Source organism: Aulonocara stuartgranti (assembly GCF_965226115.1).
Source record: "Aulonocara stuartgranti genome assembly, chromosome: 3".
NCBI classification, from domain to species: Eukaryota; Metazoa; Chordata; class Actinopteri; order Cichliformes; family Cichlidae; genus Aulonocara; species Aulonocara stuartgranti.
The window spans coordinates 13,971,338-14,035,307 of NC_138941.1; the positions used below are offsets into that span (position 1 = coordinate 13,971,338).

The following is a 63,970-nucleotide window of genomic DNA, read 5'->3' on the forward strand; positions in this document are numbered from 1 at the left end:
TATTCACATGTCAGCTCGCTGCAGTGAGTGAAGAAGCTGATAAGCATTAATGCCAAATAAGCCACTGCTGGGAGTCCAGGCTCAGGTTTGGAGCAGAGACATTTGCACACGTAAAACAAAAAGCATCCCTTTTGTTTGCTTCCATATTTAGGCTCGCTCACGTTAACCAGCACAGCAGCGCGGCTTCTTTATCTTTGCTGGTGTCTGTTTACAAACAGCCATCACCTGACAGGCTGGAACCAGCTGCTGTATTAAGCCGATTATTGGTCTGCAGTCTCCGTTGAACTCGAGGCATCGCCGACACGCACACAGCAGCTGCAGAGCCAGCGCCGCTTTCTCTGGTTTCCACTGGTCTCCAGAGCTCCCAGTTAGATCTTGGAGCAGAGCGCCCACAAATGCACACAGCTCCAGGACTGCCTCCACGCTGTCCACCTGCAGGGACAGAGAGGAGAGGCTGACATAGCTCCATCCTGCTCTCTGTGTTAGTCACTTCCTGTCAATCTGAGCGTATGCAAATAAGAGAGACACATTTAAAGGATGGTGGACTGTAACATACAGAGTGGAAACATGTCGGCCGTGTCTTTGTACAGTTACCTAACATAACTTCAGCGTGTTACCTGCATGTGTGGAACCAGCTGACAAAGACAGAGCAGCAGCCTGTCAGACACTGGGGACAGCGTTTCCTGCTCCTCGTTCTGGGGGGTGGACCTGGATCCTCCCTGAATGGGCAGCAGCACCCTAAGAAGACTCTGTCGAAGGAGCGCGTGCTCGGGTTGCCTGTGCGGTTGGCAGTATAGGTACCGAAGGAAGGGGGCCAGCATGGTGATATAAGCCTCTTTATCTCTGTAACGTACACACACACTGGAGTCAGAAGAATCTCTGAAAATATATCATCTGATAATGTCCAGTTGTCTTCAAAGACAACAACATAACAGGATACGACAGGAACCAGTAAGACTTACCTGTCAACAGCTTTCTGGATAAAGTCATCGATCTCGAACAGCAGAGCCGGCCAGCAGTCCTCTCTGTTCTCCAGGGCTGTGACGTACGGGTGAGGGCTGCTCCTGCAATGGACGGGTCAGTGTCCCAGCTCTGATTCAAGTTATGCTCCCAACAAGCCACTGAGTCAGTCTATTACAACGAAGACAAACTAAGAAGGCCTAAATCCACACAAGACCTGTCGCCTTCCTCCTCTCACCCCAACCAATCACAGCACATGGCCCCGCCCCTCCCTGAGCCTGCTGGAGGTTTCTTCCTGTTAAAAGGGAGTTTTTCCTTCCCACTGTCGCCAAAGTGCTGCTCAAAGTGGGTCATATGATTGTTGGGTTTTTCTCTGTATTATTATAGGATATACTGTACAATATAAAGCACCTTGAGGCGACTGTTGTTGTGATTTGTTGCTGTATGAATAAAACTGAATTACAAGTTCTCCAAAGAACAAACTGTTAACACTAAAAACTATTGACGGTGTTATTTTAAAGCATCCACCCTTTTTTTGGCCAAGTGCTACACATCGTCACTTTTGCAGAATGCAGTCACATAAATAGTCCTCCAACATCCGTACTGTGAGAGACTAAACGTTAGCAGTTCCACACACACTAACGCATCCACTGATACCATTATAGATCCAGCCTCCGTGTTTCCAGTCTTCACATGACGTAACCTGTTTGACCACGTGTCACCCTTCAGCACGCCATTTCCAGACCCTGAGTTTTAATACAGCGCCAACTCGTCAGCCTATCAGAGCACTCCCCACGTTTCAGCACAAAGGAAGCAAACAATCAGGAGTTTCTTCTATTTATTGTGGCTCAAAGTCTGGTGTTTCAGAACACTGGCAGGCAATTTGGACAGGGGAGATCTTTCTGTTGCACCGCTGATTTTTATACGGATGTTCACGAGTGTCTTTGCCTTTGAGGTGAAGTCTGCATTCATCCACAGGACAGATTTTATACACTAAAAAGAGGAGAGCTCACTATATTGTGACCAAACATCACTTTTAATGTTAAAACCCTGTTGGTTCTTACAGCAGCCCATCACTGCAGCCACAGCACCGTCTGTCACTCTGTCCTCACTCGTGAACAACACCCACAGATACTTAAACGCCTCCAACTTGGGCGCCAGCTCGTCCTTGACCTGGAGTGGCTGCTCCACTGTTTTCAGTTTTGAACCACAGCCTCAGACTTGGAGGTGCTGATTCTCATTCCCAATGTTTCACACGCAGCTGCAGAATTACTCAAAACAGCATCGATAACAACACCCAGCAGGAATAGATCCGACAGTGATGGCAAAACGGACCAAGCTCCAAAAGTCTTGCTCCATTGCCTCACCAAGCTCCTCGTTCAGCTGAGTTTTTGCTTCAGCTTCTGCAAGAGTTACACTCATCCTGTCGACTCATCCTGTCGATATCTGCCAGAAGATAACCAAGCCTAACAGGACGCTTCAACCTGCTGCTCCTGAACCTCCAATGTCTATCTTCTGGTTCAGGGATTGCCACCACCACATCAAAGTCCCCCAGTAGGACTATGGAGTTGCTAGATGGGGTACCCACCTCACCCAGCAACTCTAAAAAGTACTCTAAGCAACTGTTAGTCACATATGCACAAATGACTATGGGCACCTGTTCCCAACATGACGGCACAGGGAAGCAACCGTCCTGTCCACCAGAGAAAACGTCTAAATGCTGGCATCAAGTCAGGGAGATACAAACGTACCCATTCCCTGCCTGCCACCTCTCACTCTTTACATGTAGTCAGTATTTTTCAACACGCACTAGTTTGGGATGTTCATGCTCCAAGAGCCAGTTTATAGCTGCGACTGAAGCACCAGGGCCACGACTGCCACCCCACAGAGCACCGGACCCCTACAGCACTTCAAGTGGGTGATGGACCAATGCTGCCTCTTTGGACTAGCAGTAAGCTACAAGCTATATGTAGCTTGATAGATTACACAAGACAACATGTATGAACACCTCTAGATATTAGACATGAGATACTTACCTGATAGAATACGGACAGGTGAAGTGTCCATCGCTCTGGTCAGCCTGCATCTCCAACAATCGCCGAATGACTTTTATCAACCCTTGAGTGTGTCTGTTGGATATCAGAGTCAGAATAACTGAAAAAACTAACAGTCTGAGTGTTTTCAAATGTTTTCAAATAGTTACATTATGCTGCACCACGAGGTCAGCGTCCAGATTAGAGAGCATCTGTGGAACAGTGACCTTTAACATTTTCATGTTTCAAAGCTATTTTCTTTACTTCATGAGCCCTGATGGAGAGCAATGACATCGTGGATTTATCCTCAGCACAGACTAAGCTGTGACCTCCATGTGTCTAACTCGGTTTGTAGACTGTCAGTCGGGCTCCTGCACTGGAAGCATTGACTCTGTGTTACACACTGGTAGCTGGAAAAGAAGGCGACTGGACTTGATTAAGTTTTAAAGATGTTTCCTTCTTATACAAGGTGGAGAGACCCACATACTCAAACCCTACAGGGCGTTGCCCTCCTTGGAGATGGTCATCGAGCTATTTGTCATGTGCGTCGTCACATGAGTATAAACAAAAGCGTAGGTCATTGTCAACACCAAGGGTTAAGGGTTAAACCACTATGAGACCTTTCCGCGACCCATCATGTGACCTTTGAGGTCACCTGAGGCGAGGTGTGAGTGGGCCTTTAAAGGGATTTAAAGACTGAATTCGTAACAGTGGACAAACACGGCCTTCTTCATGCCTCTTCTCAGTTCCCAGTGTTAGCATTCTCATGCTAAAGAGAGCCTTCTTTGTCCTGCTGATACACGACCTCGTCCTGCTGAGGTCCGTCTTTCATGTTGTGCCTTTGTGCAGCGACTGTAACGCTGCATGGATGCAGGTTACAGAGCCTCTATCAGACTCATTGACAAACAGCTGAGCTTTCTGAGGCAGGATCGTGGCGTCCAATAACTGCGTGTTGCATACCTTGCAGAAGGCAGGAGGTTGAGGACACCACTGAGGATGTAGTCCAGGTCTGCATGGCCCTGGTCCACCAATAACACCAAGGTGTCACAGCACGCTGAACACACCACAGCACAGTCACTGCAGCACTGCTGCCACAAAGCTTCCAGTGCTGGGCCCTGAACGACAACAGTGATGCAGTCAGAGTTTCAGAAGTTTAACAAGACTATCTGTGCCGTTTCCACACATGCACTGAAGCCCTGAATGAAAACGGACAGAGACACAGGTGCAGGTCAGAATGCAATCTGTCCCACTCAGTTCAGCCACTCAGCACTGATTCAATCCCACAAGGTTTGATTCAATTTGGACTCAGACAGTCAGAAATATAACTATGCTCGTTTCTCAGTGCATATCCATATTTTATATCTGTGTATAAAAACAAAGCTGACACTGTGAGATCAGAGGTGTCAGCCTCACAGCAGATGTGTCAAAGTCACTGAGGATAAAACACAGGACCACATGAAGCAGATGTTCCTGCTCTTTTATACTTCATGTAACTAAAGAAATGATCACATGTGACTCTTACAGGAACTCACCTGAGCACAGGACCAGGTGATCTGCCCATCTGACCCTTTTTCCTTTAAGACAGCTGCAACAAGACTTCTCACCGTCTGCAACACAAGAAAATCACACTTCTGTCCCATGATTCACAATAACAAAGAGAGGAAGAGAAACCAACACTACAGAGTGAGTGAATGAATGAATGGATGGATGAATGTGCCCACAGGGACCTGAGTCTGTGTGTTCAGTAAAACCTGCCTCCCCTCTACATAAACATATTATACACACGAGTGTGAGTGACTCAGAAACCCTCGTGGTTGCCAGCAAACATACAAAGTAACTCTGTGTCTTGGATCTTGTTACACTGTAAACTCACCTCCTGTCTCTTTAAAATCCTCCAACAGCTGCACACATGTATCCGTGCACCTTACAGTCATGTTTCTCTATCAAATAGTTACGTTACTCTTTACTCTGTCTTATCAGGAGACTTTTTTATGAGTGTTGCTGAATTCCTGTTAATGGTAGAGATTTTCTGCCTGTGTGAGCTGCTAGTTTACCTCTATCAGTAACAAATCACTCGTACCTGTGGAATCTCTGCAGACAAGGGAAGGATCATTTGTATCATTCGGATGGGAGGAGTCACGGAGCAGAGTCCGCCTCTTACCTGGGCTTGTATGACGGGGCTGGGGAACTGGAGCCGCGTCTTTAAACTCTCCATCATGTCACTGGATCACACCTGTGAACATCCAGAATCTCCATTAGAACAACAGGAGGAGGTTTGAGAAAAAACACAAAAACTAAATGGGGAGTCTCGTGAATCCAAGCTGGGAGCTGGTCCACAGGAGATGGGCCACTGAGAGACAGCTGAAGGCACTGCTGAAGGCACTGCCTCCTATTCTACCTAGCAACAACAAATAAGGCTGCAGTCTGAGGAGGGAGTGCTCTATCAGTATAACTTTGTACTACAAGCTTTTTAAGAGACGACAGAGGCTGATTATTCGAGACCTCGTCTGTCAGAAGGAGGACTTTAAATCTTGGATTTAACAGGGAGTCAGTGAAGAGGAGCTAATATGTGACAGATATGCTCTCTTTCTACTTCCTGTTGGTACTCGTGCTGCAGCGTTTCAGGTTAACTGGAGGCTTTGAGGCTTTTCATGGCACTTGTCTGATAACACTGACTCACAATCGTGCAGCTAGAATCACTCTCAGCTTAGTTCACAGACCTACGTGGTTGTTTGTGCACACTGAATGATATATTCTGCTCAAAGACGGCTCCTCATAGCTTCACTGGAGGCCACGATGATGCTGTTTCTAAGAGTTTTAGGGCCGAGCACAACAGCCTGTCTGGATTTAGAAGCAGGAAATTAGAGGTCACCAGGTCTTTTAGGTCTCTGTGATCAACAAATCACAACAACAGTCACGTGAAGGCACAGACCACGAAGTACAGAGAAAATCCCACCAACCGCTCAACCCCAATGAGCAAGCCCTCGGCCACAGCAGGAAGGAAAATCTCCCTTTTAGCCGAAACAGACTGGAGGACGGGCAGACGTCTGACCGACTGGTGGAGAGGGAGGGACTCACATGGTGGATACTCACCTCTCACAGACGGTGAGAGGACAAAGACAAAAGTGTCACCTCATATCAGGCGGCACCTCCAGGGCTGAAAACTGAAACCTGTGCAGAAGTGCCAAAAACTGCAATTCCCCTAACGGCCCCTGGAGCCTGCATCCAAAAGTGAGACAACCCCAACAGCCCCCTATATGAGCACTGTCACAGTTTACAGCTGTAGCTTTTTACCAGGCCTCACCTCTGCCCATCCAAGTGACCCACCTGTGTCACACACACTGTGAAGCTGAGCAGTGTGTCACTATGAAAGCTCTGCTTCTTCCATGGTTTATATACACATGCTGTGTGGATCTGTGTCTGAAGGAGCACAATACATTGGGACGCACACTCATTGTGTCCCAAGTGTCACTTTCAAACTATAAAATACAAAAATAAAATCAGCAGCGTTGCTCTGTTGGTCTCTAAGAGGACATCAGGCTAACATCTACTGTTATTAAATTAGTGCGACACACCATGATGAGCTGCAGTCACACTGATACAGCCACATAGTACGAGACAGCTCAAATAATTAATCAGGAGTAATCCCCCAGATATATAACAACGCTCAATCTGGAAATGGCAAAGCCGACCACCCAAGACAGAGCAGCATGTTTATGAAGTGTCCCACAAGAAACTGGACACGTCAGAGAAACCAGGAGAGGAACTGTGGTGTTACATGATGAGTGGGTGAATACAGCTGTTAAGGGTCACTGAGTGAAGGATGCAACAGGAGTGAAAAGGACAGTTTATAGTTAGACCTGCTCTGGTGTCTGTTTTGGAGATGGTGACAATGACTTCAAATTAAAATCTAAAACCCAGCTGGATGTGTCGTAGTGGAAAATGTTCAGTTTGTCTTTAGAGTGACTGGAATGGACGAGGAGGGCCAGCTCAGGGTGAACCTGAGACCAGGTGACAGACCTGGATCCTCGGGACCAGGTGAGAGGAGGCAGATGAGTTGCTATGGAGACACTAAGAGGAGAAACCGGAAGAAGGAGAATGAGCTACTATCTGTGGCGTTTCCATCAGAGCCGCTGCGCAGATCGACCCTGCAGGGCTTCCGTCGTGATGTTCGTGGCAGGAACACTGCATTGTTTCTTGAAACTACACCGTTAGCTGGGTGACATTAACGGCGAGATGTGTGAAAACTGCAGTTCTCCAAGTGACAAGACTTTTATTAATGAAGTGAGTGAAAGTAAGGTTGATTTGTCAAAGCGGTTCCTGCGGTGCGCAGCTCGTCCTGGTGTTTCCTACATTTCCCACAGGCCAAAGCGCTTCACCACGAAGCTTCCGTACACACGAGGCCATCCACAGTTATCTGGTGATCGTAATACGGAGAAAACTAAACTGTAAAGTCGTCCGGACACAACTTAGCACTGAACAGGACCTGCTAATAGCAGCTTAGCATCAACACAAGCTAATGCTAACGTTATACAGCTGACGGCAGGTTCACTGTAACAGATACGCGGCTGTAACTGTAACTGCAGCAGGCTAAGAAAGACTAACGAAGCTCAGATGAAGTTATACATGCTGTTCAAAAAACTTTACCTCCTCCATCCAGCAGACCCGCGCGGAAATACGGCGAGCAGCGAGGGCCAAAAAGGACAGGAAACCGCCTGTCTCACGCGATTACGTCACAGACATGCACAACACGCGCAGGCTGACTTCATATTTTCAGCACATTTAATAGAGCACTGCAATTATTATTATTGTTGCTGTTGCTGTTTCTTGTTGTTAATATTATTTTATGACAAAATGTTGACACACTGTGTGAAATGTAAATAAAATTGAATGGTTTGTAAATCTCATGAACCCATTTTTACTCATAATGCAACATAGAAAACAAATGAGCTCATTGTGAATTTGGTGGCAGCAACATCCCAAAAAGCTTGCAGCATGGCCATGTTTCCAACATCACCTCTACTTTCAACAACCATCCATAAACACCTGGGAACTGAGGAGACCAGGTGCTGGACTTTTGGGAGAGCATTATTTTTGTCTGATATAAGGGACAGAGCTGCTCAACAGTCCTGTGGCTTTTCATCTCGTGATGTCACAAATATCATCAAATATCTGGTTCAGGACTTGCGGTCTTCCACTACAAAGCCCTGCTGTAGTGTGCAGCTTAGCAACATCCTCCATAAACATGTAAAAGACATCATCTCCATGGGAGCACATGTTGCTCTAAAACCTGTGTATATAATTCAGTCTTGGTTCCTTTCCAAATGTGCAAGGTGCCAATTCCATAGGCACTGATCTAATGCCAACCATCAGAGATGCAGCCTTTTTAAACACTGATAACAAACTTCAGCTCAGACATGCAAAGCGTCTCATTACAGACGATTTACAGCCGGCGAGCCTTCAAAGTCTTGGGTCTGAGATGAGTCCGTAAGAAACCACGTCGGCCGGTTTGGAAGCACGTCGCGAGGCTCCAAATGCTCCACCAGACCGCCGACAGGTCTCGCACACCACAGCCGCTCTATCACGTGACACATACTGCTCCTATGTGCTAAGGTCATGTGTTGGGTTACGCCAAGTTTTCTGAGGAGCTTTTGTGATATTTAGTAGATCGGATTACATCTTTTTTTATTTATTACTTATATCCGACCCAGTAATTTAGGTCAGTATCGGACTGATACCGATATGCAACATCGGCTCGGTCCATCTCTAGTTCAGATGGCTTTTAATGAGCCTTATAAAATAAACACAGTTTAAAAACATCTAGCAACTAAATCAAGGGTAGCCTGAACTTACAGTCACTGAACACAGCAAGTGTCCCTGCTCTCAGATACAAAACCTGCCTTTAAAAGTTCAGAGTAATGAAATCAGCAGCACTGATTCTATCATTTCTAGTCTCACACACCACTTGTGCATTTTTGTTGTTTTGGTTCACATCGGTTGATTTTCTGCTGTAAACAACTAATGAGAACATTTTCTAAACCTCTGAGTGTCCATCAGGATCCTGTAGAAACAGCTTCCATGTCAAACATTAATATTCTGGATTCTGTTTAGGAAGAAAAAGATTTTTAGAAAATTCTCTAAAGAATTCAACATCTGTTTTGTTTTCTACTATTTATTTATTTTTTAAAGTCACTCTAGCACAGATTTCTTTAGTCACATGTCTTTCTGTGTCTTCCATACAAACATTAAACATGCAAACACTCAACACAGCAACACTGAAACCATTTGAGTGTAACTGTCATTCAAATCAAACTTTATACACAATTACAACATGGAACAAAAGACAATCTAAACATTAAAACACTACAACCAACGAAGAAACAAATGAAACCAATCACAATCAACATCAAAATATGATCATGGAAAAATAGGAGAGACATATCATACAATTCATACACGTTCATGTGAAATCTTTGGGTTCAATAACCTTCAATCCTTCTTTTAAATTACATTTAAATTTCAGCTGGCAGCAAAGAAATTAATCAGAAATTAACCTCAATGAATCTGCAGCTTCATCAATGTGATGCTGAGTTTCTGACTGAGATTGAGTCTGAACATGTCTGACTCTGTGAAACAGTCAGAGTGTTTCTCTGACAGCAGGAGCCTCTTTACACTCAGCTTCACACAGACGAGCTGAGGAACGATCAAGCAAACTTCTTCTTCTGTCATTTTTAACAGCAGCTTGCATCCAAAGATGTTGCACTACTGCCATCTCCTGGCTTTTACTCTTACTTCTCCTCCAGATCCTCAGATCCTCTTGATGACATCAGTATTTCTCAAAAATGAAAAACCACTCCTTTCACCTCATCAGGACTTAACTGATTAACCACTTTTTCAAACGTAAGTTTCATTTCACCACCAGTTCCCACCCTCAACACTCTCCTTTGACTTCTATACTTCCTGCAACTAATAACCACATGTTCAACCGTCTCCACAGCATTACACCATCACATAACCCAGTCGGATGTTTCCCCATCATAAAAAGAGAACCATTCAGAAAGCAATGACCTGTTTGTATTCTCCTGCTGCCTATTTAACCCACTACTCCTCTTAACTTCTATTGTGTTTTGTACCCATGTCTCCCTTTTGTTCCATTATCCCATGCCATTCTCCAGAAGTTCTTACTTTGTGTCCAAACTATTCTTTTCCCTCAGATTTCAACAATGGTATCTGCACATCTATGTCTACTTTTTTAACAGCTGCTTTAGCCAATCTGCTCTTTCATTACCCACAATACCTCTGTGAGCCAGAGTCCACATTATCACTATATGTTTATTTTCTTCAGACACTCTATGATGAGCAAAAGGACGTCATACAAATTTACTTTCAATGCTGACAATGAATCACTACATATTATTACTTTTGAAATTCTGCTGTCTTCCACCCATTCTAAAGCCAACAGTGTGACATATAACTCAACTGCATATATACTCAGAAGATTTGATGTTGTTTTTGCAATCTTGAGCCTTAACTGCAGAATTACCACTGCTACACTTGTTGCTTCAGGTTTGGGATCTTTCGACCCGTCTGTATACACCTGTAAATAGTTCATTATAAAATTCTTCAATTCAATTAAATTCAATTTTATTTATACAGCACCAAATCACAACAGCAGTCGCCTCAAGGCGCTTTATATTGTACAGTAGATACATAGAAAAAAAATTACAATCATATGACCCCCTATGAGCAGCACTATGACGACAGTGGGAAGGAAAAACTCCCTTTTAACAGGAAGAAACCTCCAGCAGAACCAGGCTCAGGAAGGGGCGGGGCCATCTGCTGCGACCGGTTGGGGTGAGAGAAGGAAGACAGGATAAAGACATGCTGTGGAAGAGAGACAGAGGTTAATAACAGATATGAGTCAATGCAGAGAGGTCTATTAATACATAGTGAGTGAGAAAGCTGACTGGAAAGGAAAAACTCAATGCATCATGGGAATCCCCCAGCAGCCTACATCTATTGCAGCATAACTAAGGGAGGATTCAGGGTCACCTGGTCCAGCCCTAACTATATGCTTTAGCAAAAAGGAAAGTTTTAAGCCTAATCTTGAAAGTAGAGATAGTGTCTGTCTCCTGAATCCAAACTGGAAGCTGGTTCCACAGAAGAGGGGCCTGAAAACTGAAGGCTCTGCCTCCCATTCTACTTTTAAATACTCTAGGAACAACAAGTAGGCCTGCAGAGCGAGAGCGGAGCGCTCTAATAGGGTGATATGGTACTACAAGGTCATTAAGATAAGATGGGGCCTGATTATTTAAGACCTTGTATGTGCGGAGCAGGATTTTGAATTTAATTCTGGATTTAACAGGAAGCCAATGAAGGGAAGCCAAAACAGGAGAAATCTGCTCTCTCTTTCTAGTCCCTGTCAGGACTCTTGCTGCAGCATTTTGGATCCGCTGAAGGCTTTTCAGTGAGTTTTTTGGACATCCTGATAATAATGAATTACAGTCGTCCAGCCTGGAAGTAATAAATGCATGAACTAGTTTTTCAGCGTCACTCTGAGACAGGATATTTCTAACTTTAGAGATGTTGCACAAATGGAAGAAAGCAGTGAAGTGAGATTAGTGCTGTAAAACTTCCATAACACTGAACAGATGCCACCACAGATATGTTAAAATCTCAGTCAAAACTAGCAAAAACAAATGAAATCCATGAATCAGAAATGCTGATTGTTGAACAGATAATTCAGTCTGTACATGAGGAGGATCCACTTTAGACTAAACTACATACAGAAACACAGGAACCAGGGCACAGTGTAAATCCAGGACCTCTGTGTGCAACAGCTGACCTGTATGAACACAAAACACTGATTGAAGTCCACGTTGATGCTTTCTGTCTGTTTAACTTTTACATTTGAAGCAACACATTTTACTTCAAACACACAGATCAGGTAGAAAACTGTGGATTAGAAAACAAATTGATCAAGAAGGTCCTGAAGCAAGAAGTTCATCATTGCATAGAGAAAGAAAAAGGACATGAATCATCCCACGGGTCTGTGCAGTCGTTATATTATCATCAGCTAAATCATGTCTGCATACTGTGTGTGTGTGTGTGTGTGTGTGTGTGTGTGAGTGAGTGAGTGAGTGAGTGAGTGAGTGAGTGTGTGTGTGTGTGTGTGTGAGTGAGTGAGTGAGTGAGTGAGTGAGTGAGTGAGTGAGTGAGTGTGTGTGTGTGTGTGTGTGTGTGAGTGAGTGAGTGAGTGAGTGAGTGTGTGTGTGTGTGTGTGTGTGTGAGTGAGTGAGTGAGTGAGTGAGTGTGTGTGTGTGTGTGTGTGTGTGAGTGAGTGAGTGAGTGAGTGAGTGTGTGTGTGTGTGTGTGTGTGAGTGAGTGAGTGAGTGAGTGAGTGAGTGAGTGAGTGTGTGTGTGTGAGTGAGTGAGTGAGTGAGTGAGTGAGTGAGTGTGTGTGTGTGTGTGTGTGTGTGAGTGAGTGAGTGAGTGAGTGAGTGTGTGTGTGTGTGTGTGTGTGAGTGAGTGAGTGAGTGAGTGAGTGAGTGAGTGAGTGTGTGTGTGTGTGTGTGTGTGAGTGAGTGAGTGAGTGTGTGTGTGTGTGTGTGTGTGTGTGTGTGTGAGTGAGTGAGTGAGTGAGTGAGTGAGTGAGTGAGTGTGTGTGTGTGTGTGTGTGTGTTGCTTTTTTAAATCTTCTACTTAGAGTTCAAACTTGGATAGTGATAAAAACATTGCACTGCTTCATTTAATATTTAATTGAACACATCTGTGATTGAATTTGAATCTTAAATGTTTTGATTTCAAACAGAAAGTAAATTGTTGCCATGGATACAGTGAGACAGACGCCTCAGACCCTTATTTTTTATTTCTTTGACTTTTTATTTTATTGATTCATTTCTTTATTTTTACATTTTAAAAAGTGTATTTGTCTGAATGAACTAATCCCCATTTCCCATGCTTTGTATCACTGGTCATACTGGGAACAGCCATAGAAAATGTTTGCAAAGAAGAAATCTTAAACATGAGCAGATTCTCAGGCGATTTCTGTTTCCTAACCATTGTTTCAGTAACACGTCCCATCACTACATGTGTGTTAAAGATTTCTTTGGGATCAAAATCATCCACTGACAGTTATCAGTACAAACAGGATGCAAAAATCCAAAGTTCAGACTTCAGAGTTACTAAAACAGAGATCTGAGGAAAACTGGTTCTTCACACGACGTTTCATGTGTGAACAGTAGAGGTGGTTTCATTTTCACATGTAGGTGTTGCAGTGAGGATTGCAGGGAGACATTTGCTGAATAGCTGCAGCTCTGCTCCTGTAGACTGCCTCTGAATGTGTGTGTGGTGATAAAGTCACTTTAATTAAAGTCACCTGTCAGGGAAAACTTTGTGTTGACTGAAGAAAGTTCACTTCTCTTTCATTGCAGCTCCACTCTTATTTTTGATGCACTCATTTGTTTCATAAATGATTTCAATGATTTTGCCACAGCTCTGCATTGTCAGGTCGGAGCATGTGTGCTTTTGATGAAATGCTGATATGATGACGCTTGATTGGGGAAAGATTTCCACAGGTGGTGTTGTTGGTCTCCTTCTTCCAGTTTTCTTGTTGCTGCCTCTCTCCTCGCCTCAGTTGCTGCAGCTGTATCATGTATGTTGTTATGTTACATACAAAGAGGAATTTGTGACATTAAAGAGTAAAGATTCTTCTAATTGTTTTCCATCTCATCTCCTACTGCTTTAGTCTGCGTGGACATATATGAGTAAATCATTACCAAGCCAGATTATATTTGGAATATTTCAAACAGAGGACATTACAGTGAAATCTGCTTTCAATGTGACATTTACTTTGATCCTTTAAGACACAGTTTATACATCAGACAAGCTGTTTGCAGAGCGATTAAATGTTTGATATTGTTGTTAAAGTTGTACAGATGAGCGTTAATCACCAACAGCTTCATTCATGTGGATGAACTGGACGGTTCCAGGGAAACTATCAGGATCACACGCCTCCAGTGGTCACTGTGAGTAACTACAACTCTGCACATACAATAATTAAGATGAAGAAATGTTTTTATTGTAGAAAGATGAACCAAATGTAGTTTGACTCTCTGACAAACGACGGCAAGATAAAAGTAGTTTGTTAAAAAAGACACAAAAATGGTAACAATGCAAACAAATACAAACAACAGCATATCCTGATATGAAGCTCACAGGATCAGGATCAATACAAAACGTAGCAACCGACATTGATGTTGCCATGGTGACCGCTGCTATATATAGTGTTTCTGTTACCTCACTTGTCTTAAACATCAACGCTGGCTGTTTTTCATTTTACTAATGAGTCCACTCTCTTCCCTCACTTTCGTCTCTTCCTCGTGTTTGAGCTCCTCTCAGAGAGGATTTAAGAAAGAGCTTTGATGATGGCTGTAGCTCAGGAGACAGAGCAAGGCATCTAATGATCAGAAGGTTGGTGGTTCAATCCCTGACTGCTCCAGCTGGCACGCAAAGTGTCCTTGAGCAAGACACTAACCCTCTCCGATGCATCCATCAGAGTATGAACGTGTTAAACAAGAATCAGTCCATTCACCATGGAAACATCAAAGTAGGAAGGGATGTCAGTTATGATTGGCTGCACAGCTGGATCACATGACCAGGTGAGTGGTACAAATAACAGGAAGCTTCTCTTGTGGCTTTAATAATCATTTGAATTGATGACTTATGATTTACAGACTGTTCTTTATCTTTTCATTGTCGTCTGAAACACAGAAAAATATCAATGTTGGAAAATATGACATTTATATCTAGTTTCTACAGGATGGTTTAATTCTCCAAAGGCCACCACAGACATGACAAAGTTATTTCATCATTATAATGCACAAAAACAAAAAGCAGGATGAGCCCTGCTGCTCACCAAACTTGTGCTGAATAATAATTTGTGAATCATTTAGTTTAAAACATCAACTGACTGAATCCATGAATCTCATCATGTGTTTCTGAGTGAAAGACACAGACATGAACAGACTGAACTGTTTCTCTAACAGGTAAGACTAACTACACAGAGTCACTGACCCAGGGAAAGTCCAGGGAGCCAGTAAAATTCTTCTTAGAGACATCTGCAGATAAGTTTCTCTAAAACCATACGATGGAGCCCAGAACCCAAACCCAGGATAAAGAGTTTGAGTGAATGTGGTGTTGAAGGTGTGGAGGTGGATCAGAGTGTCAGAGGAGACTCTGTAGAAGGACAGAGTGCCAGCAGGACAGTCCACATACACTGCTGCTCTGTTAGAGACAGAGGAGGAGGAGGAGGAGGAGGAGGAGATGGATGTTAGTCTGTTATTGTGCCAGACATAACAAGGACCATTATAATCACAGCTCAGACTCCAGGACTGATCATTCCGTCCAAACACACAGTCATCACTCCTTCCTTTCCTTTTGATTCCTCTGTAACTCACTGATATCCAAGCCCTCCTCGTCCACTCGACCTCCCAGTAACAGCGACCAGTCAGACCATCTCTACACAGCAGCTGAGGATGAACATCAAATCTGTCTGGATGATCAGGATATGACTGAACCTCCCACACACGTGTCACCTTCCTGTTGTTGTCAGACAGTTGGAGCCATTTGTGCACTGTGTTTGTGTCGATTGTGAGTTGACAGGAATCTGATGGAGAGAACAAACACAATCCAGCTGCAGTTATTGATCCATCATCTGTTCATTGATTGACACTTTGATGATGACTCCTGACATGATGAAGATGGTTGAATGTGTGCTGCTTTGTTTTCATGAATCCCATTAAAAACACACTTACACTTCCTCAGACCTGGTCTCAACCACCGGACTCCAGCAGGCTCCACCCTGAAAGGAGGAGGGGGGTCAGAGCAGCACAGTCAGCATGCACACATGGACATTACATGGCTCTCACACACACACTGTTACACACTGATAAAGGAACAGTCCAACATTTTGACACATAAATGTTTAAACTTCAAAAGAGCAAAACTCATAATCACATCACATTTAATCTCCTTTATTAAGCACGATGTCCAGGGAGCATTGACATGTGCCACAGTCAAGGTCCAACACACTGTGACATTCATGCTGTCAGGGAGTGGGTGCATATTAAATGTAAAGACTGGGACTGGCCACAAAAACTGATTCAGTACAGGTAGAGGGCAGCAGCCAGTGCATCACATATTTTGAGCTAATGCAGCGGTCATCACACCACATACTGCTTTCTATGTAAAGGAGCCTTCATTCTCAGATTAGGGTGTTTGTGACCATAAAGTCTGTCTCACAAGGGCAGCCACTGGTCCAGGCGAGGATGCCTCCACAGTGGGATGTCTGAGGCTCGTCATTTTGATTTATTTATTCAGAAATGATATTAAACAACAATACAGGGAAACCTTGAATTAAATGACACAATTCTTGGTCATTGATGGTTACAGCTAACAGTGTCTCTGGGACCACTTTTGACAGCATTTGACTGAAGTGCTGGTTGGCTGCAGGGCCACCATGAAGGCTCTTTCTGGAGCTCTCCGGCTACGTCCACACTAACACGTTTTAGTTTGAAAACGCCTTGTTTTCTCTCCGTTTTGGCCTCCCGTCCACACTGAGACGGTGTTTTCCATCCATCCATCCATTTTCTTCCGCTTATCCGGGGCTGGGTCGCGGGGGCAGCAGCCCAAGCAGAGAAGCCCAGACCTCCCTCCTCTCCTCCCTCTCTCCCTCCTCCAGCTTGTCCGGGGGAACACCAAGGCGTTCCCAGGCCAGCCGAGAGATATAGTCTCTCCAGCGCGTCCTGGGTCTGCCCCGGGGCCTCCTCCCGGTGAGACATGTCTGGAAAACCTCGCTCAGGAGGCGCCCAGGAGGCATCCTTGTCAGTTGCCCGAACCACCTCAACTGGCCAAACTTCTCACCCTATCTCTAAGGGAGAGGCCAGCCACCTTCGAGAGGAAGCCCATTTCCACCACTTGTATTCATGATCTCGTTCTTTCGGTCACTACCCACAGCTCGAGGCCATAGCTGAGGGTCGGGGCGTAGGTCGACCGGTAAATTGAGAGCTTCGCTTTTACACTCAGCTCTCTCTTCACCACGACGGACCGGTGCAGCGTCCTCATCGCTGCAGCCGCTGCACCAATCCGTCTGTCGATCTCCTGCTCCCTTCTCCCATCGCTCATGAACAAGACCCCGAGATACTTGAACTCCTCCAGTTGGGGCAGGAACTCGACCCTGACCCGGAGTGGGCACTCCACCCGCAATCACGCCTCGCCACCTTAACGTCTATGCTCTCTATGCTGTTGTGTTGGTGTGTGTCGGACTTTGAGCTGCAAAGCTACAGCCGGCTGTGTGCGTACAGCAACCATGTGTGAAAAGTGGTCAATAAAGAGATGCTGAAAAGCGTGTTCATGCAAACATCGTGGGGTCTGCCGTGATATGTTTACAAAGGGACTTCTGCTCCTGAACCTCTGCACACAGTGTCTGCAGATCGGGGCTGTACGAAGTCACTTTCATCTCTACAGGACTGTAAGCTGTGAGACGTGAGGCGTGAGCGGTGCTTGTTTTAACATAGTTCATGGTGGAGAACAGCTGCTGACATAATGTGGATCCGAAGATCTATAACTGGCCTACCTGGGGCTGAAAGTCTCGATAAATGCACAGCGTTTTGGCGGGTACACCGGCTTCCACGAGTGTGACGGATATTTTGAGCGATGAAGAAATAATAGAATATAATTTTATTTTTATATTTCAATATCACAATAATCTTCCAATTTAGAACTACAAGGTAAAAAAGAACTAACATAAATAAAATACACTTCAGCTAAATACTTCTAATGTATTTTCCCGGAGCCGCACTATAAGGACTAAAGAGCCACATGCGGCTCCGGAGCCGACCCCTGACCTAAGTGAAACCACTTGGCTACGCCTAGAAATTCTGTCCATAAAAATTATAAACATAATCGGTGACAAAGGGCAGCCCTGGCGGAGCCCATCACCCACCTGGAACGAGTCCGACTTATTGCCGGCTATGCGGACCGAGCTCTTGCAACGGTCGTATAAGGACTGAATGGCCCGTAGCAATGGGCCAGACACCCCATACTCCCGGAGCACCCCTCACAGGACTCCCCAAGGGACACGGTCGAATGCTTTCTCCAAGTCCATAAAACACATGTAGACTGGTTGGGCAAACTCCCATGCACCCTCAAGTATCCATGAGAGGAGTACACACCGGCTCACTCCTTGGCGGCCGCTTGTCGGGGCCTGGGGCCTGGGGCTCGCTCGGGCCCCTTTGGAGGTGGGGTGCCCCCGGCCTCTCGGCCTAGGGCTCGGTCACTCAGGCGCAGCTGGGGGCCGGCGGAGCTCACGGGCGCGTCACTGCAACCCCCCCTGGCTTCTGCTCCGCGGCTGCTGAGTGAGCCCTCATCTGGGACTCTCCTCAGCTCTTACTGGAACAGTGGCGCGGCTGCCCCTCTGTTGGTCTTCCATGGTCTCTTGTGTTCTGGGGGCCTCTGGATGTCTGGAGTTTTGATCTCCTCCATACCCGCTTCACACCCTGGAGGATGGGGCTGTGGCCCCCCCCACACTCCCTAGCAGATCATTACATGGAGAAACCTTTGGAATGCAAGCATGCTGATCCACACAGGTATGCACACATGGGTATTCACAGACGCGGACTAAAGCTTTCTTGGCTGCTGCCTCAAAGCACACTGTGCGCTGTCTATCTTGCGTGCTGCACAATATCGTTTATTACTTAGTAAATACTGATATCTATGACTAGCTAGTTTATTGTGATGGTGCTTTGTTTTCTCTATTATTATGTTGCTCTTTGTTGTTTGCTGTCTCCTCTGTTTGTTTGTTTGTTTGTTTGTTTGTTTGTTTTTTCTCCATACAGGTGACCCAGGAGTTTTTTTTTTTTTTGTCTCTCTTCCCCCCCCTTCTCACCGTCTCTTCTCCCCTTGGGTTTTCTTTCTTTCTCTCCCCCTCTCTCTCTCATTCATTCCCCCTGTCCTATTTATTAAAAAAAAAAAAAAAAAAAAATGACAAAGGATGAACTGAAGCTCTGCCATCACGTAATGTCGCATACTGCTGTTTCTGATGTCATTTTAAAAAAAAAAAAAAAAAAAAAAAAAAAAAAAAAAGTATCCATGAGAGGATAAAGAACTGGTCCAGTGTTCCAGGACTAGGACGAAAACCGTATTGTTCCTCCTGTATCCGAGGTTCGACTAACGGTCGGACTCTCCTCTCCAGCACCCTGGCATAGACTTTCCCAGGGAGGCGTTTTCGCTCAAGGAAGACGCTGTGTTTTGAACACGCTCTCGAAAATGCATACATTTGAAAACGGTGCTTTCCCTTCGCAGTGTGGACAGCAAAAACGCAGACTTGAAAACAATGACACCTTTTTAGTCATGTGATGCAGTCATGTGACCAATTAAACAAAGATAGCGGAGGGCATTATACAACAGTTGTTTGCTCTCATTTTTGACACCCCTATTAAAGGTTAATATCAGTCTGCACATGCTCCAGATAGCTTTTCTTTAAACTCTGTAACTCTCACTCGCTTTTGCAACTTTGTACTTTTGTGTTACTCGCAGCAACAACTCCACCTCATTGTTAGTCCATTTAAAAACTCAGTGCTTTTCCTCATTTTGCGGCGACGTTTCAACGAGCCGGAAAGTGAATAGACGTCGGACAGAAATGAGGCAGGCCGGATCTTCCTGCATTTCATGCATGAGCAGGACTGCAACATAAGCGTTTTTTTCGGCCGTTTCAATGTGGACACACAACCTTGTGAAAACGACTGAAAACAATAGTGTGGACGCAGAGCATTTTCAGACGAAAACACCGTTTTCAAATCCATCTGGGCTAGTGTGGACGTGGTCTCAGTGGCACAGCACATATCCTGCAGTGCAGGCTGCAGGGTAACAGCACCAGTGGTTGTCCTTGCTAGATTGGCTTTACAGTCAAAAACACCCACTGGTCTGGGCCTAACACACAACCACCAATCCACCAGCTCCATCCCTTTGTTTCTTAATCTTTGTTTTCTGTTAGCAATGAATGACTGATTTGAATTATTGATTTATATTATATTTAGTGCCGTCAACATTAACCCGTAATTACGGCGTCAACACGGCAAATTCTCATTAACAAGTTAATGCAGATCAGCCCGATGAGGGGTTACACGGCGTTGAAGCGTTAATGTTGACAACACTAATTATATTATAATTTGACTTTGAATTTCAAGGTTAAACATGTCCTGGACATGGTCTCTGCACACAGATAAAACTTAAAATAAATAAAGAGAGTGAAAATGTCAGTTCCTTTCCAGAGATCAGTTTGAACAGGCTGCACCGTTGTTGCTGACAGAGATTTTGTCCTTTGAGACCCCATACAAACATCTACTGTTTATGTTAGACCAGAATGGAAAAATGTTCCTATATGTGTGATTGTTCAAATAACACTGGTTTCCAGCGTTAAGTAATCAGACAGAGCCAGTTTCCTTATCTATCAAACACTGTTTGTGGCTGTAACGGCCATCTACATACCTCAGAGTGTCCAGTCTTAGCTGCTCAAGCATCTTCACTCCTGCCTCTCCTGGGTTATTGTAGCTCAGGTCCAGCTCTTTCAGATGAGAAGAACTGGAGCTAAAAGCTGAGACCAGAGACTTGCAACCTTCCTCTGTGACCAGGCAGCCTGACAGCCTGCAGACATGACAAATACTCTTAGAGAAGAGAAAAATAGCTAAATGCAAACAGGAAATTGCAGCCAAAAGTGAAACAGGAGTTAAAAATAGCCATTAGTCAATCTAAACCTTAGATTGTAAACCTCTAAACCTCATCTACTGAACATTTCAAGAACGCTGACCTGAGTGTTTCCAGTTCACAATATGGACTTTTCAGTCCAGAAGACAAAACTTTCACTCCAGAGTCCTTCAGGTCATTGTTACTCAGGTCAAGCTGTCTCAAACTAGAGGGCTGGGAGCTGAGTAGTGAAGACAGAGTTTCACAGCTTCCCTCTGAGAGATTACAGACACTCAATCTGAACAGACAATAAAGAGAAAAATAATAATGTTAAACTTTGTGGTCTGAACCTTTGAAAAATACATGATCTAGATAAAATATCATCTCTATAGAGGTTAAATCATGTGGAGGGTTAATTAATCATCAATAATTAATCAATTAGTCATCATTAAATAATTAATTAAATGTCATTAATGGATTAAGTTCAAAATACTTAATAAATTAAATACATACATCATTGATTTAGTCCCAATTAAATTAATTAATTAAATTAAATTAATTTAATTAATTAATTTTACTGAAGTTTAATGTGTCAGCGGAGCACATGTGGAACTGAACCATTCGCTTGTCTTAATTATCTGCTGTTTATATGTGTTACACTTTTTTAATCTTTAATTTTAAATTGAAACTAACATTTAAAAACATTTGGTACAATGTGGAAAGAGGAAGAGTATTTCCAGCAGGAGCAGAAACGTCTGACTCAGCATGACGATGCTGTTGGTGGATACTGAAGAGCTCAGCCTGTCAAGACAGGATTAGGTTATCGTTTTCAAACATGTTTATTCAATTATATTCTGAGGCCAGTTATCTGGTATCATTTTTGGAAGTCTATTAAAATAAAAATAAAATCAGATGTGTGGACTTTTGGTTGTTTTGTTGTTCAATAAGCAGATGTTGGTGTTTCAGCAATGCAGTAACTTAAGTTTAAAAGGCTTGTTAGAAACAAGCCCCCCCCCCCCCCCCCAACAAAGATCAGATCTTAATCAGGCTTTATTTTAGAATACATTTTAATAATATTTTTTAAAGCAGTTTAATAATTTCTGGAGCAGGCTGAACAGCAGTCTCCACTATCTACAAACAGCATGAACATGCTGTGGTGAAAATGCTCTCTTTCCTCCTTAACAGTCTTTTTAATGTTAGTTTTAATTTAATGCTTGTTTCAGATGCATAGTCTTAACTCAAAGTAACCATGGTCAGACTTCATTGAAGTCATGAACCGAAAACTCACAGCTGCCAACTCTAGTTTATGGCTAGACTCAGTTTGTTGAACCTGTGCCTTGAAAAGGGTCCTGTTTGTCCCTCGTGTTTGTTTTCACATTTTAGACTTTGCTTCTATTGGACTTTTTATCAGTAACACGTGCTTACGTTTTGCTGGAACAGTTGAAACTAACATAAATAAATAACTCGAGAGGTGATAGTCAGCAGGGGTTTACAAGTTGTGTGCCGCGTTGTCGGCGGTATGCAAGCTCGACCACTTGCGTGGTCTGGCAGACATCACTGAAATCATCTGAGATGATTAGGTTCATTAAATGTGTCAGTAAAATAATTAAAATAGAAAACAAACCAATAATTGATTAAATATGTAATTAACTAATTTGAATTGCACATAAATACATAATGAAACATTTTAAATGAAATAAATGGATAATTCATTATTAATATATTTCTTTAATTATGTACTTTTTAAAAATTAATTACTGAAATAATTAATTCATTAGTGATGTATTTATTTAATACATCCATTAAAATTATTGCTATTTTACTCAAAATAAATTTAATACATAAATATTAAATAGTTAACTTATGATAATGAATACATGCAACTATAACTGATGACATAAAAATGAGGATTTCTTAAGCTGAAGCCAAAGTGCTGACTCATTTGACATGTTACTCTCTAATGTTTTCCCTAATAACAAGAACATAATTACACTTTAGCCACAAGAGGGCAGCAGCATTAATACAAGTCACATGTATATAAAGGTACAGTGATTATATTACAGACGGTGATGGCAGTGGGTTTTTCCATAACAGATCTACCAACCAATCACAAGTAATTTTTCTTGGTAGTTTTTTTCCCTGAAGTTCCTCCTTTTGAGAATTGAATAACAAACCAGATCTCTGTCAAACCCCACTGTTGCAGTTTATCTATCCTGCCCTGCGGTTATTTATCTGTTCATTTCTGACTCTTTCTCAACTTCTTGCACTCCTTTGAAAGAGATATAAAAGTAAGGATATGTCAGTATAAAAATAAATGTAGTGTTTAAGTTGCAAATTTCAAGTCAAATCACAAACAACAGTATCTGACCTGAGTGTTTCCAGTTTCCAGTTTCCAGTCTTCAGTCCAGAAAACAGTGTTGACAAACCTGAGTCCTGGAGGTTGTTGTTACTCAGATCTAGAGCTCTGAGCTCACAGTCTTCTAGTTGAAGAGAGGAGGACAGAGCTTCACATGCTCTCTCTGACAGGTTACAGCCATTCAGCCTAAAAAAAAAGATATAAATCATCATAAATAAAGTTACAATAAATTAAATAATAAAAACTTTATAACTTACAGAGCTTTTTTAGAGACTTTGACCACTGGCAGCAGCCTCAGAAGAGCCTCCTCTGAAGCAGAGTATTTCTTCAGGTCAAACACGTCCAGATCTTTTTCTGATGACAGTAAGATGAAGACCAGAGCTGACCACTGAGCAGGAGACAGTTTATCTGTGGAGAGACGTCCTGAACTCAGGGACTGTTGGATCTCCTCCAGTAGAGAACGATCATTCAGTTCATTCAGACAGTGAAACAGATTGATGCTTTTCTCTGCAGACAGATTCTCACTGAGCTTCTCTTTGATGTACTGAACTGCTTCTTGATTGGTCTTTGAGCTACTTCCTGTCTGTGTCATCAGGCCTTGCAAACGAGTTTGATTAGTCTTCAGACCCAAGAGAAAACGAAGGAACAAGTCCAGGTGTCCATTGGGGCTCTGTAAGGCCTTGTTCACAGCACACTGGTAGAAGTATTTCTCTGTCTCAGAGCTTGTTTGTTGTTTTTCCAGCTGATTGAGTCCAGAGTTGATGAAGGTCAGGTGGACATGAAGAGCAGCCAGAAACTCCTGAACACTGAGATGAACAAAGCAGAACACCTTGTCCTGGTACAGTCCTCTCTCCTCTTTAAAGATCTGTGTGAACACTCCTGAGTACACTGAGGCTGCTCTGATATCGATGCCACACTCTGTCAGGTCTGATTCATAGAAGATCAGGTTTCCTTTCTGCAGCTGATCAAAAGCCAGTTTTCCCAGAGACTCAATCATCTTCCTGCTCTCTGGACTCCAGTGTGGATCTGTCTCAGCTCCTCCATCATATTTGACCTTCTTCACTTTGGCCTGAACCACCAGGAAGTGGATGTACATCTCAGTCAGGGTCTTGGGCAGCTCTCCTCCCTCTCTGGTTTCCAGCACATCCTCCAGAACTGTAGCAGTGATCCAGCAGAAGACTGGGATGTGGCACATGATGTGGAGGCTTCGAGCTTTCTTGATGTGGGAGATGATCCTGCTGGCCTGCTCCTCATCTCTGAATCTCTTCCTGAAGTACTCCTCCTTCTGTGGGTCAGTGAACCCTCTGACCTCTGTCACCATGTCGACACACTGAGGAGGGATCTGATTGGCTGCTGCAGGTCGTGTTGTTATCCAAAGGCGAGCAGAAGGGAGCAGGTTCCCTCTGATGAGGTTTGTCAGCAGCTCATCCAATGAGGTGGACTTTCTGGTTTCAGTCAGGATTTTAGTTTTCTTGAAGTCCAAATTAAGTCGACACTCATCCAGACCATCAAGTATGAACACAACCTGGAAGTCTTCAAGCCTGCAGATTCCTGATTCGTTAGTTTGATTAAAGAAGTGATGAACAAGTTCCACCAAGCTGAACTTTTCCTCTTTCAGCACATTCAGCTCTCTGAAAGTGAATGGAAATATGAACTGGATGTCCTGGTTGGCTTTGTCTTCAGCCCAGTCCAGGCTGTATTTCTGTGTTAAGACTGTTTTCCCAATGCCAGCCACTCCCTTTGTCAGCACTGTTCTGATTGGTTCATCTCTTCCAGGTGAGGCTTTAAAGATGTCTTCTTGTCTGATGGTTGTTTCTGGTCTGTCTGGTTTCCTGGATGCTGTTTCAATCTGTCTGACCTCATGTTCCTCATTGACCTCTGCAGTCCCTCCCTCTGTGATGTAGAGCTCTGTGTAGATCTGATTCAGGAGGGTTGGGCTTCCTGCTTTAGCGATGCCCTCAAACACACACTGGAACTTCTTCTTCAGTTGGGCTTTAAGTTCTCGTTTACAGAGTGGAGCAAATATTTCTGAAAATAAGAAATTCAGAAACAAATATTATATAATACATATCACAGCCTTTCAGTACCCTGAAAGGATGAATGTCTATTGGTCCATTTCTTGAGCCATTAGGAAAGATCAATATTCAGTCTTTAGAGAAATTCTCTTACTGCTCTGCAGATGGTCAGCCATCTCATGCTGCTTAAGTCTCCTCAAGAAGTGGAGTGTGATCTTCAGAAATGCTTCTCTGCAGCTCTTTCTTTCATCTTCATCCTCTCCTTCAAACATCTCCTCATCCTCCATCTGGCTCTTTAAAGTTTCTGGGTGATCTGGACTCAGAAGCTTCTGGATCTTCTTCAGCTCGTTCTTCACAAACATGGTGATGTTGTCCTCCAGCCGCTGGAAAAGAAGACTATATGAATTACCCAGTGGTAAATGGACTGGTTCTTATATAGCTCTCTTTGATACTCTGTGCACACAAAGCATTTTATACAACATGCCTCATTCAACCAAGCACATTGTTCTATGCTTAAATACTTTCTTTCACACTCTGATGGATGCATCAGAGGGCAGCTTGGGTTTAGTACGTTACCCAGTACATTTGCCAGCCAGGGTTTGATTCACAAACCTTCTGACTAGTAGCTGACCTGCTCACCTCCTGAGCTACAGTCACCCCAATCTGACTGAAATCATGGAGCCCAAACTCTGACTTATGTTGGACACACTGACAATCCTCTGGTCCACAAAGTGCAGCATAGAGGTGACTGAAAAGAACAAATGTAAACGTAGTACTACAAACCATAACCACAGAGTCCAGGTGTGTTTGATGCTGCTGTGCAGACTGACCAGTGGAAACCTCTGCTCTCTGCTGGTCCACTCTGTGGAGGAGTAATGTATAATTAGCTCATGTTATGTCTGTCCACACACAGACACAAGCTAAAGGTCCATGAAGTGATGTTTGGATGGGTTCAGTCAATCAGATGACTGTCATGGTGGAGCTTTGCTAGTCCTGCTGATCCCACTGAGAATTAACAACTCAGTTTCCAGATGTCTGTAGTTTTCTGCTCAGTTTCTTTAGTCCCAACAGCTCTTACCATCTCCTGCATAAAGCTTTCCCTCCATGCTCAGATGCCCTGGAACAAGGTGCTCTCTTTATATCAGTGACTGGTTTAAAGGGACAACTTGCAGTGCTCGCCAAACTTTGTGTCAGCAAAAGTAGTTCTAATGTTTCTTACATTTATTATATTTTTTACATTTTTACACACACAAATCAATGAACGCAAAAACATAAACTTTCCAGATATTTTGTTTCACAATGTTACAAAACTCAGTTCACAACTACACAGTCTGATTTACAAGTGCAAAATATTTATGACCACAGTTTGAGCCGATGTATGTCCCGAGTCTGTGGACTCAGTGGTTTTGTTTTGATTGTTATTGTCTTTTGTTACAATTTCATTCTGATTAAGATTTTCTAGTTCTGAGGTTTTGGTTTCTGTGTTCCCTCTGTACTGTGTTAGTATTGTGTCTCTGTGTTCACTTCCTGTTTTATTTTGACAGTGCCATGTCCTACGTTAGTGTGTCTACTTTTGCTTCCCCTTGTCTGGTTATGTCCAATGAATCCTGCTGTGTCTCCCTTTTCTCATTCCCTGATGGCTCTTTTGTGTATATGAGCCCTTTGTTTTCTCCTGCTTGTTGCTGGTTCGTCTGTGTTGTCTCCCCGTGTCTCCGTTTAAGGTTTCAGGTTAGTTTTGTAGTTTTTTCAGTAGAGGTTATCTTAGCTTCTGCACAGGCCATCTCCACTGCACTTCACCGTTTCAATAAAGCTCACTCACTTCACAGCAGTGTCGGCATCTTGGGTCCTTTATTAAATTCAACATGGCTCGCCCCGCTAGCCGTGACATAAGATGTGAAAACAATATCCAAAAAACATGAGGGACAAACAGGGAATAGTTTTAAGGTGCAGGGCCAACAAACTGAGTCTAGCCATGAACTCAGAGTTGATTGAATTAGCATTTTGAATTGGCTGATCTGAGTTACTTCAATCAAGTCTATGTTCACTTTGAGTTAAGATTATACGTGATTAATGTAAAAGAAAAAAGCCGTCATCAGCAACTGGTTCTGATTTAGCAGGTTTTCAAATCTAAGCGGTACCCATCCCTAGCTGGCTGTAGTTAAACCTTTACTTAAAAAGCATCCCTAGACCCAGCTGTCTTAGCTAATTATAGGCCGATCTCCAACCTGACAATCCTTGAAAGAGTAGTTTGGGGGGAGACAATCAGAGGGGCAGTGTGATGATCTTAGGTTACAAACTACCGCAGTCAAGTCATTAAGGGAGACGGGATCAAACTGCTCTAAGACAGCTGAGCACACAGGAGAAAGACTCGGATCTGAGGCAGCAGTCGGCGAGACAAGAGCCCTAATAGATAGAAGCTTGATGTTAAAAATGCTAAAAAATCATCACAAATACTTGGTGAAGAAATGACTCTGACATTATCACGTGAACGAAGAAAGCGATTGAGGACATTAAAAAATACCTGAGGCCTGTGACTGTTTACTGACACTAAGTTTAAGACAAACTGTGTCTGCAGTTTTTACAGCTTCTTGGTGAGCAGAAAGACAGAAAGTCCTTAAAATCTGTAGAGGAACATACAATCTGTCCTTTTTCCATCTCCTGTCAGCGCGTCTACAGTCACGCCTAAGGGAGCGCGTATGTTCATTCAACCACAGCTCTGATAAATGCTGAGCGCGCAGAGTCCTGAACGGAGCAATAGAGTCCAAAATATCAGTGCAGGTAGAATGAAGAAAGTCCGAAAGGTCCTCAACACTTTAACAGCTGGAGTTCATTATTCCAGAGTCCATAAAGGCAGCAGAAAAAGCGGCGCTGTTAGAGCATTAAGCGCTCGCTTTTTACACGCTGAGGCTCATGGCTTATCTACCGAGCGGCGCAGCGTTACAGTGACCAACACAGGAAGATGATCGGAGATGCACAACTCAGATATTTCAGTGACGCACACATCCAGCCTGTGGGAAAGCTCCAAGTCTAGTGTGTGACCTTTTTCATGCGTGGGACCAGTAACCCACTGGGTCAAGTTAAGAGAGTCAATAATATTTAAAAAGTCCTTGACCAGAAGTTTAGAGTCACAGCAGACATGGATGTTAAAATCACCAAGGCAGCATCATCAGAAGACATAGCACACCCAGCTCTATCTGTCCATGAAGCCAGATAACACACACCAATGAGTTAAACTGCAGGAATGTCTTAAAGACATAAAGACCTGGATGGCCGCTAACTTTCTGCTTCTTAATTCAGATCAAACTGAGGTTATTGTACTCGGCCCTGAAAACCTTAGAAATATGGTCTCTAACCAGATTCTTACCCTGGATGGCATTACCTTGGCCTCCAGTTACACTGTGAGGAACCTTGGAGTCATCTTTGACCAGGACATGTCCTTCAATGCACATATTAAACAAATATGTAAGACTGCGTTCTTCCATTTGTGCAACATCTCTAAAGTTAGAAATATCCTGTCTCAGAGTGACGCTGAAAAACTAGTTCATGCATTTATTACTTCCAGGCTGGACGACTTTAATTCATTATTTTCAGGATGTCCTAAAAACTCACTGAAAAGCCTTCAGCTGATCCAAAATGCTGCAGCAAGAGTCCTGACAGGGACTAGAAAGAGAGAGCAGATTTCTCCTGTTTTGGCTTCCCTTCATTGGCTTCCTGTTAAATCCAGAATTCAAAATCCTGCTCCTCACATACAAGGTCTTAAATAATCAGGCCCCATCTTATCTTAATGACCTTATAGTACCATATCACCCTATTAGAGCACTTCGCTCTCGCTCTGCAGGCCTACTTGTTGTTCCTAGAGTATTTAAAAGTAGAATGGGAGGCAGAGCCTTCAGTTTTCAGGCCCCTCTTCTGTGGAACCAGCTTCCAGTTTGGATTCAGGAGACAGACACTATCTCTACTTTCAAGATTAGGCTTCAAACTTTCTTCTAACTTAACGATTAAGTCCCTGTATTCCACCGTTATATGGAAATCAGCCATTATAACTTGTGTCAAATCTACTTGTACCTCACAGTTTTCTAAGCACACAGAGAGCAGTAAACCTCAGAGCAGCAGCACATCAGACTGTGCAAAAAATCTAGAAGAGAAAATATTTCGACCCATTTCTAAATGATTCTTGTGACCATGCTGCACCACAACACCTGATCTCTGGTTTCCTCACCTCTTCAATCCCACTTTAATACTTGACTAAACTCATTTTCCTGTTTAGGTGTTGAGGCAAAGCCGCCCATCTACAATGCAGGCAACAGCAAACGGAGCTATTTTTTTATTCCCTTTGAGTTTTTTCTACTTTTGTGCTACAAAATGTTCAAGCTGATTAAATTCATTAGAATAAAAGTTCAGATAATTTTCTCATATTAATGTTGGAGGTAGAAATTCAGGTAACTTTGCACAAAAACTGGCAGAAATTTCCTTCAAAGATGGAGTTTTTACTTTAATACTGTGAGTACATTTCAGAGCCTGTACTCTTTTACCTTTACTTGAGTAAAGAAGCTGAATCAGTATTTCAGCTTTAAGAGGGTATTTTAACACAAACATCAGTCCTTCTACTTAAGTATGTTTGACACTTTGTTTACGCCTAAATTAACTTTACTGTTAACGAGTTTTCATGTTTCTGTAATCCACCAGTGTGCTCATGCTTTTTTAAGTGAAAACATATTTTAATGATCAAATATAATTATGTTTGTTATTTGTGGAGTTTAAATGTCCTTGACAGAGACAGATGATGATCATTATCCTGCACTGTGGTCTCAGGTTTGGTCGAGCTAGCACAAAGAATGGCTATGTTGAACTTCCTCCTGGGATCTACACTAAGAAGTGAGTCCAACATTAGCAGGGTCTCTTTCCTTTATCTGGATTCACTTTAGCATTCACAGTCACGTGAAGCTTGATATTAACTCGATAAGTCAACCCAGGGTTTCAGCTGAGCGCTCACATGAAACACATGGTGTTGGCAGCATCTGATCAATCATATTCATGGAGACGTGTATCAGCAACAGAGCAGCTGAGTTTGCAGAAGGAAGTCAAACTAAACCACAGGAACAATATGAGGAGATTACACACATAATAAAATACTAGCAGTAACACAGCTGCTGCAGACAAATCAGTCGTGTGATCGTGTGTGAGAGGAGAAGGACTGTAAAGGAGTTTGGTGTTAAAAGCTCTGTATGAATGTGGGAGACTTTGAAGGGCTTTAAAAAGGCCAATATAAAATAAAAGGCAGCAAAATTGCTGAGTGTGAAAGTCACCAGACTTATCAGACCTCTGTGATTAAGACCTGTAAGAACACCTGTTTGTACTTGTTGCCATTATATCAAACACACACGTATATTAAGCCTTTGTTTGAACTCTGGTTGAATTTGTTACTTTCAGACTGTGAAACATCACAGAGGCTGCAGCTGCAGATCTTTTATTCACCTGGAAATTTACTTTAAATGTTAGATGGAAAATGTATTGCTCAGTTTAACCAAAGTAAGAACAAGAATCCATAAACCTTCATAAAGACAAACATCTCCCAGAACATTGAGCTGCTGAAGTGTCACTGAAGGGAAAAACTATTTGTCCTCCTCCATCCAGCAACACCTGAAACACCTGAGTGGAAGCTCCTCCCTACACTGTGTTTGAAGCAAAGCACAAAGGAGACACCTGCTGGAGCAGCTGGAGTCCTACAGACACTCAGCCTCTTCACTACACAAACACCGGCTACTAGAGCAGGGCGATATGGCCAAAAATATCACGATATAGATTTGAAAATATGCTATAACGATATAACTGATGATATAATTGACACTAGACATTTTATTATTATTATTATTAGTGCAAAAAAAACATCAAAGTATTTTCACTTAAACAAGCAGCTGTTTTTTGCATTAAAGTTATATAAAACATTAACAGTGCAAATGCAAATTCTTTGCTGACAGTTTAACCAAAAGGCAATCCCAGTGGAAACTGGCCGACATGTCCTCAGCATAACCATGTATAATATCCACAAAACTTAAAAAAAGGTTATACACACACAATACGGTAATATTATGTTGAACCACAGTACGTATCACTCCACGAGGCTCCTGCCTGTGATAGCCGTAATGCTCCAACAATAGATCAAATGGTGCGGGTTCGTAGCTTAGCAAAGTCGTACTAAAATATTTGACAGATTTTCAAATGCTGTGTACATAAAATCATTTCAAGGTCAGTAAACATAACCAGAATTCAAACATAAGCCACACGGGATTATAAGGGGCTCTGTCGATTTTTAGAAAAATCAAAGGATTGATTTTAAGTGCGCCGTATTTTCCAAAAAACAAGGTAATAACGACGGCCCGCTAGCATGCTCTACCAAAAATAGTGCTTTGTTGTGCATCTGACGGACGAAAGCTAAACCAGTTCCACACCAGTGAAGTTGCAGCATTTTTACAAACCAGTTCTGGTTCATCCGTTTCATTCAACGATCCGCTTTCGTCCGTCTCATTCTCTGTTGCCACCATGTGCGTATGTAAAGAAAGGCACTGCGCATGCGTGTTTTACCCATATTCTATCGCAATATTTCATTTTCTTGTCGTTGCCCAACATTATACCGGTATTATTGATGATATGGCCCAGCCCTACCTCCTACAACATCCACTCTTTCCACTCTGACTGCTGTGTTTGTGGAAACACTCCAAAACACACCGCTTCACATATGAACATAGAAATGTGTGAAAAAGAGCTGAGCTGATATTAAACATGAGGATTTATTCAAAAATACAGAGTCAGGAACAACATCTAGACACACATTACCTCTCAGCAGCAGAAGAACAGCCTTTAAAGTTTACAACAATTTCCTTCGACTCGTTGCTCTTTAAGGAAACACAGCTGGGTTCAGGTCCAGGAGATTCTGGCCTCTTATTGATCCTAAAAGAAAAACAATAAATGTCACAGCTTCATGAGACAGGAAGGAAAAACTGGAAATATTAAATTAAAGACATGATGAACAATCTCATAAAAATAATGTACTTACTCTTTGTCACATAACAGTCTTTTGTTAAAGTTTACACCAACACCCTTCGACACGTTGCTCTTTAAGGAAACACAGCTGGGTTCAGGTCCAGGCTCTGGATTAGTTTCAGGGTTATGTCCAGCTGAGCCTGGTACGCCCCACAGCTCTGGGCTTTAAAACAACACACACAGAGGTATGAGTGTGAATAATGATGGAGCAGTGATGTGAGTGCTGAGCTGTGACATGGAGAAGAGTCATGGACAGTTAGAGATGGTCATCTCACCTCTGAGCTTTGGTCTGGCTCTCATGTTCCCCACACAGAGTGCTTTTAGAGGGAGGGGCTCCCTCCTCTCTGTCCTCACACTGATCCATGCTGCTGAAAACATCCAGATGAACAGAATCAACTCTTTGGGGATTTACTGGATGATTGAGCATCCAGACACTTTTTAATATTTTACTAATTTCTGAAGCTTTTTACCAACTTTGATCAAATTGGTCTGCTGTCATTTTATTGTTGACAAAAAGAGATTTTGAGTTTGAGTGTTGACGTTTCCATGTGGGACTGTTGCTGCAACACCAGGATGTTACTACAGAATACACTTTATATTGTGAGCACTTGGATGTTAGTCCAGTGGTCCTAAACTGACACACCTGCACCTGGATTCATTCTGACCAGATTTTAGCTCAACAGTGTTTCATACTTAATACATCAGACACAAACTCTGCAGCTGTCATTGTGTGCAGTGTGTGTGCAGTGTGTGTGCAGCGGGTCACTGTGTCCTATGAGTGTTATACTACAATAAACAGAGCCTGACCGCGGGCATAAAGAGGGCAAAAACCCACTTATGCTCTAAAGATGAAGTTCTGTTTCTCTTCAAATGAGCCTCAGAGCATGTGGAGGGTCATTGAACGCATCACAGATGACCTCAAGAACAACAGGCTGAAGAACATAAAAACAAACGCAGAGTTTCTGTCTGACGGTTTGAACATGAAACAGGAATTATTGAGCAAAAACGGCCAGTTTACTCATTTATGATCAATCATCAACGCATTCACCTACAATACACGAATGAACATCACCAGTTAAACTGAAAATAACCTGCATACAAATACGACAGCAGACTATAGCGAACGAGCAGAGAAATGCATTTTATAGATGAAGTGTTGGCAGCGACTCTTAGGACAGCCTGTCTCACTGTCAGCAGTTAAACAACATCCACACACTGGAAGCCCGTTTGCGTCACTAAAAAAAAGAAGGATCCAGAACTCGAAATTTCGACTTATTTTATCGTAATTTCGACTTATTAACTTGGAATTTTGAAAAAACGAACTCAAAATTAAGAGTTAGTGCTGTCAATCAGTAATTTACGTGAATGACGTAATTTCCTTGTTACCCGGAAGCTGAAGCCCTCAGCTACAAATGCTACAGCTAAGATACCAGAATTACAGCCAGTCATAAATGCACAAGTCGCTGATTATTGTCTGTGTGGCTTCACAAATGATGAAATCCTTCTGTTATTAGCTGAATCACATGGCGTTAATATCAGCTAACGTACTCTCGAAAGCGCCGGTTTGTTGCGATGCGGGTTTGAGTGCGCATTGTAGCTGGATTACTGATTGGCAGAACTAACTCGACATTTCGAGAAGGGATCCTTTTTTGTGGCGGAAACGGGCTTCCGTAACAGACTGATGGAGGCAGGAGAAGCTGCCTACAGACATCAGTCAGTGGATCCACAGTAACATCGAGTTCAGCTGCTGATCATCAACTGTTTCTGTCTCGTTCCCAGACTCTGATCTCACATAAAACGAAGCAGATTTATGCTGAAACTAAGCTGCACACAGCTGATGTCAGCCAGGAAAACAGTACAGACTGCTAACGTTACCTTAACTTCGAGACGATCAACTGCGCCACAACATTCACGAAAGCGAAAGTAAAAGCGACGGAAGGAAACGATCAGAGAGGCGTTTGAGGGACGGTCAGAGTCAGGAACCTCAGAAACGCATCAGGCTGGAGTTTAATTCTGTTTTCATCTTTAGAAACATCTGGAAATAGTTATAAAAACGCTGCGTAATAAAGAAAAATAGTGTAGATTAGTTTGAGTTGTGTTTAGCTGAGCTGTGTCTTTAATCTGAAGTTCATTTTGTGGAGGAGCAGCAAGACTTTCAGTGTTACTCTCAGAGAAAGCCTCCCAAATGTCTGTTGTCTTAATAGTGGAATTATCTGGAAAATGAACCAGTTCTTATGAGCTGCTTTTCTGTATGAGCAGTCAAAGCATTTTATACAGCGTGCTTCATTCACACAAGCACTTCTTTTTCTAACAATGACACTATGATGGATGCATCGGAGAGCAAGTCGGGGTTCCACATCTTGCCCAAGGATACCGTGGCGTGCAGACTGGAGCAGCCAGGGATCAAACCTCCAACCTTCCAGTTAGTAATTCTACCTGCTGAGCTACAGTCTGTACTTCCTGAACAACACACACTCCTTTTGTTTCTTTATTTCCAGTAGCAACCAGGACCATAATGAACCCTGACTCCCACAGACACTCAGGATCCACCTGCCCAGTAAGTCACCCGCTAACTGCAACTATCAGAGCCCTGACCTTCTGCAGAGACGAGTCACACTGAACACAGCAAGTGTCCCTGCTCTCAGATACAAAACCTGCCTTTAAAAGTTCAGAGTAATGAAATCAGCAGTTCTGATTCTAGAATTTGTAGTCTCACACACTTTTGTTGTTTTGGTTCACATCGGTTGATATTCTGCTGCAAACAAATAATGAGAACATTTTATAAACCTTTGAGTGTCCATCAGGATCCTGTAGAAACAGCTTCCATCTCAAACACTAAACATCATTATTTACATTCTGTTTATTTATTTTTTAAAGTCACTCTAGCACAGATTTCTTTAGCCGAATGTCTTTCTGTGTCTTCCATACAAACATTAAACATGAAAACACTCAACACAGCAACACTGAAAGCATTTGAGTGTAACTTTCATTCAAATCAAACTTTATACACAATTACAATAATGGAAAAAAGACAATCTAAATAGTATTACACAACAACCACTGCAGAAATAAATAAAAGAAAACCAAACACAATCCAACATGAATACACAAATATATTTAAATCTATATATTTATACATTTTAATATGATGTAAAAGAAAACAAATACGAAACCTATCAAACTACCAATATATAAAAAAACAAGACCAGAATCAGAGAGACTTTATTTATCCCCAAGTGCCAATTAACATACAACAGAGCAGCATGACGTTGAAGATAAGCACAATAAAAGTGAGATAATAAATACACAGAATATACAGTTTTAAAATTACACAGTTTTAAAATTAAAGTGACTGAAGGTGAATAAATAACTGTAAGCAGTGTTGGGGAGTAACGGAATACATGTACCGCCGTTACGTATTTAAAATACAAAATATGAGTAACTGTATTCCGTTACAGTTACCGTTTAAAAAGGTGGTATTCAGAATACAGTTACTTTGTTGAAATAAATGGATTACACTGGGGTACTTTCCTGTTTCATATTGTCGCGGGTCAGGACTGTTTGGGTTTGTTTGACAGCTACGTTCTGTTGTTCCAGGCGGCAGCGTTACGGTTGCCATGGTTACAGGGTGACGCTCTCTCTCTCTGCGACTGTGTGTTTCCTGGGTGAGAGAGCGCCTTTTCGTTGTTGTTGTTGTGCTAAGCTAACAGGCAGAATGCTACAAGCATAGCTCTAAAGAATGTAGCATCATGGGCAGTGTAGTCCGTGTTGCAGGGAGAATGGACTGCCATACACGTTATGTGTCTGTGAGCGCCAGGAGGGAGAAAAAGGGGAGTGGAAAGGTACGAGTTGTCGTCGAGGAAAAACGGGAGCTGTAAGCATGTAAATATAATAATAACCACTGCAGCCAAGAAGAGAGCCTGACGAGCCCAGTTGTAAGTAAGCTATTAAGACTCGACTGTACACCGTGTTCCTGTTTTCCTCCGAAAACAATAAGTTCCGTTGGAGCAGTCTTTCAACGCCTCTCTCTGTCTCTCGCAAGAAAAGTTGACCCACACAACAAAGTAAAGCTATTTTTCGGCTACGAGCTGACAGGGACCCCGCCGTATTAGTCAGAGGTCCCTTTACTACATGTCGCGGACCTTCAGTAATAGTAATAAATCACACAGCAATAGTACATTCACGTTGTTGTAAAAAGCATGATAATATATTAAGTAATCCAAAGTATTCAGAATACGTTACTGTCATTGAGTAACGTAACGGAATACGTTACAGAATACATTTTGGGGCATGTATTCTGTATTCTGTAATGGAATACATTTTAAAAGTAACCTTCCCAACACTGACTGTAAGTGACTAAAAGTGAGTAAAGTGTTGGTATAAGAGTGTAGTTTATGTTTCTGTGGGAAATGTTCTTATCAGCTTGAGTTAAAAAGCAGAGCTGCTTTGGGGACAAAGGTGGCGCTCCTCCTCCTCTCAGTCCTGCAGGAAATGCAGCGGAGGCGTCGCCCAGAGGGGAGCCATTGAAATGCAGGGTGAAGAATGTGAGAGAGGTCACTGATGATTTTGGCTGCCTGTCTAAGGGCCTGTTGATGAAAACCTGCCAGAGTTCTGACAGGCAGGCCAATGATTTTAGAGCACACTGATGCTGCAGTCTGTTCCTGTATGAAGGCTGAGGGAGTGGGACCAGCAGGTGATGGAGAAGGTCATGATGCTTTCAGGATAGGGTTGCCAACTCCCTGAAAAATAAATAAGGGACACCTCGTGGCCAGGGCCGGGCAACCCAGTTGTCTTCACCCTTCCCAGTGTGGTGAATTTTCTAGCTCTTTTTTTGTGTGTGAAATTATTTTTTTTAACCATTTGACTTGAAGTTGATTTAAGTAGATGCATATTCTATTCTTTGTGATATGAACACATGGGAAACAAATGATCATTTAGCCATTTATTTTTAGCTCAAAATGACAACATTAACACAGTAAAACAGGTCTCCTTCTTAAACAGAAGCCTGTCATGCTTAACTTTTGAGAATATAAGTAAATCTTTCTTTAAAAGAACTCTGTCCTGCTTAACTTAAAATAATAGAAAACAATAGAAAGAAAAATATTCTTGTAACAGTGCACATTTAGTGCATTTAGTACAATTGGCTTCAGTTGAGGTATTATTTCAGCTTTTCTAAAGCTAATCAGCTGCTCCTGTTTGTAAACCCACTTGTTCCCATGATTACGCATCATAACTCATCATCATTATTCATCTATGTATTACTTTTATGTATTGATTACAACAAATAGATGACTATCTATCCTTGCAGTTGTTTATTACACAAAATAAATTATATTATCACACTTCTGGCCACATAGCGCTGATATTCACTGCACATGCCCATATTAACTTTTTCCAGCCAGGTGTTTTCCTTTTCCCATTCTTCCCTTTCTCTGAGGGGAACAAATATTGCTGCTCTAATGCTGGGCTCACACTGTGCGGTTTTAGGCCCATTTTGAGACGATTTTTGAGTCGTGCGACGGTTTTGGCGATCGGCCCGATTTTGGCCTTCATCGTGCGTCGTGTAGTATACGTGGGGTAAGGAGAAGTGATTAACACCTCACGACCAGCTCCCGATCATCAATCGCTCGTGAGGGTCTCACCACAGCCGCTCACACTGCTCACGCGCAAACGTAAACGTTGGTGAAAAAGACGGAGCAGCACAGCTGTGCAGCGTGTGATCTGGACACAAGCGATGGAGGCACAACTTGTGGAACTTTGGAAAGCTCATCCGAGCCTTTTCGATGTGGCATCACAAAATTATCACGACCACAACAACCGTGAACATAGTTGGATTTACATTGCTGCTCAATCACAGCTGCCTGATCAATGTTTTTCATTAGCAATTTAGCAAAGTTGATGGTGGTGGTTTGTGTGTCTGTGTGAGTGAAAGACAGGGAGAGCGACAGATTTTCTGTTATAACCTTCATGTTATGGAGGCACAGTGTGAGCACTCAGGTCGCATCAGAGCATCGGGCGGTATAGTGTGAGACCTGCATCGTGACCTACCAACTTCTAACCCCTGCGAGTCAGTCGTGCAGTTTGAGCAGGAGCTGAATAACGTGATTGAAAAAGTCGCACAGTGTCTGCCCAGCTTTAGGTGTACTGTCGTCCGAGACTTGCACCGCAGTGTCGGCGTTTGTTTCCCTGTTGGCCATGCTTCTTGTTGTGGTCATCTGTTGTCTTCCGGTATTTTCTCCGCAAGCGACCTTTCCTCGACCAATGAGATGAGCGGTAATCTGAATTGTCATACTCGAATTGTCATAAGTGTGCTGTCAGCTCATTGGTCACAAAGCAGGAGAGGGGCTGGGAATTATGTTTTCAAACAAAGCATTAATTCCATTAAAAGTTATAGACCACTTTTGATTCTCACTGTATTACGGGACAAAGTGCGTCCCTTATTAGCTCAATACGGGACGTGTACTTTTGTTTCTAAATACGGGACGATTCCGTATTTTAAGGGACGGTTGGCAACCCTATTTCAGGAAGACGTAGTAAAAAGTCATCATGATGGGTGTGCTGACTCCAAAGGAGTTGAGTTTCCTAAGGAGGTTTAGCCACCATGTCCCCTGCATGCTGGTAAGGCCTGGTTAACACACACATCAGCGTGAACAAAGTGGGAAATGTGTTTCTTCTAATTTTGTTACCATTTTTATTTAAGAAAAAAGCATTAAAAGTGCCAGGACACGTGTAAGTAAGTAAATGCCAAACACAGCTTCTTATCATTGCAAACTCTTATGGCTGCAAATGTTTTACAATAAAAGCAAACGTAAGCATTTGTGAAAACAAGAAACAGCTCAATGATTTGCTAAATTTGTACGGTAGCATCCATCCAGAGGGTTTCCCAGGTTTTCACTAATGCTGCTAAAAAAGCTGCATGTACATGTTAGCAGGCGTAACAGGCCCCGGGAGGATGGACAGTGTGCACCAGCTGGTTAGAACAAAGGAAATAATCAAATAAAATCATCGTTTTATTTCATCAACACACATAAAGGCCAGTTCACAAAAACTGACAAGCATTAGCTAGCAGCTAACATGTAAAGGACGTGTGCAGGAGCCTGGATGCAGTTTGTGGAGTTTATATGATCAACATAGTTTTTGGGTTAAAGGTTAAAACTATAAAGTTATGGCTCACTTGCTTAGAGTTGTATTATATGGGAAGCAGTGCTTACAGACTGACATAGTTGGATTTCTTTTGCTTCAAATGTATGCTTTTATTTTGATAGTCTGGCAGAGACAGGAAGTTAGCTGCCTCTCAGTCTCTCTGTTTGAACTGAACTTTGTAAGACTTTGATCCTTCTGGATTCAGGCACGTGTAGCTGCTCTGGACATTTGTACGGAAATATTTAAAACTGGACTCCTGCTGATTTTTGGAGAAACAGGGACTCAGTGGAGCGTCGAGCTGAGGCTTCATTCACTGGAAAGCTACAAAGTGCATTCATTTATCTTAACAAGCAAAGTTGATGTGATGTGACTGAAAAAACAAATATTTCTATTTTTCTGAACTTTCATCAGCTTGCTGAGCAGAAACATCTATGAAGAGTCCAGTCAGTGATTATTACTCATTAGAAGGGAAGATGAAGAATCCTGGTGTTGGAAGCTCACACTGTCTGCACTGTGCATGCAAAGTCCACTGAATGAATGAACCAGTGAATGTAGGAAGTGCCCACTGTTTCTGTAAGTATGGGAGGACCCACCTCTCTCTGCAGATGTCCCTGACACAGGCGGCCCTGGCCAGGATCTGCTCCCACTGGGCGTCCCTCCCCAGCACCACCCTGCTGTCCTGCTGGCTCATTAGACGCTGCAGCTCTGGGTAGACCCGGTCCTTACAGACATGACCAAAGCAGCACACAATCAAAGACAAACAGAAGCTTTGAACACATGAATATGACATTTATAGTAATGCGTTATTATTGCAAACCTGTTTCTTCCACAGAGCGGTCATGAGGCGCAGTCCCACTGCTCTCAGCTTGGGGGAGCCGGCCAGCATGTGCAGACTGTGCAGCACGATCGGGAAGCAAAGCTGGAATATTACAGCACATATGATCAGAGCCAAGTTTACAAGAGAAACACACGGTTACAGCTGAAGAAGGCAGATGTTAGACGATGACTGCTGGTTTGGAGAGTCCAGCTCACTGACAGAGTGCTTTATACTACAGAGCACTGCATCTATCCCACACAGAGGCTGCTGTGGTGGAGTCCAATCCCAGCTCCTACAAACTGGGTACAAGAAACACTGTCTGTGTTCACACAGAGAAAACTGTGTGGAAGACGTGGGAATTTCTCTTTGCTCCTTTGTCAAAGTGCTAAACATCGAGAGGGGAACATTTCAGTTATGTGCACAAACTGATTTACCAACATTTGCCACACACAGTGCCCTGCTAATGGTGCTAATATTTAGCACAGTTTGTTTAATGCAGTGTTTGATTTGTTGCTCTTGATATTGTGCCATTCATTTGTGCACAGAGATGGCGTCACAGAGATTTGATGGACATCAGTCTGATCTCTGCTTTTACACTGATAAACCTCAAACACACATCTTTGTTTATTAGGTTCATTTCAGGACCACAAACAGCGCAGGACGATCAGCTGTGCTTTATGGAGCTACATAAACTCAGCTGCATTTGATGTGACAGACATGAGCTGTAGATCACAGATACACACACCCCATCAGCACAGATGTGTTAGTGGTGCTGTTAACACCAGCTGGAGACATTTACAGTTTGTTTTATCCCTCAGGTGTTGTCTAAATATAAGAATGTATGTGTAGGTAAAATACAGTGGGATGCAAAAGTATTCGGCCCCCTTGAACTTGCACACATTTTGTCACATTACAGCCACAAACATGAATCAGTTTCATTGGAATTCCACGTGAAAGACCAACACAAAGTGGTGCACACGTGAGAAGTGGAACGAAAATCAGACATGATTCCAAACATTTTTTACAAATCAATAACTGCAAAGTGGGGTGTGCGTAATTATTCACCCCCCTGAGTCGATACTTTGTAGAACCACCTTTTGCTGCAGTTCCAGCTGCCAGTCTTTTAGGGTCTGTCTCTACCAGCTTTGCACATCTACAGACTGAAATCTTTGCCCATTCTTCTTTGAAACAGCTCCAGCTCAGTCAGATTAGATGGACAGAGTTTGTGAACAGCAGTTTTCAGATCTTGCCACAGATTCTCGATTGGATTTAGATCTGGACGTTGACTGGGCCATTCTAACACATGGATATGTTTTGTTTTGAACCATCCCATTGTTGCCCTGGCTTTATGTTCAGGGTCGTTGTCCTGCTGGAAGGTGAACCTCCGCCCCAGTCTCAAGTCTTTTGCAGACTCCAAGAGGTTTCTTCCAAGATCTTCCCATCAACTCTGACCAGCTTCCCTGTCCCTGCTGAAGAGAAGCACCCCCAGAGCATGATGCTGCCACCACCATATTTGACAGTGGGGCTGGTGTGTTCAGAGTCATGTGCAGTGTTAGTTTTCCACACAGAGCATTTTGCATTTTGGTCTCATCTGACCAGAGCAGCTTCTTCCACATGTTTGCTGTGTCCCCCACATGGCTTGTGGCAAACTGCAAACGGGACTTCTTATGGTTTTCTGTTAACAATGGCTTTCTTCTCTCCACTCTTCCATAAAGCACAACTTTGTGCAGTTGTGATGGCATGCCACACATGGTAAGCGCCACACCTCACCACCCGTTGATTCACTTTAGTTTAATTTACAGTCACTACTTTAAAATATTCTTATTGTTCAATATTGTTTCTTTATTAAATGTATTTATTTTTCCATCACACCTTCCAATGTTTATATGGCGTGCACACATATTAACCTTGCAAGGTCAAAGTTCCGTTTTATGTTATATTAATACATCTTTTCTTTGTTTGAGTTACCTGGGGGTTGGCTTCTCCTCCTGTCTGGCAAAAGGTGTAGCAAAGGGCTGAGAGACCTGAAGGAGACCTGAAGTACCACTGACAGCCTAATTGGATTGCACCACATGCTTCATTGCCTGGGGGGTGTTTCATGTGTGTTTAAATGTTTTGTATTAGTTGGTTATATGGCAGCCATCTTGTTTTCCCCCGTGTGTGTCATTTGGTTTAGCTAAACCAGTATTTAAGTTCCCCTGTGTGTAGTGATGGCCAAATGAAGCTTTCCGAAGCACTGAAGCTTGTATTGAAAAACGGTTCATTACTCGAAGCTTTTCAACACAGTCCTCTCCGGTGACATCTGGTGGCGAATATTTTGAAGAGCAGCTTGAATCTGCAAAATAAAACGGACTGCTCAATTATCACTGCTCACTCAAGAGTGGAGTTCTCTCTGATATTGGGCCACCGTTCCGTTGCTTTGAACATGTAATTGGTTTTGTTTTCTCGATTGGGGGGCTGAAAAAATGTAATGCGTATTTGCGTAATACATTTTGATCAATAAACGTTCCCTATTTAAACATGCACTATGGTGTGGCCTTTATTTGCTCATAACTCCTTGATGTTGGTAAATACAATAAGTGAGCAATATATATAATATACATATGATAACACACAGCACATTATGGAGTATGCCCCTGCTGTGAAGTCCTGCCTCCATCTACTTGTCGTTTAATCACTGGACAGCTGGACAGGTTCATACAAAATATTAGATGAGGCCAATTGTCCTATACATATTTTTGACCTAGGGGTGGGATTGATTGTGAACTGGAAAGGGAAAATGCTTAGGAAGCTGAGTACGGCTGCATCGTTACCGATTTGTAGAATCCTTTTGATTCGATACAGGATCCGATTCAATTTGATTGGAATCTGGAAAGTTTTGCCTCAGTCAGAAATATTACAATTCTGGTCATGTATCAGTATATATCCATAATTTCGTATCTATTACAAGAAAGCTGACACATGTGAGACTTAATTAGAGATGTAAACAGAGAGTTATGAAACCTGCAGCTGCAGAAGCCAGCGAAGAAAAAAAAGAGGCAAACAGCGCAGACCCGACGACGCACCAAAATCTGATTCTGACGCGTCGGGTCCGCGCTCTGTGTTTACGTTTGTATGCAGAATCCGTAAACCTGGGCCCTGTTTCAGGAAGCCGGTTTAGTGGAAAAACTGAGTAAGTATACCCTGAGTTAACGAAAACTCTGGGTTTTCGGTTTCACAAAGCGAGTTCAGATGAAGCCTCAGTGAGTCACTATGACGACACACTCCGTGAAGCTAACCTGCCCCCTAGTAGGTTTACTACAACTAACCCTGACTGTCTCCGCCCCTTTGTCGGAAACCTGACAGTAGGAAGTGTCGGACATGGCGTGTCCCTTCCTTGAAGAGCCAGTAGATCGTGAAGCCCAAATTCTCCGCAGAGCTCTCCGCCGGGAGAGAGTGATCAGAGCGCGTTTGGACATTTTATCATTTCCTGATGATTTCCTGTGCGAACGTTACCGTTTCTCAGCACAATCTATAAGTTATTTGGATAACATCCTCAGGCCATATATTACGCATGTGACACATCGCGGACATGCTCTCAGTTCTGTACATATTATTTGTATTGCACTTTGGTTTTTTGCAAACGGGAGCTTTCTGTATAATATTGGTGATGCTGAGCACGTTTCCAAGGCTACCGTCTGTCGGGCAGTCAGGAATGTTACAGTTGCACTGAAACGTCTCCTGTACTCGTTTGTGGTGTTCCCCGGTCACAGACCCACAAGATTTATCAAAGAGGGATGCCACAAAATTGCAGGTATCAGGATGACCAAAACTTAATTTATGATGTGGTGATACTTGGACTACTACTTAAATTGTACATTTATTTTCAGGGTTCCCAGGCGTGATTGGCTGTATAGATGGCACTCACATTCCAATCATTGCTCCTTCAGTAAATGAAGGAGACTATGTGAACAGGAAATCTTTCCACAGCATTAATGTGCAGGTACATAGTTCCCTGTAGCATTTCAAACTAACAAATTATTTCATTATAGTAATGGATGCTAATTTGTGTTCTCTGCACTGTGAAGATCATATATGATGCTGCCAACATTATCACAAATGTGGAAGCCAAGTGGCCAGGCTCTGTCCATGACTCACAAATATTCCGTGAATGTACACTGAGCACAAAATTTGGACATGGTGAGTTGAGAATACTGTAAAATATATAAAGACCAATTGCTTCAGGGACATTTGAACTGAAGTGTATCCTTCTGTCTTAGGAGAGTTCACTGGCTACTTGCTTGGTGATAGGGGGTATCCATGTTTACCCTATTTGCTTACCCCTTACTCTGACCCTGAACCGGGCCCACAGCAGCGATATAATCTGGCTGATTGCAGGACAAGAGCCAGAACTGAAATGACTATCGGAATGCTTAAGGCCCGGTTCCAGTGCCTGCAAAGACTCAGGGTCACCCCAGAAAGGGCATGTGACATTATTGTGGCATGTGTGATTCTTCACAACATTGCCACAATTAGAGGAGAACACTGTCCTTCTGGACCAAACATCAGCAGTGATCCAAACCATGAACATCCTGACCCTCCCACGGACATACAAGATGGAAGAGCAGTCAGAGACACCATATGTCACAATCATTTCTTTTGACCCATCACCTCAACATGTTGAAAGACGAATAAACAGATTTTCTGTTCAACTGGCTTTATTGGTCGCCTGTATTTCCTGTACACAAAGTATTAAAAGATGTACACCTCATAAAGTGTCTCTGTTGCTTCCTCCTCTGTAACAGCTGTCAATGTTTCTTCATTATTTTCCTGCAGTAGAGAAATAAACAACATTGCTGTTCTACTGTAACCTCATATAATCTGTGGAGTATTACTCACAACTGCATGTTGGTCTGGCTCAACAGGAGGCTGCACCAGATGCAGTACACCATCACCATCAACTGATAGAATATGAGGTTTATACAGGTCACTTATAACTTACAAGGGACCAAATGGTAATTAACAAACATACCAATCACCTTACACTTCATTGTCATTATGCTCTCAAAGACAACCAAGACTGAGGGAAGGCAAAATCAGTCGGAAAATAACTTCACTACAAAATAATTCATTATGGTAAAGAGTTTATCAAATGAATGAGCAGCACTGCAAAGGTGACTGTGAAGAAAGGATGTATGCACATTGTGGCTGCCGTCAGCAGCAGTTATGCAATTTAAGACAATTTTATGGTTCAAGTTACAATGAATAAGTGAAATACTTTATTGTTAATATATGTGTGTGATGTAATGTATGTTGTTGGTGTAAATACATTTACAAGGGTTTACAGAATGTTTCCGGGGTGGAACCAATGTTTAGTCTGTTGTTTGAGGTCGACGGCATATTCTGGTACACGCTACACTCGGTAGAGCGCAGCATGCTTTTCGTCTCTCTGGTGGTGGTAGAAACATGTAGACGCATGCAACGGAGTGTTCGACTATGGGAAAGAGTGACACTACAAGAAGCGTTTCATTTAACCCCTGCAAGTTAATGCGGCCAATGAGTTCTCACGGCATCGTTACGGCATCTCTGGTGGCATCGTTGGTGGCGCCCGTGTGCAATAAATGCCAGTAAATCAAGAACGCCTTGTGTTCGTTTTTCAACTTGGAGGGAGTTACAGTGAGAACTCAGTCTGCTCGGCATGAGGCGAGGAGACGAGTAGCGGTGTCGTCATCCACTGAGCAAGAAGAAATTCATCGCACGCTAGCATCAGACAGATAAGACTATGCATACGCCAGTTAACCTAAGCAGCAAACAGTTGAAGTTTACATGGACGATCCTTTAAGTGATGCATTTAAAACAAGTTAAATGTTAAGAAGTGGGTCAACTTTGACGACTGTTTAACGGAACACTGTAAGAACTGAAAGTAATCTGGTGCTCTGCATATCTCCTTTCTAAGTTCATGGTTCTGTCTAATAAGATTTTTTATAGGTGAAGTCATTTTACCTATTCGTGTTATTTGGATGCTAGAAGTGTTGTAGAATTAAGTGCTGCGTCGTATGTGTTGTTGGTTTAGGAACAAAGTTCACCATATTTATACGACTCAAGATGGTATTCATTCAGATATTTTATTAAGGTTTAAGGTGTTGTAAAATCTTGAAGGTATTATCCATTCTTGATGTTTTGGACAAGTTCACCTAAAGACAAGGTTAAGCTTGTAGCTATTAATATTTCAGGCAATTGAGCTGGTCTGTTGTTAAACCGCATGTCTGTTAAAGGTATAGCTAGAATTTATTTTGTGCCAAGTAATAAGTAAACATCGCAGAATGGATCAAACAACTGAATATGAAACTAAGAACGGCGACTTACTTGAGGATAGTAGTGCCACAAATGTACAGCAGTCATGTGAAGAAGAGCCACGAAGAAGTCAAAGACCTCGAAAGCTTACTGAAAAGGCTCAGCAACTGCATGATGATAAGTCAAAAAAACTTCAGCATCGTTTCACTACAACTTATGATAAATGGAAAGCAAACGCCAAGCAAGCTAAGAAAATGATAAAGGGAGCCCCCTCTGTTGAGGTTGTGAAGGATTTGATGTGTAAGTTAAGTTGTGCATCAGCAGATGTGAAACACGCATATGAAGATTTGCGCAAATGTGCTTCCCCAGAGAGTGAGATCTGTCGTAGGGCAGACACCTGTGACGCGGTATACAAAATAATCTTGGACAATGCAACCACTTACCTTCAGAATAAAGATAACGAAGACGTTCAGATAGAGGATTTAGTCTGGCCTGAGTCTAGTTCAGTGTTTTCATCTTCAGCTTCTCAAGGCACAAGTAAGGGCTCTCAAAGAAGTCTAAGCTCTGCAAGCAGTTCCAGCATAAAGTCACAAAAGTCAAGCCTTTCCTCCATTAAGAGACAAGAGGCCGTAGCAGAGCTAGCTGCTACACAAGCTGCACTAAAGGTCCTGCAAGAGATAGAATGTGAGCAACAAGAACTTGAAAGTCTTGAAGAAGAAAATCGAAAGAAGATTGCATTACAAGAGGAAGAAAATGTGGCAAGAAAGAAAGCACTGGAAGAGAAACGCAGACAAATAGAGCGCTTACAGACTGTTAAGGAGCTAAGTGCGGCGAAGGCACGACTCCAAGTTTATGAACAAGACATAAGCTCGGATGAGGAAATAACAGAGTTACTTCATAACCACGCAGCTCAACAACATAGATCTCCAGGAGTTGTAAGGAGTCCACGTGAGCATCCCGTGATACACCAAGCAGATAGTATCACAGTCCTCGCTGAAGCAATAGCAGAGTCTATTAATGTAAGCCGTCTCCCAACACCTGAACCATCTATCTTCATGGGTGATCCACTAAGGTATAGCGATTGGAAGATGTCATTTCAAACCCTGATAGGTAGGAAAAACATTCCAGTAGGGGAAAGAGTCTATTACCTTCGTAAATATGTTGGCGGACCTGCAAAAAAGGCCATTGAAAGCTACTTCCTATTAGGAACGGATACAGCTTACAACTCAGCATGGGACATCCTGGAAGAAAGGTTTGGAAGTTCATTTGTGATAGCTAAAGCTTTCAAGGATAAGCTTGCCGCATGGCCCAAAATCGGACCCAAAGACAGTGTTGAGCTGAGGGATTTTTCAGACTTCCTTAGAGGCTGCCAGGCTGCAATGTCCCAGATTAAGGGTCTGGAAGTATTGAACGACTGTGATGAAAATCAAAAACTTCTAACAAAACTGCCAGATTGGCTGGTGGCCAGTTGGAATAGGAAGGTGATTGAGATAGAAGAAACTTGTAATGTGTTTCCTACTTTCAGTCAGTTCGTGGAATTCATCACAAAGGAAGCAAAAATAGCTTGCAACCCAGTGACTTCTCTTCATGCCCTGAAGTTTAATGATGGTGAAAAGGTAAAGATAACAAAGGCACGAAACATTGGTGCAAAGGTGCTTGCGAGCAACTCTGAAGAGAATGCAGAACGTAAGAAATGCACTTTTTGTGAAAGATGCAATCATGGCATACAGACATGCTGGAAGTTCAGGGAAAGACCAGTTGAGGAACGCGTTAAGTTTGTTCAGACAAGGAAGTTGTGCTTTGGATGTTTACAACCAGGACATCTCTCAAGGACCTGCAAAAGAAGGAGTCTTTGTGAGACATGTAAGGAAAAACACCCAACATGTTTACATGAAGACCGTGAAAGAGCAACCAGAAGAGAGAAAGGCAGTGATGAGCATGGGGAGAGTGTAAAAAACTCGAAATATGCTAAGTCAACGGAAGGAACAGAGAGCAAACATACTCCTGAACCATCAAATGAAGCCACGTCAAACAGAGTAGTGCAAGGTATGGACAGCATGTACTCCTCTACGGTTGTCCCAGTTTGGCTATCTACATCAAGTAACCCAGAGAATGAAATTCTTGTATATGCACTACTTGACAACCAAAGCGATACCACATTCATTATGCAAGATAAGGCAGAAGCTCTGGAAATGAAAGGGGAGGCTGTGCAGTTAAAACTCTCCACACTTTCATCCAGAAATACAATCATCCCGAGTCAAAGGTTAGTTGGACTGCAGGTGAGAGGTTTCTATTCATCAAAGAAGATTTCTCTCCCTGTAACCTATTCAAGAGAGTTCATCCCTGCCAATCTAAGTCACATTCCTACACCAAGAACGGCAAGAGCTTGGACACACCTAGAGCATCTTGCAGAGGAGATCGCTCCATTGATTGAGTGCGATGTAGGGCTTCTCATAGGATACAACTGTCCACAGGCTTTGCTGCCCCGAGAGGTCGTCCCAGGTAAAGACAATGAGCCATTTGCTCAAAGGACAGATCTTGGATGGAGCATAGTCGGTTGTGTTAGCCCATGTGTCGACTATGGTGATGCTATAGGAAGCAGTCACAAGATTGTCATGAAGTCAGTGAAACCTCACCTCCAGACATCTAAGAAGCTCACAAACGAAGTGAAATATATATGTCGAACCCAAGTCAAGGAGTTCATTTCACCGCCAGATGTGCTGAGGATGCTTGAGTCTGACTTCAGTGAGAGAAGAGTAGAGGATGCTAATCTATCTCAGGAAGACTTGCGTTTCCTAACCATCATGGAAGAAGGAATCAAAATCAAGGCGGATGGTCACTGTGAAATGCCGCTCCCCTTCAAGAAAGATCGACCAAATCTCCCAGACAATAAGACGTGTGCAGTCCATAGGCTTCGATGTTTGAAAGGAAGATTTGAAAAGAACAAACAATATCAAAGGGACTACACGACCTTTATGAGTGAAATCATAACAAATGGGGATGCAGAAAAGGCCCCAAGAGGAGAAATTAACAACAGTCCTGTGTGGTACATTCCTCATCACGGGGTGTATCACCCACACAAGCCAGGAAAAATACGGGTTGTATTCGACTGCTCAGCAAGATTTGAAGGCGTGTCACTAAATGATCACCTTCTTACCGGACCAGAATTAACGAACAGCCTGATAGGTGTTCTCTGTCGCTTTCGCAAGGGACAAGTTGCCATAATGTGCGATATCGAGCGTATGTTCCATCAGTTTCACGTCAAAGCAGAGGACCAGGACTACTTGAGATTTCTCTGGTGGGACGATGGAAACTTCCAGGCTCAACCATCAGTCTATCGCATGCGAGTGCATCTATTTGGAGCTGCCTCTTCCCCTGGTTGTGCAAACTTTGGGTTGAAACATGTTGCTGCCCAAGGACATGGTCACTACAGTGAAACGACCATTCAGTTCATTGAACGAAACTTTTACGTGGACGATGGGCTCACAAGTGTCGCAACCAAGGATGAAGCCATTAAGTTAGTAAAGGAAGCAAGGCAACTCTGCAGTGCTGGCAAACTGCGAATTCACAAATTCATTTCTAACGATCATGAGGTACTTGCATCCATTCCAGAGAGTGAACGTGCAGATTCAGTACGAAACCGCAACTTGGTTCTTGGTGAGTCCCAAATTGAGAGAGCTCTGGGAATCAAATGGTGCATTGTTGCAGACCAGTTCCATTTCAGAGTGATTGTGGATGAACGCCCACTTTCTAGAAGAGGAGTCTTATCAACTGTGGCATCCATCTATGACCCTCTCGGCTTTGTGGCACCATTTGTTCTGGTTGGAAAGCAAATACTCCAACAGATGTGTCAAGACAAGGTTGGATGGGATGAACCACTGTCAGAAGAGCTCAAACCACGTCTTAGCTATTGGATTTAAGGAACCTGGCTGACATCAAAATTCAGCGCTGTTATCTCCCAGAAGGTTTTGAGAAGGTCGAAAGATATGAACTGCATCATTTCTCAGATGCGAGTGTTAAAGGGTACGGTGAATGTTCTTACTTGAGAGCAATCAGTGTTTCAAACCAAGTCCACTGCTCTCTAGTTATTGGCAAAGCCAGGGTGACTCCTACAAAGGTCACCACAGTACCCAGGCTTGAGCTATCAGCAGCAGTTATTGCCGTGCGAACGAGTGACCTGCTTAAAAGGGAGTTGGAAGTTCAAGCCAAAGAATTCTTTTGGACAGATTCGAAGGTTGTTCTTGGATACATCAACAACGAGGCTAGAAGGTTTCACATATTTGTGGCAAATCGCATTCAGCGTATCCAAGAAGGTTCCGATCCAGACCAATGGAGATATGTGACTTCTGAGAACAATCCCGCTGACCATGCATCACGGGGTCTGACAGCAAAGGGACTAATTACTTCCAGCTGGTTCACCGGTCCAGATTTTCTCTGGCAGGATAAACTTCCTGCTGATGACATTAAGGTGGGAGAGTTGGGAGCTGAAGATCCAGAACTTCGTAAGACTTTTGTCCATAAGACACTGACCACAGAAGATTCGTTGCTCAATCATTTCTCAAGATTCTCAAACTGGACAAGGCTAGTTAAAGCAATTGCACGACTCAAGCGATACGTCAAAGAGCTGAAAGGTCTGACGTACAGAACAAACGAAGTCACCAGTCTTGACGAGAGGAAAGAGGCAGAGCTTTTCATCATAGCTACTGTTCAAAACGAACTGTTTTCTGAAGAAATCAAAGATCTGAAATCGAAGCAGACAACAACAAGAGATCGTGCAAATAGGTTGCACAAACTGAATCCTTTCTTGGATGAAAAGGGTGTGTTGAGAGTGGGAGGTCAGCTGGAGCATGCAGATTTACATCCATAAAACAGTTACCCTACTTGAAGCTGAATAGTTCAGAATTCTTGTCTCTGTGATCTATGTGACTAAGGGACTGTATACACTTGCCTTTACAACGAGGTTCAGTTGAAAAATCATTAATGATTTGGTGGGAGTGTGGCTGCCGTCAGCAGCAGTTATGCAATTTAAGACAATTTTATGGTTCAAGTTACAATGAATAAGTGAAATACTTTATTGTTAATATATGTGTGTGATGTAATGTATGTTGTTGGTGTAAATACATTTACAAGGGTTTACAGAATGTTTCCGGGGTGGAACCAATGTTTAGTCTGTTGTTTGAGGTCGACGGCATATTCTGGTACACGCTACACTCGGTAGAGCGCAGCATGCTTTTCGTCTCTCTCTGGTGGTGGTAGAAACATGTAGACGCATGCAACGGAGTGTTCGACTATGGGAAAGAGTGACACTACAAGAAGCGTTTCATTTAACCCCTGCAAGTTAATGCGGCCAATGAGTTCTCACGGCATCGTTACGGCATCTCTGGTGGCATCGTTGGTGGCGCCCGTGTGCAATAAATGCCAGTAAATCAAGAACGCCTTGTGTTCGTTTTTCAACTTGGAGGGAGTTACACACATCATGTATTATTTTGAATTTACCCCCTATGTAGGCACTTGTGTCTTGCGGGGTTATTGACTCAGAGGATGTCCCCGCAGAGATGCCTTCGGCCACAGGGCGCCCACTGTTTTGGCTGAGGGCCAACTGCTCAGCCTCTGAGTGGTGGTGGTGGAGGACCCCCACCTGTTTTTCGGGCCTCCGCTTTTTTTCTGTTGGCTATAACGGGTCACATTTGAGCATACAGAGTAAGCAAATATGTACTTGTAATGTGCTCAGATAATTTCAATAAGTGCTTACAGAAAGAAAATTAATGTAGCCTCTAACTGCAATTGATTTACATGGGACAAACAGACCAAGCACTATGGCTCATAATACAATTACACCTTACCTGTTTGGACTATATTTTTATATTTCATTTTTACTTGCTGCCAGGAACGTTTGGGGCCTGTTGGGTTGCACCTGCGCTCACATCACATCACAAAATAAAATGTATAAAATAACAAATAAAATAACATATGATAAAATAACGTGTTAAATGGGTGGAAATCCCTAGATCAATGTTTAAATTAACACTCACGCATTGACTCTGTCGGCTATGTTTTGCCATGCATGCTCTCTTTCTTTCGCAGCTGAGGCTGTGTTACTTTTTTTCTGCAAAATTTGCATGTTATTGGCATATGCTGCCATCAGAATTTCGGCCTCAAGCGCTGTAAAATACATTGACCACGCCTTCTTTCCCTCCGTCTCCATGGTGACTCGCTTAATCTGTGCTCCACTAATCAGGGCTTTATGTATCCTCGTCCGCGCGCTTAACTTGGGGTTAAAGCAACTCCGCGTTGATTGAACTAATTGTTATCAGCCTTTCTGAAACCGAATATTCCGAGTTGGACAGTTCGGGGTTACTCAACCCTGAGTATCGTTTTTCACTCTGAGTTTTCTAAACCGGCTTCCTGAAACAGGGCCCTGCTCCCAGGTACTGTTTTAGCTGCATGGTGTTTGACGACATGTTGTGAGGTTTAACCTGAGATGCTGGCGTTTCAGGCATAATGATCCATGTCAGGTAGCCCTTTTGTTATTTACATTTAAAAAGAGGATTAGTGTTACTGTGCGCTGGCTGAGTCTGTTTCTTTTCTTAGAAATAGTTTCTCCTGCCCTGGAGAAAATCCACTTGCATGGAACAGAAGAGGCTGTGGAGTGCAGGAACTACACTGCAAGCTGGTAGATATGCAGGTATTCCTGGGTCCTGCAGACTATCACCCAAAAACAATAAACAAAATGATTTTCTAAACTGTAGCAATGTAATGTACGTATAGTGTCAAATACATTGTTGTAGTCTTCATCAGCTTTAATTCACATGGAAGTGTTCCTAAAGTCATATGCTGTAATGATATTTACATTATGAAAACATGATTTTGGACATTTCAGGTGTTTCACTTCGGCAGATAAAATGAATTGAGCAAAATCAACTCAAAATCCCGTGGATGATTCACTTCCTTATATCCGTTTGAATCAGGTACCGAAGCAGTTACGTGCGTAATGAAGCTTCGGACGTCACTGGTCACGTGACTTTTGCCAAACGAAGCAGGCCTCGATACAGTGCTTCTGAACCAGTGTGTTGTTTTTTTCGACACACGCTCCGGAGCGCCAGCTTCAAGCGGGCCATCACTACCAAATGAAGCTTTCTGAAGCCTGTATTGAAAAACGGTTCATTACTCGAAGCTTTTCAACACACGTCCTCTCTGGTGACATCTGGTGGCCAAAAATACAAAGAGCAGCTTGAATCCACAAAATAAAACCAACTGCTTCATAATGACTGCTCTCTCTACAGAGTGGAGTTCTGTCTGATATTGGGCCGCTGTTGCTTTGAACGTGTATTTTTTTGGTGGTTAAAAAATGTGTTTTATTTGTTTAATAAATAGTTTTGACCAGTAAACTCTCCTTGTTTAAACATGCACCATGGTGTGGTCTTTCTTTGCTTGTGACTTCTTGATGTTAGTAAATACAATAATTGAAAAATACCACGTTACATATAATATATACATATAATAATGTACAACACATTATGGAGTATGCTTCTGCTCTGAGGTCCTGCCTCCATGCACTTATGCAATTAACAGCTAGACAGGTGTATTTATAAATAATATTATATCAGGGAAATTTTCCCAGACATATTTTTGACCTGGGGGTAGAATTGATTGTGAAATGGAAAAGAAAAATGCTTATGAAATTGCAAATTACAAACATGATGCATTTAAGGTAACCCTTTTTCATTTTTATTTAAAAAGAGAATTTGTTCTAATGTGCGATGGCCGAACCTGTTCCTTTTCGTGGAGATCATTTCTCCTGCCTTAAGGAACATCCCTTCACATGGCACAGAAGAGGCTGGAGCGCACAGAAACTGGTAGAGATGCAGTTGTACAGTCTACCTGGGCCTCACAAACTATCAGCTAAAGAGAATAAATAAATTCAATTGCTGCACATTTGGCAGACTAACATTTTCAGATTAATTAAACAATAAAATATATATTTTTACAACATTACATGTAAAGAGTCAAGTGGAAGTTTTTCTAAAGTTATTTAATGATATTTATATTATGGAAGCAGATTTTTGACATTTTACCTTTTTCCCGTTTTCAGATATAATAAACACGCACAAAACAAAAGCAAACGGCCAGAACACAAAGCTGGAAAACCCACCCGATTGACCAAAATCCACTCAAAATTCTCCCACACAACAGAACCTCCTCTATTCCTCGCTGGCTCCAAATCTCTCAGTGGAATGATCAGTGGTTTGCTATCTGTCACCATCAAAACACTCCACAAATCCCGCGAATGATTCACTTCCTTATAAACCATTGAATCAGATACCGAAGCAGTTAGGTTCTAAATGAAGCTTCGGACGTCCCCGATCACGTGACTCTGGCCAAACGAATCAAGCTTCGACACGGTGCTTCTGAAGCAGTGTGTTGATTTTTTTGACACACGCACCGGAGCTTCAGCTTCAAGCGGGCCATCACTACCTGTGTGTCATTTCAGCAGGTCAGTTTGTCATATGGTTGTTTGAGGTTTTGTTAATTATTATCTTGAGTTTAGTCTATTGAGTTGACCTCTTTTATTGGTCTGCCTGTTTAAGTTTTGGCTTTGTTAAATATATTTTCATATTTTTGGGTCAATAAAACCCCTTTTTTGAATTAAAACCACCTGTGTCCTTTATGCTTTACTGCTTGGTCCCTGACAGCAGTGCACGACTAATAGTCGTCCTATGGACAGATTCCCCCACCTGAGCTGTAGATCTCTGCAGCTCGTCCAGAGTCACCATGGGCCTCTTGGCTGCATTTCTGATCAGCGCTCTCCTTGTTCGGCCTGAGTTTAGGTGGACGGCCTTGTCTTGGTAGGTTTACAGTTGTGCCATACTCCTTCCATTTCTGAATGATGGCTTGAACAGTGCTCCATGGGATGTTCAAGGCTTGGGAAACAGGTGCACTCTGTTTAATCATTAGCACTCATCAGGCAACGTCTATGGGCAACTGACTGCACTCAGCCCAAAGGGGGCTGAGTAATTACACACACCCCACTTTGCAGTTATTGATTTGTAACAAATGTTTGGAATCATGTCTGATTTTGGTTCCACTTCTCACGTGTGCACCACTTTGTGTTGGTCTTTCACCTGGAATTCCAATAAAATTGATTCATGTTTGTGGCTGAAATGTGACAAAATGTGCGAAAGTTCAAGGTGGCTGAATACTTTTGCAAACCACTGTATTGTACTTCCAGTCCCAGATTGGAGCCTTTGGATCATGTAACCTCTGTTTATATGATTTCATTACAAAGCTGGGGCTGTTCTATTAGCAAATTACTGGCAACCAAAGATCTCATGTTGCTCTGAACTGAGCAGCTCCTGGCAGACTGAAATGACGGCTTTGCAACTTAAATCACCCAAAAATCTAAACTAACATCTATCGCTGCTATTGGTGGATTGTGCTCACAGGCTGGTATTTGGGACACGCGGGTCCCTGGTTTTTAAACTCTAGGAGCCTCCTGGATGAAGAGAAGCTCCTCAGACTACATGACCTGGATGACCCCACAGATAAAAGCTCATATGTGTGTATGATGGACTAAAACACACTGTGAGCGCTCAGATGAAGTAGAAAGGTGCTGCTGATGTTCCAGCCCCGTCTCCAGACGCTCACAGTCAGTACAGGGTCTTCTTAGTCGTGCTGCGTACCTTATGAGTGCCGAGGTTTGGCAGGCTTGTGAGAACAGCGTGAGCCAGGACGGGATTCTTTTCTTTGGTCAGTTTGAACAAAAGAAGCAGCACGAGGGGCGGGACCTGCAGAGGGAAACACCCACATCAGCAAACACACCAACCAAACATTAAATGCACTTTGTCAGACCGTACAGAGGCTGCATCACTGACCTGTACGTGCACACAAACCGACAGCTTCACAGGATGTTCAGCATAAACAGATAGAGCAGGGTTGAGTCTGCCCTTGTGATACTAAATGTGTGCTGCCCATCTTGTACTCTGCAGTCAGTTAAAGCTTCATAGATCACACATGAAGTCCTGACACTTTAGTATGAGACAGGTTACAAATAAGGAAACAGTGAGACAGCATCACGGTCCTTAGATACACCACGCTGCTGTGCAGTGTCACAGCTTAATTACCACCACACACCTAATGGCACTCCGAGCCTTAACTGTTGCAGAGCGACTGCTTCACCTGCACGGCCCGAGAGCGAGAGGGAGGGGCAAAGAAAATAAAGCTGAGCGATGACACGTTTAATGCTGTCGAGCCAAAAACATCACTTTGAATCAACATCACTGCAGTAAATCATCATTTAGGTTTCATAGTGGTTAGCTTCTGGCTTTTCCTGTAACAAAGACCTGCTGCTGCACGTTTAACATGACAAGTACGAGCGAGCAGAGATCTCCAGAGGACTCAAATATGCCAACAACCTTCAACCAGTGCATCCAAACATCAGTGTGTGCAGCACTCTGGGAGCAATTAGAGCAGAAGGTGAATCCTCTGGGGCCCGGTGCACGCTTGAGTAATGAGGGGTAAACTTCACACTTCATCTGCAGCTAGTGACTCCAACACGAGTCCAGAGGGAGGTCTGTCCCCTTAGAGCACTCCCTAACCTCTCCCTTTATACAGCAGCAGATCAGCAGCAATCACACAGCAGTGACAGCTTTTATCTTCCTGCTGATCTGAACCATTTCAAAGTCATGTGTTGGTGCCAAAACACCAGGTTATCAACATGTGTTTCCTGCTCTTAGAAAGACAAACACAAGCTAGCTGCCTCACATACAACATATCTACATGTCAGAGGGAACAACATGCATTACTTTATATTCAGTCCACAGATTTAAGAGAACAGTTGTGTGGGTTATCTACCTGGCAGGGGTCGGCAGCAGCGACAGCCTGGCTTGCTTTCAAAGCCAGCTGGCAGATGTTTTCCTGACCCATGATGATGAGATAAGTCACAATCAGGACAAGAGAGGAGGACAGGCGCTGGCTGGACGACAGGGCGGAGCTAACCGCCAACAGCCAATCGGTCGCTGCTGCTGGATTGTTGGCCACTTTGCGCATTACCGACAAATAGGGATGGGTATTGATACGATTTTCACGATTCCGGTTCCATTTTCGATTCTTTATCGATTCTGTTTAAAAAAGGAGAACACACAGGTCGATTAGCTCAGAACTTTGTTCTATATCTTCTCTTTGAACAAGGTAGAAATTTAGGAGTAACATGGCCTTACAAACCCAACAGTGAGACCTTAAGAGATCCAGCCTATGGCTCTTCAATGGGTGTCACAGGGTCCCCGGGAAAGAAAAATGTAAATGTAAAATAATAAAATAAATATTCTTCTGTAGCAATAACAAAGTTTAACATAAATTATTCTGTAGCAATTACACAAGAATATCCAGTAATGTCCCTGCCTACAATTAAACACATTCACTTACCGAAAATCGGTGCCAGCCTTTGACCACAAACTGAATCACTGCTCGGTGACATTCGTCTATCCTGGCCTGAAAGGAGACGCTACCTGCAGACTGCAGCGAGAACTGCCAGCATCTGAGCCAGACTCTGTCTCTCTCATCATGGTCACTAAATGCACAGTGATGGCAGGTTTGTAATAAGGCAGATCGCGCTAACATAATATGCACTGTTAGTTGATTATTTACCTGCCGCATTAACGGGAGAGGATGTGCAAACGTTACCGCTGCTGCTGGGTTGAGATTCACGAGTCCGGAGCGGAATTAAAAACACGACATTCATTTAAAGTTATCGTGTGTTATAATATATATAATATATAATATATATAATATATAATATATATAATATATAATATATATAATATAAAGTTCTTCCTCTCAAACAAATATTCCCAAATGTTTGTCCCAAACAAAGGAAACCAAGATTACCCTTCAGCCATCCACCCACTAACTAAACAACACTTTGGTTTTCTTATATATTTTAATATGAATTTATGCTTCTTGATGTTATGCAAACGGAATATTTTGCACAAATAGAAATTCTCTTTGAGTTGGACTGAATGAATTTCACTTAACCTGATAATAATATTGATAATAATAACAATTATTTATTACATATACTAAACAATGAGGGGATGAGCAGCATCAGTAAACACATATTGCTTTTGAATACTATTAATATACTAACACAGTAACCCAAGCCCCTCCCCAAACACACCCAGTCCCACCCACCTGCTGTTACCATAACGATAAGCCAGGCTGTACTGTCCACCTGCTACCAGCAGCCTGTTTACTGGCTCCCAAAAACAGGAACAGGTAAGTCAGCACCTGTTCATCTTATCAACAGCTTATTTACTACAATATGTAGAACAGAGTTACTGACCAGTCAGAGCAGCGTGACAGTGCACACACACACACACACACACACACACACACACACGCACACACACACTCACGCAAACACACACACACGCACACACACACACACACACACACACACACACACACACACACACACACACACACACATCACTGCACTTTAAATCTGAACACTTTCAAACGTGTCACCAACATGAAGAAGACGTTCCAACAGCATAAAGAAAGCCTTCATTATATTTTAGGTGATGCTGAAAATAAGCTCAGTCCTGCTTCATGGCTGTGAATGGTTTGAAAGTCTGAAACCAAACAGTGCCAGCGGTTTCTACAGGATGTTGCCTATACAGCAAACAATACAGGCTGTGCTGTAATGCTAGGTCTGCACTAGCAATACAAGCCAGAACAATGCATGAGCACGATGCTTTAGAAATGACACCACGGAGGCTTTGCTGTGCAACACTCAGACTGCACGAGCCCGACGGGCCTGACGGGCCGCGGCTTTTTGGGAGAGCACTCAGCGGCACAGTGGCAGCCTGTGATTGCTGTGGTGGAGCCCTGAGGTCATCACAGTCGGGGCTTTGATGGGCAGAGCTTTGACTTTTCTGTGTAAGTACATGAGATTTATGGCAGTTACTTTTCATTTTGATATGTTCTCGTTTATTCTTGTGTTAGTTTATAGAAATGCTTTAGTCACTCTGGGGTCACCACAGCAGGAAGCTCCATTTGTTTCATATGGCAGCTTTTATTTTTTAAAGCTTCTTATTTGCCTTTAAAAAGTGACTTTGTCACTTCCTGAGCCAACGTGTTACCATGACACTAAGGAGGCACACTGGGAATACTGGGAATACAGTTTTAGACCTGAGGCATCATCTGCAAAGGATTTTCATCAAGGTATTAAAAACAATCTTTATATTTAAAATGAATCTGTCCAATAAATGTGGTGAGAGCATTAAAATATTTCTGAGAAATGAAAGCAATACTTTTGTTAAAGCTTCAAATCTGTACTTGAATCATGATTTAAACTGTGGTTGTGAACAGGGAATAAAATGATGTAATGAGGTGATGTTGCTCCTCCTCACCTCAGAGACATGTGATCAGTCTGGATGAAACTTTATATGAACTTACATGACGTGTACATTGTTGTTTCCAAATGCATTTTGCTAAACTATTTTAGTACTGTGGCAGTGTGTTGTCATGTACATCTATCAATAAGTGTTCAAACAGAGATGCTAACAGTGCCTGATTACGTCATCTTATATAACAAATATGTAGCTTTCAAAGAGAACACATGGTGATAGATGATGAAGTCTCCCAGCAGCCCTCCTACTGCAGTGTTACTGGGATACGGCTCAGAGACACCTGATCCAGTTCTAACAATAATCTTTAGAGAAAAAACACAAAAACTAAATGGGGAGTCTCATGAATCCAAGCTGGGAGCTGGTCCACAGGAGATGGGCCACTGAGAGACAGCTGAAGGCACTGCCTCCTATTCTACCTAGCAACAACAAATAAGGCTGCAGTCTGAGGAGGGAGTGCTCTATCAGTATAACTTTGTACTACAAGCTTTTTAAGAGACGACAGAGGCTGATTATTCGAGACCTCGTCTGTCAGAAGGAGGACTTTAAATCTTGGATTTAACAGGGAGTCAGTGAAGAGGAGCTAATATGTGACAGATATGCTCTCTTTCTACTTCCTGTTGGTACTCGTGCTGCAGCGTTTCAGGTTAACTGGAGGCTTTGAGGCTTTTCATGGCACTTGTCTGATAACACTGACTCACAATCGTGCAGCTAGAATCACTCTCAGCTTAGTTCACAGACCTACGTGGTTGTTTGTGCACACTGAATGATATATTCTGCTCAAAGATGGCTCCTCACAGCTTCACTGGAGGCCACGATGATGCTGTTTCTAAGAGTTTTAGGGCCGAGCACAACAGCCTGTCTGGATTTAGAAGCAGGAAATTAGAGGTCACCAGGTCTTTTAGGTCTCTGTGATCAACAAATCACAACAACAGTCACGTGAAGGCACAGACCACAAAGTACAGAGAAAATCCCACCAACCGCTCAACCCCAATGAGCAAGGCCTCGGCCACAGCAGGAAGGAAAATCTCCCTTTTAGCCGAAACAGACTGGAGGACGGGCAGACGTCTGACCGACTGGTGGAGAGGGAGGGACTCACATGGTGGATACTCATCTCTCACAGACGGTGAGAGGACAAAGACAAACGTGTCACCTCATATCAGGCGGCACCTCCAGGGCTGAAAACTGAAACCTGTGCAGAAGTGCCAAAAACTGCAATTCCCCTAACGGCCCCTGGAGCCTGCATCCAAAAGTGAGACAACCCCAACAGCCCCCTATATGAGCACTGTCACAGTTTACAGCTGTAGCTTTTTACCAGGCCTCACCTCTGCCCATCCAAGTGACCCACCTGTGTCACACACACTGTGAAGCTGAGCAGTGTGTCACTATGAAAGCTCTGCTTCATCCATGGTTTATATACACATGCTGTGTGGATCTGTGTCTGAAGGAGCACAATACATTGGGACGCACACTCATTGTGTCCCAAGTGTCACTTTCAAACTATAAAATACAAAAATAAAATCAGCAGCATTGCTCTGTTGGTCTCTAAGAGGACATCAGGCTAACATCTACTGTTATTAAATTAGTGCGACACACCATGATGAGCTGCAGTCACACTGATACAGCCACATAGTACGAGACAGCTCAAATAATTAATCAGGAGTAATCCCCCAGATATATAACAACGCTCAATCTGGAAATGGCAAAGCCGACCACCCAAGACAGAGCAGCATGTTTGTTTCCTGCGGTGCGCAGCTCGTCCTGGTGTTTCCTACATTTCCCACAGGCCAAAGCGCTTCACCACGAAGCTTCCGTACACACGAGGCCATCCACAGTTATCTGGTGATCGTAATACGGAGAAAACTAAACTGTAAAGTCGTCCGGACACAACTTAGCGCTGAACAGGACCTGCTAATAGCAGCTTAGCATCACCACAAGCTAATGCTAACGTTATACAGCTGACGGCAGGTTCACTGTAACAGATACGCGGCTGTAACTGTAACTGCAGCAGGCTAAGAAAGACTAACGAAGCTCAGTTAAAGTTATACATGCTGTCCAAAAAACTTTACCTCCTCCAAATCTCATGAACCCATACTTTACTCATAATGCAACATAGAAAACAAATGAGCTCATTGTGAATTTGGTGGCAGCAACATCCCAAAAAGCTTGCAGCATGGCCATGTTTCCAACATCACCTCTACTTTCAACAACCATCCATAAACACCTGGGAACTGAGGAGACCAGGTGCTGGACTTTTCGGAGAGCATCGTTGTCCCATTTTTGTCTGATATAAGGGACAGAGCTGCTCAACAGTCCTGCGGCTTTTCCTCTCGTGATGTCACAAATATCATCAAATATCTGGTGCAGAACTTGCGGTCTTCCACTACAAAGCCCTGCTGTAGTGTGCAGCTTAGCAACATCCTCCATAAACATGTAAAATACATCATCTCCATGGGAGCACATGTTGCTCTAAAACCTGTGTATATAATTCAGTCTTGGTTCCTTTCCAAATGTGCAAGGTGCCAATTCCATAGGCACTGATCTAATGCCAACCATCAGAGATGCAGCCTTTTTAAACACTGATAACAAACTTCAGCTCAGACCATTTGGATATGTCAGTGTTCACAGGCAGAACGTGCAGGTGTTCCTAAACCCATGCAATGATTTCCATGACAGCGCGCCACCTGAGTAACAGAAGATCATGTTGGTTTTCAGATCTTTACTAGATTTACCCAGTAAAGATTTTACACTGCAGAACATTATTCTGATATTGTGCCACAGTTTGTAGATGGGTAAACCAATGAGAGCCCTGTTCTTCCAGTATGCTCCTTTTATACCCAATTAAATGACTTCCCTATGGCCAGATAAGCGAATGAGTTGCAAAATATTCCTGTCCCTCCAACACTTACTTCTCTGGGTTTTTCTTGTCCCCGTCCCACCTTTAGAAAGATGAGGTGATGCCCTTAAATTCAAGATCAACTAATACTTTTCACAAAGTAGTAAAATCTTTCATTTTAAATATTTTTGAACATTAATTTAATTAATAACTGTTGCCTGAATGTACAGTTTCCATTTCGTGAATACCATGTTTCATATGCATAGCCTTCTGCTGATATTATTCCTGGTAAATCTCTCAAAGATACCTTTCTGGTCATCTCCCCTTTTCTTCATGTTATCAGCTTTTGCTTTGGATACCTGAACACTTGAAGGCAGCCTGTGTCTTCCACTGTTATATAATTACAGCCACATTTCTAAAATACAAGTCGTTACTGAAGTTTTCCAAAAACCTGCTTCTTCAACTGGTTAAGGAACCCTGCACCTTGCATCAGTTCTAATCTAGTTTCTCTCAGAGTCACAGCACTAAAACACCATCCATCCATCCATCCTCTTAACCTCTCCTCCAACTTAGGAACCTGTGGTGTCACGAACCCATCCCACCTGTCATGGGTACCTCTTGACCTGCCACTAGTCCATCACTGAGAGACAGAACCACACACTCATATTCACACTATGGTCAATTAAATTTAGGGCCCTTGGATTGTGGGAGAAAACAGGAATACAGCCCCCCGCTGACAGGCGTTAATACCAGGAACAGGTTTTTGCAGGAAGGCACCAGTGTGTAAATCACTGTGCCTGCTGAAACTCCAAAACAATATTCTTGAGTAATGGTAAGGTGATTAATGCCATTCTAACAAACAGAATAGTGAACTGAGATTATAGTTATAGTGATGCTCTCACATAGTTTTCATCATTCTTATCTCACAAACACTTCAAAATTCATATAAATAACTACAGGGCTTACTCCACTCCTATGGGATCCCACAAGGGTCAATCCTCAGACTAACTCAGCTTTCATTGTATGTTAATTAAGGGTAACTGGACACATTCAGTGGGAAGAATATGCAGCAGTCCTATACTGTACTATGTACCAGTAATAATTAGATGGATAGATAGATTAGATTTCCTTCTATCTCCATCCATTTATCCATTTCCTATTGACTATGATTCACACCACTGCTTTAATGTTAATATGTTTGCAAGAAGGATCTGTAACAGTTTATGGTTGAATATACATATTTCTATACTGTGTGATGCGATATGTAGACCTCTCTGTGATGTGTTAAGAGTTTCAGAAATGTGTTTTAAATAGTGCTATACAATAATGATGGTTATTTATTGTTGTT

The 63,970-nt window shown here is 42.8% G+C and overlaps 3 protein-coding genes across 5 annotated transcripts in view; all 3 read right to left on the bottom strand.

Moving 5' to 3' along the window:
* The window catches only part of focad (focadhesin), a 28,528-nt gene extending 20,806 nt beyond the window's left edge, over positions 1–7,722 (bottom strand). The window contains exons 1-8 of one of the 2 annotated variants that reach the window (XM_082525978.1): positions 7,641–7,722; positions 5,155–5,226; positions 4,526–4,600; positions 3,954–4,108; positions 2,997–3,089; positions 963–1,064; positions 618–843; positions 226–432 (exon numbers count right to left, since the gene is read on the bottom strand). In XM_082525978.1, coding sequence (XP_082382104.1) covers positions 226–432; positions 618–843; positions 963–1,064; positions 2,997–3,089; positions 3,954–4,108; positions 4,526–4,600; positions 5,155–5,211 — 915 coding nt within the window. In that variant the 5' untranslated portion in view covers positions 5,212–5,226; positions 7,641–7,722. Of the gene's footprint in view, positions 1–225; positions 433–617; positions 844–962; positions 1,065–2,996; positions 3,090–3,953; positions 4,109–4,525; positions 4,601–5,154; positions 5,227–7,640 lie in introns of those variants that run through there. The other variant, XM_082525979.1, reaches the window with a different exon arrangement.
* A 7,082-nt stretch (positions 7,723–14,804) lies between these two features.
* On the bottom strand, positions 14,805–34,108 carry LOC309702572 (uncharacterized protein). Of its 2 annotated transcripts, none has more exons than XM_082527165.1 (12): positions 34,023–34,108; positions 32,423–32,515; positions 32,161–32,310; positions 31,941–32,054; positions 25,890–25,968; positions 25,261–25,489; positions 23,349–25,119; positions 23,104–23,277; positions 20,860–21,033; positions 20,541–20,696; positions 15,809–15,855; positions 14,805–15,660 (listed from the first exon to the last, which is right to left on the bottom strand). In XM_082527165.1, the coding sequence occupies exons 2-12, from the start codon at positions 32,509–32,511 to the stop codon at positions 15,047–15,049; spliced, it is 3,597 nt and encodes a 1,198-aa protein (XP_082383291.1). In that variant the 5' UTR covers positions 32,512–32,515; positions 34,023–34,108; the 3' UTR covers positions 14,805–15,046. The 2 variants fall into 2 exon arrangements, with proteins under 2 accessions (XP_082383291.1, XP_082383292.1); XM_082527166.1 differs by having other exon boundaries at positions 32,423–32,512; positions 34,023–34,077.
* A 4,579-nt stretch (positions 34,109–38,687) lies between these two features.
* LOC309702605 (focadhesin-like) lies at positions 38,688–57,427 on the bottom strand. The gene is made up of 5 exons (XM_082527232.1): positions 57,232–57,427; positions 56,061–56,165; positions 40,108–40,209; positions 39,884–40,011; positions 38,688–38,772 (listed from the first exon to the last, which is right to left on the bottom strand). The coding sequence occupies exons 1-5, from the start codon at positions 57,424–57,426 to the stop codon at positions 38,730–38,732; spliced, it is 573 nt and encodes a 190-aa protein (XP_082383358.1). The 5' UTR covers position 57,427; the 3' UTR covers positions 38,688–38,729.
* Between the last annotated feature and the right edge of the window lie 6,543 nt (positions 57,428–63,970).

Excerpts from the sequence above, each read along its gene's own strand:
- LOC309702605 (XM_082527232.1), bottom strand. The coding sequence starts at position 57,426 with ATGCGCAAAGTGGCCAACAATCCAGCAGCAGCGACCGATTGGCTGTTG. Across the intron at positions 56,166-57,231 it reads CTGCTGCCGACCCCTGCCAG|GTCCCGCCCCTCGTGCTGCT; the intron begins GTAGATAACCCA and ends TTCCCTCTGCAG. Across the intron at positions 38,773-39,883 it reads AGGGACATCTGCAGAGAGAG|GCCTTACCAGCATGCAGGGG; the intron begins GTGGGTCCTCCC and ends TGTGTTAACCAG.
- LOC309702572 (XM_082527165.1), bottom strand. The coding sequence starts at position 32,511 with ATGGATCAGTGTGAGGACAGAGAGGAGGGAGCCCCTCCCTCTAAAAGC. Across the intron at positions 25,120-25,260 it reads GGCTGACCATCTGCAGAGCA|AAATATTTGCTCCACTCTGT; the intron begins GTAAGAGAATTT and ends TCTTATTTTCAG. Across the intron at positions 21,034-23,103 it reads TGGAAACTGGAAACACTCAG|ATTGAGTGTCTGTAATCTCT; the intron begins GTCAGATACTGT and ends TTGTCTGTTCAG.